Below are 72,089 nucleotides of genomic sequence, written 5' to 3' on the forward strand. Positions count from 1 at the left end.
GTTTTCGCTGAGTAAGTTAGATTGGATTTAATTTTCATGCCATCTATAGCCAGTACCACTACTCGTTCCAGGTCACTGAATTTCCGAGTTAATCACCCCTATTCTGTATTTCGTTTCGAACGAAATTCTCATACAAAAAAATATTTTTTTGTATGAGAATTTCGTTCGAAACGAAATACAGAATAGGGGTGAATGTTTTAATCCTTTTGAGGATAGCGCTGTTCAAACCTGGTTCAAATCGGACGTCATTGGTCCACCGTTTAATAGTGCGTTTCGCCGGCATACACAGAACATTTGACCTTTGAGCCATCCAATACACACGTGGGCCACAAAGGTAAAGTGATACGGAAATCTTCTTCATTTCCTGGTTATATCGTCTGGCTTTTGCTACTCTCGTGGAGTTTTGCAGGCTGTTATATAGCACTGGATTCTTGGCCAGATCATCAAGTAGTTTTTTATCTTTTGCATGTAATTTTCGGATTAGCTCAAGCTGATCGTTTTGATGCTTGAGTTTATAAGCATCCTGTTTCCTGGACCAACATCTTCTTCTGCTCGTCCTTTCACTGTTCCTTAGTCTGTTTTTAAGTTTATTTACTGTACCTCGTAATATCGATTGTTTATTCAAACTAATCCGATGATGTGCATCCAAAAGCTTCTTTGAGCTCTGATCGATTGGAAGGATCAATCCCGTGTCTGGGATTGTGTTGCAACCACTTCCTTCGGGTGATTAGAAACCTGTAACCATCGGTGCTTCAACATCCTTAGTAGTAGTGCTGTTATTTTGATCATCGAAGACGTTATCATTGTTCTCAATAGTTTCTCCCTCATCTAGGTACTCAACATCATAAAAAACCAGATCTTCGAGAAAAATATCGTCTGTCTTGTTAAGGTCTTCATCGCTTGTATTTACCCGAGATAGATCATAACAAATCGTGTCCTCGAGTTGTGACAAGTTGTTATACTAGGTGATTTTGTTGCTAATTGCTTAGTCTCATGCTCAACCCACACGAATTCAACGGATGGAACAGCTCCTATCTTGAGGCTGGAAAATCACTTTTTTTTTTAAGATTTCACACTAAGGAATTAATCTATTGATAATTTACCCTTTATCACTCCTGTTTGAGTCTTTCAACGCTTCAAAAGTGAAATGATCCGAACATACTTTTTTCTTCCTTAGCGCTTGTGGTCCGCCAGAATAAAACTCGCCCTCTAGTTCCTCGGATTGGCAATATTCTATCCATTTCCGACAACTGAAAAGTTTACAAACAACAGTTTATTTCAATGATAACTTTCAGGACGACAATAAAACTACCTTCCGACGCTCTGGGGAAATCTATAAAACGATTTTCCGATGTTTTTCCCGTCATTATTATTACAAAAATTTGCCTCACATTTTCTTTCCATGTTTCGGTTTGGTTGTTGACGTTGTTGTTATATTTTTTTTTGGAAGACAATACGCAATAAACATAGCGGGCATATTCAATTTTGACAGATGTGGTCGCCTGATTTGAAGGTGTCGTTAAAATAATTCGGGCAAAGCTGAAACGCGGCTGGCATGTCGGTTCGTCGGTGGTAATACGACATGCACTAAACTAAGGACACGGGATATACTACAATAGATCAATTTACTGGTCGCAGTAGTGTTAGGTCCCGAACAGAGGAAAAAAAAGCAAATTGGGTGTACAAGGTGATATGACCGGGTGTTTGCTATATGAAAAAACCTGGAAAACTGGAAATTCGCAGGGAATTTAATTTTTCCAAAAACTACCTAGAATTTTTAAGGGAATGCACACACACTACGAAAAAGTCATGTAAATTTCGGTTCCCTGAGACCGACGCATGTAAGCGGCCTGTTTAACATATGAATCAGTTGAAATAAACAAGAAAATCAATTCAATCAATCGTTCTCTTCCTCGACTTGCTTATGTTTTGGTTTGAGAACACTTAATTTTACATAAAATTTTGTTTGTTTACGTTCCACGATTTACGTCCAATATGGATTACGTATCGTGTAACATTAGTTATTTCTAAGTGTACAGAGATTTTTAAAATCCTCGTACTAAGGATATTTTTAAGAATACAATGCATTTTATAAAGTTAACATTTAGTTTTCCTCATAATTTTCGTTCCGCAATCAATCTCAATAGATTCGCAGAGAAAAATTCTTCAGTAAGAAAAACATTTGAGCAGTTCCACGCCAAATTACGAATCGCGTCCGTGGAGCAGGGATGCCAGATGATTTTTTCCAAAGTCTGTATGAGTGTCAAAAAATAGGTCTGTATTTGTCTGTATTCTAGAAAAATCACCACATCGCAGATTTCGTATTTCCCACATGTATTTTGGCTAAACAATTTCTCACCACATACTAAACTAAACAAATAAGCATTTTTGAATTTAACAAAAGTGCGTTTTTGTGTTTTTGAAATTCTTAGTGCAATAAATACGAAGTTAAACTTCAAAAGCCTTTTGCTGTTTAAAATCACGAGATTAAAAAATAAATAAAAATCCCGTTCAAGGTCCATGTACCAAACCATCGGAATTAAGTGACAACGTAAAAAAGGAACAAAGGCATGTGGGTTAGGCTGGAAAAAGGAAAAATCTATTATTTCAAATAAAAATAAATTAGAAATGATCAGAACTTACCGAACAGATGTTATTATTAACTCTTATCATACATGTTGGTTGCAAATAGTCGAAAAGCTGTTTTATGATTTCAGTGATTCCTTTTTCATTTCGATGACTTTTTCATATTCCTTGGACGCTAGGATTCCCTGCATCATAGTTGCATCCATCCTGTTACGCTGGTTAATTTTGCTTAGGGTGAACGACGAAAAATCCTTTCAACTACCACTGAGGAGTGTGGCAATGCAAGTAGGGTTGGCACAATTCATCTGAGAAAGGAAAAGCGATTTCGCCATTCACCCGTTTGGTGGCCACCAAAGTAGGTACCACTCCCCAAAATTCAACACCATCATCAAAATTAGTATCAATTGGAAAATCCATGTTTCTCACCTCACGTAATTCGTCGTATACCCTTTTGCATTTCAAATTTGTTGAACATCCGCAAAACTGGGTATGAGAGTATGAGGGGTCCGTTTAATTTTTGAGATTTTTTGGGTCAATTATTGCCAGGTTTACGAGAATCATATCATCCATATTGATACGTTTCCCGATTTGATTTACAAACGTTATGTAGAAGTTCTTCGCCATTGTTCTGAAGTGATGAACATCCTCAAGCTTGATGATATTGGATGACAAAACATTATCTACATTTTAATATAAACCTTTTCCAACTGACAGTAGTTTCTGGGTTGCAAAATTATCGAACCCAGATCTTCAAGCTTCGCAATGTAGTCTGGTCTCATGAAATTATCGAGGATTTCCTTGAGCAAACGAACTAGCTCAGAATTAAGTCGGAATATTTGAGACGCTTCCGATTGCAACAAGCGCTTTAGCTTGTTAACTTATGGTAGAATAAATTCCAAAAACCTCAAGCAAAGCTCCGTCATGGGGTTCTCCAAGATACCGCTGATTTTTTTTCATCTTCTTGGCATGCTTGATGTCCACATTCGAATTAGTATAATTGAAGTATACTCGGAGAGCTGGAAGTCTTTCTAGCATTCGTTTCACCACCTCCTTTAATGACAACCAGCGTGTGCCAGCCGGGTGGAGCATAATTGCTTGAAGCTGTTCAAATTTCAAAAATATTTTTGTTTATTTTATGTTAAATTTCAGGAAACAATTGGTAAACATCTGTACAAAATCTGTATTAAGTTTCAAATATCTGTATAAGGTCTGTAGTCTAGATTGGGTCTGTACGAAACTTCAAATATCTGTATAAATACAGACATATCTGTAGATCTGGCACCACTGCCGTGGAGCGGCTCGAGATTTTTTTAGTAAGAGGTGTCAGAAAAGTTACCACAGGGATAACTGGTTTGTGGCCGTCAAGCGTTCATAGCGACGCACAGTGGGACGAAATAAAAAAAAGAAACTATTCAGTGTAGCATTTTGATGTCTTCAAAAATGTTTCTTCAATTTTAAAATACTTTATTGCACTGGTGAATTTTTTGCTTAAGGGGGCTATACACTAATTTACAAAAATAACTTTTGTTATGTCTTGTTAAAATTGATGATCATCTATGGAAACATTGTAGATGAAGTCATTTTAAGAAACTTTGCACATGACGTAAATTTTCCATCTCTCAAGAGAAAGAAGTTATAAGGTGAAAATAAAGTACAAACGGTAGTACCCCCTTAAAAATTGTTTTTACCTCAACTTTTTTGTTTGAATTTTCCAATTTTTTTCAATGTTCTACTAAGTTGTAAGTGCTCTTAAATGCACTCTTCTGGAAAAAAAAAACAAATTGCTATCTTTTTGGTTTAAGGATTTAAATCTCTTTTATTTATTTTTTATTTTTCTTTAAATTACCTCAATCTTTCATAACGTATTGCTATTTTATGACCATGTAGTGTTTACATTAGAGTGGGTCTCCCACTGCTCTTTTTAAAGCTTTTTCTGGTCCCCAACAACTGGGCAAAATCTGAAAGAATTTGGTTATAACCTTGATTTGCGGGAGAATTTTAAATTTGGTATGGGAAACGGAACAATCCTATTCATTTGCTTACCAAAAATCCAAATATTGCTCAAATTTCACCAAAACTCGGACTGAAATTGAAAATACTATACCAAACAACTTTGTCAAAGCTGCAACCCACCCTAATGTACATACTTGGAAAAATGGAAATGAAAACAGCAAAACGTAACAAAACATTGTGGCACTTTATAAGAAAACTCATTAGGCATCCCCTTTGATTCCCCTGTGAATTGTATATTTAGCAGTTGGGTATAAGTTGCTGAAAGAAATTACGTTGAGTTTAGCTGCTAATACTTGCAAGCCTGTAATATACACCCCTTTAAAGTTAATGTTGAAGTTACATGAAGAGATAGCGATTTGCTTTATTGAACAAAAATGTGGATTTCTAGAGCACTTACAACTTTGTAGAGCATTGAAAAAAATTTCAAACTTAAAATTTATGGTTAAAAAATGGTTTTAAAAGGGTACTACCGTTTGTATTCCATTTTCACCCTATACCTTCGTCCACTTGAGAGATAGCAAATTGGCGTCATGGATAAAGATTCTTAAAATGACTTCATCTACAATGTTTCCAAGGATGTTCATCAATTTCAATAAGACATAAAAAAGTTATTTTTTTCATCTTAGTGTATACCCCCCTTAATCAAGAATGTTCACTACTCAATAGGGTGTCCCAAAATTGCACTATGTCTGGAAATCAGGGGGCTCACCCTCCAAATGATAGCTAAGGGTGTTACAAACAAACGTTTGTATGGCGGCAACTCTGGGAAATGTTGTTTAGAGGTCGCCCCGACGAGATTTTTAAAAAAAGTCAATTTTTCTAGCTATATAAATAAATATTTTTGGTTCTTTAAATTTCAGTGAAATCTCACCCTTTTATATTTTTCGCAGATTACCAAGGGTCAAAACTATAAGAGAAAAAATTGCTACGGCATGTTCTGTGTCCAATTTGTTAGTTACAATTTTTCAAATTCTCTAAAATGATGTTTTTTGTTGAACATCACTGCATTCAATCATCAAAAGTGGGTATCAAACACGCAAACCCCAAACCAATTGGTTTGCGTGGGTGTACTTTGGTTCGCGTGTAAAGGGCCTTAGAAAGTTTATTTACAAATGCTTTTGTGCCGTTATCAAATGTTATGCCTGATATGCAAGCAGCTTCGGTAGGCACAACTTGAATGCTTTTTCCAATTGAAAGTTGTTGGGTTTCACGCTTGAATCGAAAGTACCTGATGATGTCCAACTCCGACGACAAACGGTTTCTGGGCAAATGCTTCCTCGCAATACCGGTGATGAGATCCGACTTGAGCTTGGTTTTTGGTGACATGATTTACTTTTTTGGTTCAGCTTGCTACGGTAATCAAATGGAAACTAATAAATTGTGTGATCCCTCTCCGCTCATATATCCTCCTATTTAATTCTAAAAACTTCGAAACAAATTTTATCAAGTGATTTGCAACAAAGTAGGTGATTTGTATTTATCGATTTCAATGATAGTTTGATTTGCTGGTGGACATACTGCAAGTATTGAAATTCTGAACTTTTCTTTCCACAGTAAATCACGAATAACTTATTAACAGGTAAAAATGAGGTTAAAAGGTTTCGGGCAAATGTTTTGCTTTTAAAATTTCCAATATTTCTGTTGCATTTGATTGATAATATTTAGCGCTATGTTTGATACCCACTTTTGATGATTGAATGCAGTGATGTTCAACAAAAAACATCATTTTAGAGAATTTGAAAAATTGTAACTAACAAATTGGACACAGAACATGCCGTAGCATTTTTTTCTCTTATAGTTTTGACCCTTGGTAATAGCATAGCATAGCATAGCATAGCATATGCGATTGTACAAATCGTGGGTGGCTATATAATGGTCAACTAATACGTTTTGCAGAAAATATCGAGTGTTGACGCAGAAAATATCACTTGGGATTAGTGATTTTCCCCACACGAAAATAAAATCTACAATACAAGCATCGCATTATACACCTGGCCACATCCTTACAATCGCAGGGGAAGGGAGGGAAAGTTAATCCAACATCTACTTAAGAAGGTGCAGGGAACCCATACTAATTTCATAGGTGTCACAGGAAGGAAAGAGTTGTGTTAGTGGGAGGGTGAATGATTTGGCAACTCTATTCGTCAATATAGAGCATTTGATAAATCAGTAACAAAAAATGAAATATAAATAGATAAAATGGAAAGATCTCACCCGATTGGCCTAGAGACTTTGCAGCGTCATGTTTTCAGAAATGCTTTATTTAATTTTTTCTTTGAACCACCGCAATCACTGATAACGCTCTTCTAGCTCGTACGTACAAAAGAACGCACTCCACGCATAATCAAGGTCATGTATTTTCGGACTGTCTTCTTTAACACCACACAAAGAAGATGCTCATCGCAGCAACAGAAAAATATATCAGCGTGATAGAGGTTGTACGGGGCAACAAAAAAAAAACGCAAGATCACACCAAGCACCATTGCATAAGCAACAAGAGATCAAAAAAAATCACGCACGGTATTCAAAACTTTTAAATGCGATCACCAGTTCACCTCCAGTCACTCGAGAACAAAACGCATGCGAAAAGGTTTTCAGCAGCAAAAAAAAAGCACAAAAGAAACAAAACACATCCGTTTCGGTCGCTGGTTCAATCAGCACTCCTTATAGTTTTGACCCTTCAGTGTTCACTCGGCTGTCGACAAAAGCAGGCCACTCTCGATGTGTGCTACGCGATCGTCTGTTTACTCGGCAGCAACCATTGTGTGGTCCTCCTCATTGTTCTTCATCAGCAGTTCTTTCGGTCGATGCGTCGTCGACTTTGGAAAGCAACCGTTTCGTGATGAGTGTGTGAGTGCTGACCACGTTTTGCGTCCATTGCTGCAATGGACGCGCTCTGACCCTCGTTGGCGTACAACAATTTGCCATACAATGAAACTACTGGATTCGGCTCCAGTTCTGATGGAAGAAGCTTTTTGGATAGCGGAAGATAAAGTGTTTATTGTGTTGTACCTTTTGACTATATTTTTAAGATGTATTGTATAGTGACCAAGAATCCTCGGCTCTGTAAAGTTAATTCGGTTGAGCCTTATCAAATAAATTAATGAACAAGCAAGTTTTGACCCTTGGTAATCTGCAAAAAATATAAAAGGGTGAGATTTCACTGAAATTTAAAGAACTAAAAATATTTATTGGATAATAACTATGAAAAATGGACTTTTTTCAAAAATCTCGTCGGAGCGACCTGTTAAGAGTTGCCGCCATAAAAAAGTTTGTTTGTAACACCCTTAGCTATCATTTGGAGGGTGAGCCCCCAGATTTTCAGACATAGTGCAATTTTGGGACACCCTACTACTCAATTAAAGTACTCATGACGAAACATTCTAAAGGACATCAAAATGCTACACTCAATTGCTTCGTCGCAAATAGCCATGTCCCATTATTTTTGATTTCGTCCCACTGTGCGACGTGACTTTTTGATCCTTCGATGTCGTCTCTTCCTATCATTGTGAAGCAAAATTCACAAAACGTAAGGGAACGTGGGCTTGGCTTAGACCGTCGTGAGACAGGTTAGTTTTACCTTCCTGGTGTGCGATATTGTTACGCTATCCAAACAAAATTGCTGTGCAGTACGACAGAAACTCTTGTCTACGGTAGTTGGGCTCTGTCAGGCGATCAGTTGACTTGTGACCTCTTTCCATCTGAGCTTCGATTCTTACCTCCTCGTGGTGCTAACTTCATCATCGCTGGTGACCTGAACGCCAAACATCAAGCTTGGGGCAACAGTCGACGCAATCAAAACGGTACCATCGTGAGCAACGACCTGCAGGAAGCGCAGTACAACATCTTGAGTCCGGACACTTCCACTCGGTCGAGTCTGTCCGGTGTTCACGCTACCTTCGATATCTTCTTTAGCAACATGGGCAACAACATCGCTCAACCTATCACCTACCAGGAACTCAGCTCGGACCACTCTGGTGGTGGCCGAAGTTGGTATCTCGGTGAACCGATTTGAAGCTTCCCGGCGCAACTACCATCGTGTCAACTGGGATCAATATCAAAACTGTGTCGCCACAACCATCGACTACGATGTCCAACCGGAGACGCTCGAAGACGTTGACCGGTGTCTGCAATCTATCGAGGATGCAATATCCCGGATCAGGGAACAACACGTGCCAGTATCCAGGCAGATGTGTAACACTCTGTACCTTGACAGCCCTACCAAAGGCTCCGCAACACCATTTGTAGGCAGTACTAACTTGAAGACCGGTTAAACTGACGCGATTGGTCAAGGCGACGATGGATCGAGTGATGTGCGTTGTTCAAGTATCGGGGACACTCTCGAGTCCCTTTGAATCTCGAAGGGGGTGACAAGGTGATGCACTTTCGTGTCTGCTATTCAACATCGCGATAGGAGGAAGTCCATCCAGCTTCTTGGCTTCGCCGATGACATCGACATCATGGCACGGAACTTTGAGACGATGGCGGAAACGTACATCAGACTGAAGGCTGAAGCTAGGCGGATTGGACTTGTCATCAACGCATCAAAGACAAAATACATGAAAGGAAGAGGTTCTAGGGAAGACAATGTTAGTCTCCCACCCCCAGTTCAGATTGACGGTGACGAAATCGAGGTGGTCGATGAGTTCGTGTATTTGGGCTTACTGGTGACCGCCGAAAATGATACCAGCAGAGAAATTCAAAGACGCATTATGGCAGGGAGGACGCTCCGGTCGAATAAAATACGCCACCGCACGAAGTTGACTGTATGCAAGACGCTGATTAGACCGGTGGTCTTCTACGGCCACGAGACCTGGACTATTCTCGTGGAGGACCAACGCACCCTTGGTGTTTTCCACCGGAAGGTGTTTCGTACCATCTACGGTGGAGTGCAGATGGATGACGGAACGTGGAGGAGGCGAATGAACCACGAATTGCACCATTTTTTTTGGGAGACTACGGTGGACTGGGCACGTCGTCAGAATGCAGCACGACGACCCAGTGAAAATGGTTCTATAAAGCGACCCAACAGGAACAAGAAGAAAAGCCGCGCAGCTGGCAAGGTAGATCGACCAAGTAGAAGACGACCTTTTTTTTCTTAGTTTGTGTTCCGTCGATCTTGTTTTCCGTGAGCACCAATGCTACCGACACCAGGGAGGCAGCTCCCACACCTGGACCCTACCTATTGACCCATCATCTCATGAACCGGGGACCAACGGCTTTACTTCCCTTCCGAAGGAAGGCGTGATCAGAGATGTTATGCCTCAGAACATCCCGCGGCGCCGACTGGGATTGAACCCAGGCCTGCTGGGGTAAGAGGTAATCACGCTTACCACTACACCACCGGCGCCGCTTAGAAGGCGACCTGCTGACCCTTCGTAGACTACGAGGCTGGCGAAGTGTGGCCATGGATCGAGTAGAGTGGAGACTACTTCTTCGGACAGCAGAGGACAACAAGGCTTTAATCTGATTGGTATTAGTATTGAAGACCAATTGTAATCGATTATCACAGATCATTCAGGCCAGAAATATCGATTTTGCCAATAAGATCCCTTCTCTCCCGGATTGTGCAAAGCCCTTCTGGAAACTAATAAAAATCCTTAAATATAAGCCAAGGCGCATTCCACCACTTGCACCGTTGAATCAACCCATTGATTTAGTCGCCTCAAGTCCATAGATACTGCGGTTGCTGAAAATGTAGCCTACCTCCATCAAATTCCCAATAAATTTCCTGTGGAATCCGAGATTACGGCCTATATCAAATCATCTAAAAACATTATGGCCCCAGGTTTCGACCGAATTCTGAATCTGGAACTCAAACACTTGAGTTCCAGACTCTTCAATCAGTGCCATACATTTGGCTTCTTCCCCTCCTGCTAGAATTTAGCTAAGTCATCCCCATCCAAAAGCTTGGGAATGATCCGTCCTCTCCTTCAAGTTACCGACCCATCAGCCGTCTCTCGGGGTTATCTAAGCTATCCGAAAAAGCAGTCTACCACCGGCTCCTAGCATCTGCCGATGAAAACAACTTGTTGCTTGAAGAACAGTTTGGCTTCCGTAAAGGTCGCTCGACTGTTCACCAGCTGGCAAACATTCTCATACGGAACAAGCCTGTATCCAAAACATCTGCCGTGGCATTGTTTTGAAAAAGCGTTCCATAATGTTTGGAACGATTGCCTGGTCTACAAACTACAACGATACGGTCTCCTATCTTTCTTGTGAAGATCATAAAAAAAACTATCTCTCGGGCACGATATTTCGAGTCTTTCTGAATGGCATCACATCGAATGCCTTCATCATCATGTTCCACGAAGAAGCATCCTTGGACCTATCTTGTTCAGCCTGTTCACCTCCTATATGCCGGCTCTCCCTGATGGTGGATCGTTGTCCATGTTCGCAGATGACACATCCATCGTCTATAAGGGTAGTCATCGGAACTCTGACCGCCAAACTTCAGAGAGAACTGGATGTCCTGTCTGATTATTTCAACAGCTGGAAGATCCATATAAACGTGGTGAAGACCCAAACTTGTTCCGTCTGAGAATAATAAGATCAACTTAAACGGGACAGTGGTGGAATGGGCCAAAGAGGCAGCCTACCTTGGTCTTACACTCGACAGCAAGCTGCTTTTCATGGAACACGATGACAAAACGAAAACAAAATGCAACATCCTGATGAGAGCCCTGTATTCGCTCATCAACAGAAGATCTACTCTGTCCCTGAAAAACAAGCTTCCTGTCGACAAGCAAATCATCCTTCCCATAATCGAGTGCAGTAGAGACTAGGTATATCTAGGTCAATCTGGAAGAGTTGAGCCAAATGCCATCACCTTAAAATCCAAAGGATCCTGAACAAGATCCTTAGGATGATCCTAAACAGTCATAAACAGACGCGAAATTCTGAGGTTCACCACCTGGCTGGTCTTTAGACTGTGTGACAGGAGTAATGCACTGTACTATTTCTAGATAAACATTTCAAAAGTTCCTATCTGCATTGATCGATTCTCTTCATTGGCTTTCTCTTTCGTCAATAACTCAGCTGCAAAACCTTTCCCTGTTGTATTTGACGTTTTGGACGCTAGATAAGAACCTCCTTTATCAAACTATGTGGTAGAATTAGAGCGAAATCTGTAAGCATAGCAGTGGTTATGAAAAGAGAAAGTCGATGAAGAGAATCGATCAAAGCAGATAGGATCATTTGAAATGTTCATTGAGATTTATTTTCCCCAAGACCTAGGGATTTGACTTTGGCAACTTCTGCCCAAGAGGGTCTTTCCCGTACAAACTAGTTGATCATGAATACCAAAATCAACTGACGCGCCTGGACAATTTTTCTCCTTATGGAGGCAATCGATGTCGAGGCAATCATCTACCGACTAACCGTAGGTGCTCTACCTACGTGAAGGAAGTTGAAATTTTGCGGATTAAGACCAACCTCGCTATCTCATTTGGGGATGCCAAAAACGTCTACAGCAAGCAGAAAAGTGGGAAGTTCTACGCAGAGGTTGCTAGTACTACGCCTGTTGAATCTGGCATAGGTCATCAGGTGTTAGATCCCCCTAAAAAAGGGAAGAAAAAGAAGAAGGCTAAGCAGGGGGCTAAGAAAGCTGTCCCTCAGGACAAAGGGACGGATGGAGCCTCGTCTGCTAAGGGCGCCAGATCGGCAACAAAAGGGCTACCTAGTGCAAAAGAACTAAGATTGGTGCTAGTCCACCTGCCGTTGTTAGGGAAATGGCCACGAGTAATGAGACTACTGGTTGGGAGGTTGTTGCGTTAACAGTTGTTGTCGTCGTCGGTGGGGTTGTCGCCGGGATCTAAACCTAGTAAGAAGCTCGGTGGCCTAGTGGCAACCGGTTTTGCATACTGAGCAGAAGACCGTGGGTTCAATCCCAAGCTCCTTCACGCTATGGAATTGTTAGGACATCAATTCAGCATATCGTTCCCCAAAATGAATCCCTTTCATCCAACATCCCAGTTATTTCTCGTGGAAGTACAGAGGTGTTCTTGGCTTTCATTAAAGCGAGTATAACGTCAAATATTCCTACCCATTCCTTTCTTGGCCAGCATTCGGACGTGGCTGGCGCTTGTATTGCGTAATTTTAGATCACCAGGATTTATACATTGAGGATGAATGCTAGTCCCACGCAACGTCTACTGGTTATCTGTTTAATTACATTTGACAATAATAGAGTTGCATCATCAGCTGGTCAATCATGCTCATACTCATGCTCAATTTTGAGCTCCAGTGTACTTTATCAATCTTAATTCAACCGGCCTCAGAAATGATCTTATGGACTGTGATTGAACACCTTATTGTACAAGAAAGTAAGTTATATTTATGGACACATTTCGTCATCCCAAAGACGTACGTTTCACTTCCATAAAATTGCTCTCCCGTAGAATCCTTCACCTATCTTCAATTAATTCACGAATACTGATCAACGGTCATAAAACCGTCGCATCCATCTCATCTTCGTTGGCAGACAGCCAGGCAATAAAACCCAACAACACCGCCCGATCATCCATCTTTCTTCTTGTCACGTGGTTGGCAACTCAACCCTGTCCAATCTGTCAAAACCGGAGAGCTGACGAACGTATGTTTTATGGCGATTAATATTATTAGATAATAAACTGCGTGTTTTCAGGCGATGCAAAGTTTGCCATCCAAAATCTAGCTAATTTCATCTCGAAAAACCTTATCCGAGTGTGTTTGATTAACTTCTGATGAATGCCGTCGACTATACAATCCGAAGCCACTAATCACCGACCTTGAAATGGGCGGAAAAAAAACACACTCACAACCAGTTTGGTGTTACCCGGAGACGCAGCCTCACAAAGACCCATCAAACGAGCGAAGGTCACCACGGAAGATGCTTCAACGCACTCACCGCCGTAGAAAATTCCAAAAATAGCTGCGCGGAGATGGGCTGACGGGAGAAAAACAAATATGACAAACAGATGTTCCCATTAATCGTTAGCGGTGCGGCACCTCTCAGAAAATGGTGAATAGGGTATACGTCCCTAACCTCGGTCTAATATGCAGCCATAGATTACGTTTTTAATCATAACTCATCAATTAATTTACCTGCAAACGATATTCTACTGCTAAATGGTATGCTTAGATATGCTTATCATGTCGTTTGCTATCAGGAACCGCAAAAAGTTGAAAAACTTACTTTTTTTAAGACAAAAACTCACCAGGGAAATGTATGTAATATCGGTCTATTGTCCCCAAATTGGGTCTATTTATGGATGCAACTTCGTCCTATCTTGTTTGATCCTCAAAAAAACGCTCTTGGTAACGTTTTCTGATGTATTTTTTTTTATCACTATCACTGTTAACTTAATGCTCTTCATTCCTCAAAACATTTCTTAGAGAAAATTTTACGAAAACTACATTAAATCACTCAATTTAAAAATTAAAAATTAAAAATTTCGCTTATCGTCTTTTGACCGCAGAATATCTAAATCAGAACATTGTGATGTTCATTATACAGGTTTGGCAGAAAAAATCTCCCTTCCTGTTCGTTCCTTATCATCCAAATGCAAAACAACATTGTTGACGTTACTCTTATTGCTATATGCTGTCAAATGAATTTCATGGGCCATAGTTAGGAACATAGAAAAGAAATGTGTCCCTAAAGTTGGGTCCATGTTTTACTTGTGAAAACGTTGTTAAACAATTAAAATAAACATAAAATATTCAAACAGCAACTGTAAGTTTTACGTCTAGTGTGTATTATCAGGTAATTCCAATCAATAAATGCCATAATCAGGCCATTTGATGATCGTCAGTCAACCTTCCCATCTTAACCTTATAAGTCATGGCGGCTAAAAACTCCGAACATTGTGATATTCTCAACCAGTTTTATTACTTACGAGAGCTGAAAATGTATTGAAATGTTGTGATATAAATTGATTTGTGTGTGGTACACATTTATCAATCATCAGTGATCAATATTTTCCTTATTTTTTGTGTAATATTCCTTAAATAATTATTTATTTGCGTGATAGGCCGAATGAAAGGACTAGACCCACATTACATACCGTAACCCTAACTATTCTTTTGTGTGTTCAGCGCGATTAGTTTCCCATAACATCGAACCGGATCGTGAAACTGCTGCCGCCATCAGCTGCTAGTGTAACAACATCCTAGGTTGACCACCACTCGGTCTCGGTTAGCCTCCGCATTAGTCACACATACACACCTAGAGTCAAAGCCCATAGGCGAAGGTCATCCAGCGTGAGCATCAGCATGATTATCGCTGGCATCGATTGGTGTTGTTGATGTTAATGGGATGCGAGTGATGCGCGATGCTGGGGCGTTGAGCTGATGGTTTATGGCCGGTTAAAATCGGCAGAAGAGGAACTCTGCAGTAACTCAGGGCATCGCTTCGGCTACGGTGCTTCCACTGTCAGAGGATAAGTCGTGCGTGCGTGACTGGCATGGGCGCAGATCTGGGAAGGGGCATAATTTACATCAAATTCATCCTGTTCCTTTCGTCAGCAAGTGAGAGTGAGGAAGGGGAGATCACTTACTTTTCACATCATAATCATATTTCAAGAGCAAATTTTCATTACGTCGAATGTAACAAAGGTAAACAAAGTCGAGCTATCAGTGTCAATTGATGCTCCTGCTATTACAATATATACTGTCTGAATATAGGATCACATCCCATTTTTAAAATTATTTACCAGTCAAATTGCTTTTTGACGTAATCACCTTCCGATCAAAATAGTTTTCGATGTTACTTAAGTCAACCGATTTCTATGGAGATGCCGTTTGCCTTAAGTAACAGCGCAGAGAAACCAGTGAAAAGTGTACGTTCGTCGTTTCGATTTCTCATTATTAAAGTGAATAAATCAAGAGTAAATTTTCATTATGTCGTAAGTAACATTCGCACCGATCCGAGAAAAATAAAGTTTTGTTTTGATGACCGAAAAGTTATTCCTATTTCCAATTAAACACATATAATCTCATAGTGATAGCAATGTTTAATATATTTAGCCGGGTTTTAATCATACAAAGGCAAATCGCTAGCTTTCATGCTAAGAAATACTGGTTTTTGAGTCAAAAGTTATTATACGTCGTTTGGTGGCCCCTATTGTTACTTAAGTCAAAGTGTATTTACCAGGATATTCGGGAGAATTATCAATTACGTCTCCTTACGTGCAGCCCATTCATCATTTTAGGACCACTGAAATCATCTTAGCAACAAACAGTTCGATTTATTCACTTTAATAATGAGAAAGCGAAACGACGAAAGTACACTTTTCACGGGTTTCTCAGTGCTGTTACTTAAGGCAAACGGCTTCTCCATAGAAATCGGGTGACTTAAGTAACATTGAAAACTATTTTTATCGGAAGGTGATTACGTCAAAAAGCAATTCGACTGGTAAATAAATTTAAAAATGGGATGTGATCCTATATTCGGACAGTATATAGTTTAATAGCAGGAGCATCGATTGACACTGATAGCTCGACTTTGTTTACCTTTGTTACATTCGACGTAATGAAAATTTGCTCTTGAAATAGAACTGTTTGTTGCTTAGATGATTTCGGTGGTCCTAAAATGATAAATATCTCCCGAATATCCTGGTAAATACACTTTGACTTAAGTAACAATAGGGGCCACCAAACGACGTATAATAACTTTTGACTCAAAAACCAGTATTTTTTAGCATGAAAGCTAGCGATTGCATTTGTTTGATTAAAACCCGGTTTAATATGTTAAACATTGCTATCACTATGAGATTATATGTGTTTAATTGGAAATAGGAATAACTTTTCGGTCATCAAAACAAAACTTTATTTTTCTCGGATCGGTGCGAATGTTACTTACGACATAATGAAAATTTGCTCTTGATTTCACCTACTCGCTTGCCACATCCTCACTTCTCTCTCACTATTTCATTCTCAGCCATTCTCGAATCTTTCATTTCTTACTTTTTGTTCATTCAGAATAGGGATGAGTACATTTGCAGCCCCAGATAGACAGATTCGATTTCCAGCCCGGCCGAAGAAATCTTTCGGGTTGGAAATTTGCTCGACTTCCCTGGGCATGGAGTATCATTGTGCTTGCCACACAATATACAAATTCAGGCATTGGTTGGCATAGAAAGCACTCAGTTAGTATAATACAAATGCAAATACAAAAAGTTTGGTTTTATTTGGTCCGCCAACAGTTTCAGAACAGATTTCGGAAAAATTCACTTCACTTTAAAAATCTTTAAAAAGTTTTAAATAAACCAGTAACAGGAAAAATTCGGTAACTTCAGAAAAATTACGCGAACTCTAGGTAAATTTCAAGAACTCTACGACAGTTCCATTATTATCTGGAAAATCGCGGAAACCTTCCATAACCTTCTAAAAATGTAAGGATAGCCCATAGAACTTTCAGGAAGTTTAGGGATCTTTAGGATAATTCCATTACTTTCAGGGCAATTCCAAGACCATGATCAGGAAAATATTGAGAATTTTAGGAAAATTCCATGAACATCAGAAAAGATAAGAGATCTTTAGGGTAGTCCCATTGACATCACACAAATTATAGGAACTTTAAAAACGTTCTGAGGAATAAAAGGAAATGCCGAGAAATTTAAGGATGTTTCAAAAACAAACTGCGGGATCATGAGAAAAGTTACGAACACTTTTGGATCATTCTGGGCAGTTCAGAGAAGTTTTTTTTGAACATCAAGGTGGTCCCATTAGCTTCAGGACAACTGCAGGAACATTGCAGAATTTTTAAGGGAAGAGGTACCCAGAGAATTTTTGGGAAGTTAAGAGAACTTCTTCTTGAATCTTTAAAGAAGTTACAAGAACTTCAAGGAACTAAGGTCTAGAGATCTCACGTGATTTTAAAAGATCTTAAAGTTCCAAATATTTCAGAGAAGTTTCAAAGACTTTACGAAAGATTTCATTGGTAAGGGTAGGTTCGTATGAATGCAAGACAGATACATTAACTTGTGGAAAATTTCGGGCAGCCATGTAGAAAACATCGCTAACAGAGGAAGGTGGTCCAAAGTCGGTGCTTCATCAAACGTAAACAAAAGATTAACGAATGAAGCACCAACTTTGGCTCCCTCCCCTTTGTAGCGTATTTTTCTTACATGGTACGTCAGCCCAAAATGCTACGTGATTTATGCATCTTCGCAAAAATGTTCCGAGATTTCAGGAATGTCCAGAGAACTACAGAGATCTTAAGAAAACATCAGTTATTATTTCACATACGTCCAGAACTTCAGGAAAGTTTATGTTTTAATGTTTTCAGGACAGTTCCATCAATTTCAGGACCATACCAAGAGCTTCAGGAAAGTTCTCAGAACATCATTACAGATCAGAGAATCTAAGGGCATTCCTATTAACTTTAGAAAAAATGTAGGAACATTCAAGAGGTTCCGAGAAAATACGAGATATTGCAAATTTTTTAGGAATGTTCCGAAAAGTTCAGGAAAATTGTAGGGTCTTCAGGGAAGTTTTATGAATATGAGGAAAATTTGTGAAACTTTATGGAATAGAGGATAATTTAAATAACTACCAAAAACTTCAGGGACGGTCAGAAAACTTCAGGTAAAATAAGTAATTTAAGGAGGAGTTTCAAGAGTTCCTAAGAAGTTTTCAAAACTTTAGGAAAATTACGGGTAATAGCAGGAACTTTAAAAAATACCGATAAATTCAGCGAAGTCTTGAGAACTTAGCGAATAATCTTTTATGCAGTTCCAATAGCATCAAGAAAGCACGTTATCGATCAGGAAAGTTTTTAGATGTTGAACAATCAGTTTCCTTTAACTTCTTAAAAATGTCACGAACTTCATTGAAAATCAAAGAACTACATTAATTATTTCGATCTTATTTCAGGAAAATAGTGGGAACATTCGGAAAGTTCCGGAAAATTCAGGAAAGCTCAAATTATTCCAGGAAAGATATGAAATTCCACTAAAACTTGCGAATTTTACAGAAGTCCAGAGAATTGCAAGAATTTTCCGGAAACTTCACAGAACTTCATTAAACGTTAGGGAATATCCAAAAACCTCGGGGAAACTCCGAGAACTTTTGGAAAGCTTCATGAACAGTAGAAAATGCAGAAGCACTTTAGGAGAAGTGCCTTAAGCTTCAGGGCAATTTCAAGGTTTAGAACAACCTCAGGGAAGATCATTGCAGTTCAATTAACTTCCGAAAAATTGCGGCTTATTTTGAAAGGATTCCCAATTTTCAAGAGAACATCAGAGGTGTTTAGAAAAATTCAGAAATATTTTGAGAACCTCACAGAGGTTCAGGGATCCTCAAGAAAGTTAAGGGATTCTTAAGATAGCTCAATTAAGTCCAGAGCAGTACCAAGAGCTTCAGAAGAATTGAAAGGATTTAAGAAAGCTCCGAGTACTTCAAGGAAGATTGGTATACTCCAGGGCAGTTCCATTAACGTCCGGGATTAAACAAAATATTTAAGAATTGTCGCGAAACTTCTGAGAAATTATTAACGCTTCAGGCATTTCCAAGAATTCCAGAAAAATTTCGGGGACCGTAGAGAAGATCCAAGATTATAGGCAAAATTGAACGAATTTTAGGGAAGACCAGAGAAGATCAGGGAAGTACAAAGATGTTAAGGAAAGTTAACAATAATAATTATACTAATACATAAATGGTGCAGACATCGCAAGCTCTCAATTAAAAATTGTGGAAGTGCATCTAAAACACTGAGTTGAGAGCACGCAATAAGCAAATATGCGATAAGCAATAAGCTTGAAATACGAAGAAGAAAAAGACGAGAAGTTCAGAGAAGTTCCAAGATCTTCAGGAAAATACCAGGGTCCTCAGGGATGTTTTATGAACAACTGAAAAATTCTAGGACCTCTGCGGCCTTTGCCTTACTATTAATATCTGACTGAAGCAAATAACAGTCACGTTTTAAATTTACCCTGTCTACTGGTATCTGTTGGAGACTCATATTCTCACTTGAATTAAAAACGATTATTGCCTAATCATCTGTAATACTGCGAAGAGTTTCGTCATTATTGCTCCCCAATTCTTATTTGTGAACGAAGACAGCAAAACAAGCATGATGGGGTGGATCAGTAATTAGGGGTTTGGCTTATCAAGGTGAGGGCCTGGGTCAACTCTAATTGGTGAAAGCATTTTACGTCTCAATTGCTAGCAAAAAGAAGCTACGAATGACATCCCTAGTAGCACGCTTGTCACAAATCCCCTGGTAGCACGCTTGTCATATATCGGTTGTTGCAACTTCTTTACGACTTATTTCAGTCATAAACAAGTTGCTGCAACTTTTATTAACGGAAGTGTGCTACTCGGGTCAATTGTAGCAACTTATATACGACTTATTTCAGTCATAAACAAGTTGCTGTAACTTATTGTGATGAAAGTGTGCTACTCGGGATTCTTCCCTATTAGTGTTTTTGAAATTTATTGCGAACTAATTGACCTCGCAGATCATTATTTTATAGCATCCCGGAAATTTTGAGAACTTTTAAAAAACTCCAAGAAGTTCCCGGCAGGTCTGAGAACTTCCGATAAATTCCACGAACTTCCAAGGAATTTCAAAAATTTCCCGGAAATTTCTAGAAATTCTCTTAATTTCCGAAAGCTTTCCAGTATTATCGAGTGCTCCCACAATTTCCAAGAACTTTTTTAAAGATTCTAAAACAACCCAGGAAATCCGATATCTTCCCAAAAATTCCGAAAATATTAAAGAACTTTCCAGAAGTTCCGGTAACTCCTCAGAAGGTCTGGATACTGCACAGAAATTCCGAAGATTTTCCATAAATGTCGCGAACTTCACAAAAGATCCAACATTTCCCAGAAGTTTTGTGTACTTCTCACAAATTTCGAGTACTAATAGATCAAGATCTTCTAGATCTTGGAACGTCCCAGAAATGCAGGAAGTTTCCGAGAAAACCCTTGAACTTCAGATAATTTCCCTGAACATTCCAAAAAATCTAAGAATTTTCCAGAAGATCTCAGAACTTTTCAGATATGCTAAAAACTTCCTACGCGAAATGAATATTAATTATTTGATTCATGTGTTTCACTTATACATTTTTGCCAAAACATCAGCCTTATTTATTCCCTTAGACAAACCACATAGGTCCTAAAAAGAATGCATAAACGGTATGTGTGATCGAAAACATTCCTTTCCAGAAGTTCCGGAGCTTTTCCAGAAGATTCAAGAACTTCGCATACATTCTGAGAGCTTCCCAGAGTTGCTAAGAAATTTCGTAAACCTCCCATAGATTCCGAGAGCTTTCCAGAAATTCCACAAGCATGCCAGAAATTCTGAGAACCACTTAAAAAATTTGAGAATTTTCCAGAAGATCAGAGAACTTATTAAAAATTCTGAGGGCTTCCTAAAAGCTCCGAGAACATTTCAGAGCTTCAGACAGATTCTTACAAGATGCGTGCACTTCGAAGAACATCCGAGAACTAATCACTATGTTTGTGAGCTTCTAGCAGTTCTTTCCAAGAGCTGTTCATGAAATCCATGAATTTCCAGAATTCAGAGAACTTTCCAAAAATTCCGAGAACTTCTCAGAAGATCGGCGAATTTCACAGAAATTCTAAGAACTTCTCGGATCTTCAGAGAACTTTCCAGAAATGCTGAGAGCTTCGCAGAGATCTGTAATTTTTCTAGAAATCCCATGGACTTTTCTGAAATTCAGAATGTAAGATAGTTGGAAATTCCGAGACCTTCTTAAATATTTCGAGAGCCATCCACATTTTCCTAGATTTTCCCAGAGTTTTCAAGAACTTCTCAGAAGTTCCGAGAACTTTCATCAAGATCCGAGTACTGCTTAGAAATTGCAAGAGCTTCTTAGAAGTTCAATTTTTCATTTTCTAAAAATCCTGAAATCTTCAGCGAAGATCCTAGAATTTCCCGAAAATCTTTAAGCATATTGCTTATCGCATATTAGCTTATTGTGTGCTCTCAATTAAGTGTTCAATTGATGCATTTCCACAGTTATCAATTGAGAGTTTTGGATGCCTGTACCATTTTTTTTCATAACCGTGTATTGTGTGGCAAGTACAATCATACATCCAAGATGCAGGGAAGTCGAGAAATTTTCTAACCCGAAAAATTCGTAGACCGGACTGAGAATTGAACGTAGCTGCCTCCAGCATGGTCTTGCATCGTAGCTGCGGCTTAATCGTTTGAGTCCCAAGTTTCGAGAATCCCGAAAACATTTGAAAGTTTTAGACATTTATGGTAAGTTCTCAAAATATAATGGGAAGTTCTCAAGAATATCTCAGAATGTTTGGAAGGTTCATGGATTTCTGTGATTTTCTCTAAATTTATGGAGATGTTTAGAATGGAATTTCTGTAAGGTTCTCGAATCTTGTGGAAAGATCCTAAATTTAAAAAAAAAAATCTAAATTTGTGGCAAGACCTACTGTCTTACCTGACTAAATACGAACATGAACGGGTCTAATTGGACTGAGCTAAGGAAGGCCCCATAAATCCCAAGGACTTTGGGCCAAGTTTCAAGAACCCGAAAACTTTTGAAATTTTTAGACATATGTGGTAAGGTCTCGGAATATCTCGGAATTTTTGGGAAGATCTTGGATTTTCTGTAAAATTCTCTAGATTTCTGAAAAGGTTAAAACCGAAATTTCTGGAAGGTTCTTGGATGTTCTGGAAAGATTTTATTAAATGTTGTATTTTATGCTGTATCCGGGGAAACATGAACTGGTTTAAATTTGCATTGCAAATGCTATGTTAAATTAGATAAAATATACGTTGTATTTAAGGTCCGCAGGCACAACGTATATTCGTTATTAGCTAGATAATACGGTAAGATTTTTTGAAAAATTCTGGTAAGTTTTCGGATCTCCTCGAAAGTTCTCTGATTGTGTGAGGAGTCCTCGGAACTTCTGCAAAATTCACAGAATTTCTGAAAAGATCTCGGAATTGCTGAATAGTTCTGTGAACTTCGGAGAACTTGTCGGAAATTCTCTTTTGTACTTCTAAGAAAGTTCTTGAAACTCTGATGTTCCGAGAACTCACTAGAAATTATTTTAATTTTCTATGGACAGTTTTATACTTCATTGAAGCTCTCGATCCTTTCTTAAATTCTTGACACAATGATGAAATATGCAATCACATTAATTTTTATTCTTTCAGTAGCTGATAATTGGCCACTTTCCAGAGCATCGGAACATGCCCGGGTGTATTAGTGTGACCCTATACTGTCAAAAAGGCCATTACCGGCCAAGTTTAGTAAAACCATGAAGTTTGATATGTCTCACGACGGGTTTTAATACTAGTTGAGAATTGGCCACTTCCTCGGGGGTACCTGAACATGCTTGGGAGGGCGAGTGTGACCGTATACTGTAAATAAGGCCATTACCGGCCAAGTTTTGTAAAACCATAAAGTTTAATATGTCGCACGACGGGTTTTGCTTCTTGTCGATGATTGGCCACATCTCCGGGGGCACCGGAACATCGGGTCTAGAGCATGCCCGGGAGAGCTAATGTGACCATGGACTAACAATAAGGCCATCACCGGCCATTGTTAAATCATGAAGTCATGAATCATGAATCATGATAAGTCGCACGACGGGTTTTGGTTCTTATCGAAAATTGGCCTTTTCCCCCGGGGGCACTGGAACATGCCTGGCAGGCTAGTGTGTCCGTGGACTATCAATAAACCCATTACTGACCAAGTTTTGTAAAATCATTGATATGTCACCCGACCGGTTTTGGTTCTTGGTGAGAATTGTCCACGGGGGCACCGGAATTTTTCTGGGATGCCCAATGTGATCATGCATCATCGGTATAGTCGTAAATGGTCCAATTACATCATATGAGTGAGAAAATACTATGTTCACTGTGTGCATAATTATAACAGAACAGTAAAGCCGAATGCCGTCCCAGAGTGACCCCAATGGAACCCGGAATAACTTACTAACAATAGATAAATAATTGATTAACTTACGAATTAGTACAATATTCTAATGTCTATCTAGACGCGTCGTTCATGTTAGCAATCATGTAATTTCGATACAACTTATGATCTGTGTCGTTCCGCTCGAAGATTGGTTGATTCCCGTCCACTTTCAGCTTTGGACCTCTGTAGCCACGACGAGAAGAGCCATGAATTATGATGCGACGAGGGGACTCGGATCGGACTTGCATTCTCTCAGAGCAAGATGGGATGGAATCGGGTAGCTGCACCAGTTGGTCAGGTAAGCAGCTTAAACGTATATGTCTAGCCGAGCTCGGAAATCATCCATGGCGTCACCGTTTGGCAAACTATCTCCGAATCCTTCGAGTCAGCGCAATACATGGAACAGTTTTGCATCCAACCGAGCTTTCAAGAACTACGAAGGTAGGCCTACGTTTCATCGATCAGCTGGTCGTTTGAACAGAAACTCGATCTGCGTTGATTCTGCCTGATCAGTAAAAGGGTAGCAGAACGGATTGGAACCACGACAGGTTCAGCATGGACCAATAACACCTTCTACCACTAACCAAAATCAGTTTGATTGAATGATTTCACGAATGAGCATGATGCTGATGGATCCCACAATGCAATTCTACCGCTAGGGGTGTTCGATTGGTGTTAGACATAACGGTGTTTGATCACCACAACAAGGTTTGAGTACACAGAGTGCTCAGCTCCAAAAACCAAGCAGGCGCATGGGTGTCTGCTACCAACTCTACGGTTTGGGCAAATCGGTGCTCATTACCAATTCCAAGGCTACGACACGACGGTGTCTATTCGCCAATTCAAGGATTGAATACAAAAGGTGCTTAACCCATGTAACCACCAAGCCCGCTAACTTCCCGATAATCGCACTTTTTGCGATATAAGGTAAATATAGGGTTTCCGAACTTTATATCAGTCGTATAGTAGCCTTATATACCAAAAAGGGCGATTAACGGGCTTGTTGGTTACTTGCTAAGACACAAGGGTGTCTTCTAGCAACTTCAAGGCTTCTGCACAAAGGGTGCTCGAAGCTGCCTAGCGAACTCCAAGGGTCGAGCACAAAGGGTGTTCGAAACCATTTTCAAACCAAAGTCATCGAAGGACAGGGCACACAGGGTGCCCAAGGATTCTACATTCCAGCTTGGACATAACGGATGTTCAAGCATCATTCCAACTTGACACTGGGTGTCCACGGATGACTCACCAACCAAGGTTGTAGGCATTAGGGGTGTCTGCAGTCTGCCTTTTAGATCCAGTAGCTTCCCATTCAAACATCCTGCAATCATCACTAGTAGGCACCAGGGGTACCATCAATCAAAATCGAATTCACCGTCACTTTCGGATGTCAAATGTTAGATCAAGGCACGGATATGGATCGTTGGACGTAATCCATTTGACAACAAATTTCGAACTGGAGTGAATCCATCTGAGACTTTGTCATCTTCTGGATGGAAACGACATCATTAATTTTACCAGGTTAGTAATAACATAGCGACATTTTTGGATGTTACATAATTTATTTTCCCAGTCATGGACACGAACATGGATTATTCACCGAATATGAGACGACTACTGAGGCCAGAACGGTCTCACGATGATACGTACCGCAAGCGGAAGACGTCTTCTGCGGACCAATTCATCATCCTATGCGACATTCAGCAACACCAAGGAAGGCGAGCATTGTCTGTCAGGTAAAGCTAAAGTACATGTCCAGCGAAGCTAGGTATCATTCAGAAACTACATGACTCCTCATAACCGGTTCCAATGATGACGACCTGCAAGCACTACATGCAAGCAGAGCGTGTTCCATCCCACGGAATCACGGTTAGCGGCCATCCTATGGACGCATAACGGGTGAACCACGGACGGATCATCAGCCAAGGAACGAACCAACAAGAAAGGAATAGAACTCAATGTTGTCAATCAGGATCAAGCATTCATCATCTGTATTTAATCGATATGCAGGGAAGCTGCAAGATAGCTAAATATCATCGACGTGATACCTAAACCATGAATGGAACTTGGAGAACGGAGAGAGGTGAGCGGAATGCCTTCATCATCAGCGGGAGATACAGGTCTTCGATGGTGGGTGAGCACTCGATGCCCTGTTGAAACTCAATACAAAGATTCACGACATGGAAATTGAACCAAGGATGAGAACGGCGAATACTACGATGATCGAAAATTGGGACCAAGAAAGGATCATTCAGAAATGTTGGACATTTCAGAGTGGGTGCGTATGTTCGGGTGTAACCTCACCCTGCCCTAACTACGACACTGCCGCCAGTGTGTATTTTCTCCCCAATGCTTACTCCACACCCATTTAAAATTTCCACCCCATAAAGGGCGAACACGAAATTATTGCGACACATTCAACAGGGCATAACTTTTTTACCATTGGGTAAAAATCAACCAAATTTTGCACACTTTCTCATTGATGTGTATTGTGTACATGCTGTCAAACTCAAAGTCGTGTTTTTCGATTCAACGAAAATGGAGGTGAACCAACGCGAGTTGAGAGAACAAATTCTTTCCAAACACCTGGAATTTCCTGACCTGTTGCACCGGCAGTTGGGAAAAATGTTGAACATTCACCATTCAACCGTCTCCAGAGTGTTGAAGCGGTTCCAGGAGCGGTTGACGTTGGACCACGGCAAAGGAGCTGGTGAAGCGGATGATTAAAGCAAATCCCAACGTCTCAAGCCGTGATTTGGCTAAAAAGATCGGCATGTCGCAGAGCTACGTCCAGAATGCAAAGAAGAGAGTTGGATTGAACTTCCCAAACCGCGATGAGCGGCAACAATCGGCGGCTAAAACTCGGGCACGGAAGCTCTACGAGAAGATGCTGACAAAATATGGCTGCTGTGTGATGGACGACGAAACGTATATAAAAGCCGATTTTAAGCAAATTCCGGGGTTGAAGTTTTTCACCGGCAAGAGCAAGTTCGATGTGGACGACAAATTTAAGAAGAAGAAAATGTCGAAGTTCGCCTCCAAATATCTCATTTGGCAGGCCATCTGCTCTTGCAGACTGAGGAGTGAGCCTTTCGTGACAAAGGGCACAGTAAATGGCGAGATCTACAAATCTGAGTGCCTCGAGAAGCGCCTTTTGCCGTTCTTGCAGCAGCACGACGAAGCTCCGCTATTTTGGCCAGATTTGGCATCATGCCACTATTCTAAAAGTGTCCTGGAGTGGTATGAGGCCAATTCTGTCCATTTTGTTCCAAAGGACTTGAATCCGCCAAACTGTCCGGAGCTGCGCCCGGTGGAGCAGTACTGAGCAAAAATGAAGCGGGAACTTCGGAAGAGCAAGAAGACAGTCAAAGACGAGAAGGACATGTTAAGAAAATGGAAAAAAAAAAACTGAGAAACTGGTACCGGATGACACTGTAAAGACTTTGATGGAGGGCATCAAGCAAAAATGCGTTCAATTTTACACTCAAGGCTCCATCGATTAACTTTTCTTTTGATTTTTGAAGTAAATATATGTATAAAACTACCCTAAAATTTTGGTTTGATTCTAAACATTATAAGAAAATTGGCATGACATTTTCGGTGTCGCAATAATTTCGTGTTCGCCCTTTATTACCCCCCTAAACAGTGTTGGGAAGGGTCCGATAGCCCAACAACATGGTATCTCAAAATAACCTGATTAAGGTCTTCATTGCCCCTTCAGCACTCTGAATTTCTCGGCACCTCTGGAAAGCGAGCCCCGCTCTTGAAAATTACAGAGAAGCGTGTGATTTGGTGGTGCAAGGTAATTTTCATAATTTTCAAATGAATTTAAGGGTTTATGTTAAGATTTACTACTTAATAAGAGATTCCCAAAAAACGGGTGTGATGTTTGCATAAATTCAATAATCTACATGATAACCTTCATTGATCTTGCTCAATGGGCTGTATCGGTGTATCATGTCGCATCCCAACTATGTGAGTGCTGCATATCTTGCCGAAATGAGTAGAGTTGCGAATATAAGCATTGAAGAGTATCAAAGAATGCAAAACCTTTCAAATTGTTGTTGAATTAATAAACCAAAAATAGTATTGCCATTAGACGATAAATTTGCCAACGCTAAAGACGAAGAGATGAGCTTTGCATCATAAAAATTGGACTTATCTAAAGAACATGATTATTCAAATGACCGATTCAAACAATGTTTTAGACTGTTTGATGCAGATACTAGTTCCTAAATAAACATCAAATCCCCAATGCTGCGTCAGCTTTCACCCAAATGAGCTCAAATTGAAGAATAATGGATTAGTTTTGAACCGGTCTAATGGTTTAATGGTTTGGTTAGATTGCAGCTCCGGCAAGCTGCATTCACGTGAGCAAACCAAATGATGCAAGAATGCGGAACCAGATCGATCGGCAAGCAAATTCAAATGTTCACGATCCACCAGCACCATATCCAACCGGATCAGTCTCGAAGCATCTCTTCGCCGAGTGGTCATCCTTCACCAGCGATGCGCTAGACAGAGTTTCATTTCAGCAGCCTCCAAGAGACCGAAACATACGTACAACACACGATATGTACTCCGCGTCCGCGTCTAAAGCCCTTTAAATGTCAACCCCCCCTTAGATTGAGACTCATCAGCTATAAATGGGCACAGAAGCAACAAAAAAATAAAGACTTCTAACACAAACAACCACGTTCATGATCAAGATCTACAACGGCCGCGCGCAGTCTGATGCTTTGGTTGATCTTGAATTCCAAATGACTCCTCACGACGCTGCTGAAGATCGCACATTTCAGAACACCTCCGAGCACCTGAAGATTCAAATGTGAAAGTATCCTCTTATGCAGTTTTTTTTTTTTTTTATTATTATTCAGCTTGATGCAACATGAGCAGCATCGTTTATGAGTGTTTGCATGCCATTTGGCGCGTAGAGATTAAATAAATTCCTCATTAAAACTCAACCGACCTGCCTCCGATGCCGTCGCCGCTCAGTGATCCCCAACGATGAAGGGTACCAATCACTCAGTTCAGTTCAGTGGGTCGTCTAGTGGCTCACCTCATTCTCCATTTAGCGCGCATGTGTGCACGGTGCGTGTATGAAAAATTATTCAGATTAATTCGTCACTGAATCGCTTCAAGTTTGGATGAAGTTTTAATTTTTTGCCACCAATTGACACGCGACGATTGTTGCATGCAGTCGGCAACAAGTGGACGAAACACTTGTCGTTGCGATGATCGTCGTCGAATTCCAATTTTGGAATTTGGTTGTAGCCGCAGGGAGGTTAGCCTTATGGGAAACGGCCAACTGGTGATGTTGTTGTTGTTGTTTTCTTCTTCTTCAGATAAGCATCTTCTTGAGCACGATAATGGCCAATCTAAGCGGTTTATGAAGCGCAACGATGAGCTCACAGACGATCGCTGGCTTTGTTATTGAGGTGGCTGGAAGTTTTTTTTTTTATTTTTCATTTTGGTAAATGTCAAACGCGAATGATAGGTGCGAAAATTATTCTCTAGGATGTCATAAAACAGAATGTTAAACCACACTGTTACAAACAACCGAAATCCAAGGATTTCGAAGATTATGGACCATTTTTTCTTGATTGCATTGCTAAGACGTTGTCGTTTATTATTGCATAAACAAATATTGTTCGTATCATTTAGGTTCAAAATTCACCATTTTGGTTCAAAATAATCCACCTATCCCTTCTAACAAACATGAAATTTGGTATATCCCATCATTGCCTCATCAAATCAGATTCTGGTCTTTCCTTTGCGGGCACCTGGATCATAAGACGCACAGCTTTAATGCGATAATTTATTAGCTAGCGAAAGTTCTGAAGAGGATAGATCCATTAGAGTGAGGCAGTGTGAAAATTGAACCGAAATTGAAATAGAGCGAAGGGCCATTAATGCGACAATACAAATCAAATGCGCACTCCTTTATCAAGCTCATTCATTGATGGATAAGGGGATTTAGGGTATGTCCTAAAATGCACAGGCAAAATAGTGCGCGTTTGACTTGCTCATTTACTGTCTGCGACTGTGGAATAGTTCTAGCGACTACCACTAAGCATTGGGCGATCTTGAGTGAGCCGATTCATTTTTTGAAAATAATCGATTCACCGATTAAAACAATAATTTTGAATTGATCATTTTGAATCGATCTTTTGAATCGATTCTTTTTTTCAAAATAGCACGAAAATGTTTCAAATATAACGGATCATAGGAAAGTTGGCGCAAATTAACGGCAAGTTTAGTCTGAAGTTTATATAACGTTATGACATTTCCCGATCAGAAGGGCATAACAAAATTACAACACAATTATATCAATGCACAGTGGTCCAGAATGCAGATTTAGGTGGAATGATATGTTTTGAGCCTGAAATTGAAACTTTAGACTTAAAGTCTCTTCTACAAAGTTGTTTCTTGTAGTTAGGCCCTCATTTTAATGGCAATGAATTCTAGGGTGGTTCCTATTATCATTTAAATCAAAAATCTAACTTTTTTTTTTGAACGAATTAAGGTATACATTCTTCGACAAAATTAAAGCTGAGCTAATTTCAAGCAACTTTGTTGAAAACAACTTTTTTGTATCTCTTAAATTGGCCGATTTAGAGCTATTTTCTTGAATTAAGTTAGGGTGGCTCTTAAAAAAAACAGTTTTTTTCGCTCTAGATTTCTTATTTCGAATTTCTCAGCAAAGGTGTCTGCAGATAACTTTTAGATCTTTATAAGGCGCAAATTTTTGCTGCACAAAGTTTGTCAATATTTTTCGCCGATCAAGAGTTATTGACGTTTTTATACTAAAAATATGCACTTTTCAAATGTTAATATATCTGGTTGGGGCAAACAAAAAAAAGGTTTTTTTACGGCATTTGAAAAGGCGTATGTTATTCTCAATAATATGAAAAAAACTGGAGGTATGTTATTTTTTAAACTCGTATAAAATCAAATTGAATTTATTCATCTTTTTTATTATATTTGGGTATATCTTTTTCATTAAAAGAGATACAGGCAACAAATTCAGCTATGAAACATTCGTCTGAAAGAGTTTTAAAATTATCTAGAATATAACTTTCATGAGGAATTTCAAATAAAAAAGTTATTGCTAAAAATCTATTTTTTTTTTCAGGAACACCCTAAGTCAACTCCGAAAAATTACTCTAAAATGAGAACGTTAAGAGATAGAAAAAAAATTTCTTGGACAAAGTTGCTTGCAATTAACTTAGCTACAACTTTTTTGAACAACACATGTTTATATTTTGTAAAACAAAAAAGTTTGTTTTAAAAATTCCCTAATTTGAGGACCACCCTGACGTTTGCAAACACCAAAGGAAGGAAATTTTTAAGAACAAAAACTTTTTCGAAGACACTAAATGTCCAAATATTGAAACAAATGTACTAGCACATTTTATATAAATTTGTCATTAGAGTGGTCCTATGAAATCCATCTTTTGCCAATAACTTTTTTATTTGAAATTTATCATGAAAGTCATCTGCAAGAGACTTTTAAAACTCTTTAAGACGAATGTTTTATAAAAAAAAGATATACCCAAATATAGTAAACAAGATGAATAATTTCTAATTGATTTTATACGAGTTTAAAAAATAACGTACCTCCAATTTTTTCATATTATTGAGAATAACATACGCCCTTTCAAATGCCGTAAAAAAACTTTTTTTTTTTTGTTTGCCCCAACCAGAGATATTAACATCTAAAAATTGCATATTTTTAGTATTGAAACGTCAATAACTCTTTATAGGCGAAAGATATTGACAAACTTTCTGGAGCAAAAATTTGCGCCTTCTAAAGATCTAAAAGTCATTTAAAGACACCTTTGCTGAGAAATTTGAAATAAGAAAACTAGAGCAAAATAACTGTTTTTTTAGCACCACCGTAACTCAATTCAAAAAAATAGCTCTGAATCGGCCAATTTAAGAGATACAAAAAAGTTGTTTTCAACAAAGTTGCTTGAAATTAGCTCAGCTATAACTTTGTCGAAGAATGTATACCTTAATTCATTCAAACAAAAAAGTTAGATTTTTGATTTTAATGATAATAAGAACCACCCTAGAATTCATTGTCATAAAAAATAAGGGCCTAACTACAAGGAACAATTTTTTAGAAGAGACTTTATGTCTAAAGTTTCAATTTCAGGCTCAAAACATATCATTCCACCTAAATCTGCATTCTGGACCACTGTGCAATGGTTGATATTTATATCAACGTGTGTTATATTAGTGAAAAGGGGTTTGTGCAAAGTTTCTCATCATATCAGAATTATAACAAAGTCAGTTTTAATTTCTATCAATACATAAAATATATATTAATGATTCCAAAATATTTAACTTATATTCTCCAGTAATAACCGGTGTCTCGTATTCAGCTATTTCTTTGGAGTATTTCAAAAACAAATATCTAATTTGCTGCTCTATGGAAAAAGTAACCAAAAAGTCCATTTAAATTGATCCACAGTTTTCCACAGGGTATAGAGGTTCAGGTTGTGGAAAATAAAATAGGTTGTTAGTGTGCTGTCATTATTGAACAAGAAGACGACATACCCATCTACGGTGCTCCTCTGACCGTTATTATAAAAAGAAAATAGTTCCATCAAAAGTGAGTATACCAATTGATTCGTTAGATCATTCTGCATCTCTGAAACAAATTTTAAAAAATCGTAAGGCGCATTTTCAAGTTACGCCCTTTTAAAGGGGTAACTGCATAAATCTCACTAAAAACAGTGAAATGCCATCACATATGCTTATTTTGCATGCAACATTACATGAAATGTCGATTGCAGAGTGTTTATATATTAATTACATGGTTATAATTTGTAACGGTTGCTAATTTTTGGAATTAAAAAGGGTTTTGTACGTTAATTTAAGGCTTAAGTTTTATATAAATTAACTGTCAACTAATAAACCTAAATATAATTAATGAATCTCAAAGTGGTTTAACACAAATGACCACTATTGTAATCAATGACAGCACGCAGAAGTTGAGATTTGAATATCTTTGATGTTTTCGTGGTCTTGTATCTTTCCCAAGTCAATAAAAAGTCGCTGTGAACCGATTCGGACGCCTGCTCGTTGTGCCAACCCAAACCTTGTCCAGTTGCGTTACAAAACTCTTTCACGTGAAACTTGGTTATATGGTATTTGGACGATTTTGGTAGATGACAAACTTATTAATATCTTCTTCAAATCCGGGTACAAGTTCGAATGAGAAGCATTTCTTGTACGCATTTTGAAAGTGTTTCAGGACCTATAAAAAGTAACAGTCATTAATTTTATACCTGCTGATCGAAAAACAACTGTACTTTATATCAACATAGTTTAGCAAATCTTCGTTTTCTCGGAGAACATCGACAGCATCAAGGAGACTGTGACATGCTCGTCCTGTAAAACCGTATGTTCGCTGTTGATGTCGTACTTGAGCCTTTCCGATCCATAAATCTGCCCAGTCTGGACTTTGTTTATCCACTACTTGAAAAACCATGTTCACGATCCCAAGTGTCACGTGAAGTGGAGGCGGAGGGCATACCAGCAAAACAGGGGTGCTGTCTTGGCCAAAAACCAGCGGTGGTTAAATGTAGCTAGTATATTTTTTAAGATTTTTGGAACATGGGTCTTTATTGGAATTTTCCCGAATGTTTCCAATCGTTCGGGGCACTCCACTTTGCACTGCAAGGTTTGATTTTTCTGTTACACAATATGGACAGGGGTGGGTAGATGAATGCGCCATTATTACAATAATCACGTTAATGATCTTTAAATCACCGGCAATACTCGATTCCAAGTTATTCAGCTTCAAAAAACCATTCCAGATTAGAAAAATTTATTCATATTTTTCGCCGCTGTCTTTAAAATAATCTGCGGACTTATTTTGGGTTTTGGATACAACAGAGAGGTAGATGAATGCGCCATTATTACAATAATCACGTTAATGATCTTTAAATCACCGGCAATACTCGATTCCAAGTTATTCAGCTTCAAAAAACCATTCCAGATTAGAAAAATTTATTCATATTTTTCGCCGCTGTCTTTAAAATAATCTGCGGACTTATTTTGGGTTTTGGATACAACAGAGAGACATTGTGAAGTGATCTTAAAAAATCCTCCTCCACCGTCGATACCAAGCTTTATGAAAAGTTCTTCCTCACTGGCGTGTCTACTTTTCTTGATTCGTTGAAGCAACTCAGGTAGGGTTAACTACCCCATTTTCGGCCTATTAAGTCTTTCCTAATCTAGCGGAGTTTAGCACCAAACGGAATGCTATTATTACTGATGGCTTCCAAATTTATTTACCTTTCTGTAAGTACCGTAAGATTTGATAAAGAGAAACCAATCGTTGAGATATTGTCAAAAGTCTAACACTGCTTCTTGACGCCAAACTCGGCCTACGGATTATAAACTCGGCCTAACGCATTGAAACGCCATTGAAATGCAATTTAATTCACTTCGGCCTATCGGATGAAGATAAAAATTGATTCGGTCGGAGCGCTTCTTTTGTTTTTGTGAATTATGGGTGCAAACCTTCATATCACGCGTTCTCATTGACTTCGTTCGGTAGTTTATTAACTAAAGTATCGTACCAAACTCATAATTGACTTGTTAACTCTGAAATCATGGAATTATGTTGTGTTTTCTGCACGATAGGCCCAAAATGGGTGATTAGGCCGAAGTAGTTCTCTACCCTATATTATTACAAAATATAAGTGGAACATCAGCGCATTGACCAAGATGGACGTTTTCAGCTAGAAAAGAGCATTTTAATTTAGATTTCTTTAAAATATGTACCTTTTTTAGTTTTACCTTTGGCTAATTCTCCTAGCTCTACAATACTAAAAAAATCTCCAAGCTGTGAGTTCAGTTTGGAAAGCTTTCCTTTTAAGCCAGTTTCAAAGCTCACTCCACCTCGTTTTAAACCTTTCATGATGCCTGTAAATCAATTAACCAATAAGCAAATCAAAAGCTTTGGCAAATCTTAAATAAAATTTTACCAAGAGTCTTCCGCATGCTCAAGTTATTCTCCGCCTTCACTTTGAACATATCTTCCGTCCGCATGCGTTTCCGTTCTTTCAAAGATACAGTAGAATTAGCTTTTAGAAATACGGATGGTTCTCCTCGACGATTTGATAAGCGAATGTTTTCAGAACCTGTATGAAACAAATAAAACGTTAAAGCTACATTCTGAAATACATCTGTTGCTGTTTTACCAGAAGTTGAGACTTTTTCGGCTAGAAACTTTGACACAGCTGCTTCTGATGCCTTTGGTGGAGAATTATTTTCTTTCAGAATTCTTGCTAAATTTTCTGAACGCTCAGTGACAGTACAAACGTGATTCTTCCCTCGTCCGATTTCCGTTAGACAAGTATTACACATGCGTATGACCTCGCGTATGACTTTAGTAGTGTTTAAATTGCTCGGTTTTGAATTACGCTGGTTTTCCTTTCTAGGAACTGTTTCCGGTAGAGTTTTACCATACTTTAGCTGGACAGCCTCACAAACTTCACAAGTGTACTTTGAATTTGTTCTCGTACTCTTAGAATAGTTAAACTTGTATTTATGTAGGACCACTTTTCTGCTATTTCCATTTACAGGGCTGCAATAAATCCGACACTTGACACATATTGAGGACGGATAATACCACTCGCGAACATCAATATCGCTTAAGTAATGATCCCTAGTCACTTGACGTATTGCACTGGAGATCGGTCTAACCTTTTTTTTTGATTTGAAAGGCATAAAATGCACACTTTTTTTTTGTTGATTGATAAAATTTCAAGCAAAACAAAGCGCGCTGCAACTCACAAAAGGCTCGTTTGCCAAAAACGATTGTCAATGCCTACTTGTGTTCTCTAAAAAAACAGCGAGTGTTTCGATTTGTGCATGTAAAATAAGAACACGTGATGGAATTTCCCTGTTTTTAGTGAGATTTATGCAGTTACGCCTTTAAAATGGCGTAACTCGAAAATGCGCCCTACGATTTTTTTAAATTTGTTTCAGAGATGCAGAATGATCTAACGAATCGATAGGTATACTCACTTTTGATGGAACTATTTTTTTATAATAACGGTCAGAGGAGAACCGTGCCATCATGACAATTCATGTTTTGCTATCGTGACAAGTTTTGCCTATCGTGAAAACATTCAACATTTTTATAAAGTCTTCCAAACCTCCTTGGGTAAGCTTGTGCCATATGTAAAAATTCAGTGCCATAAACATTATGTCTTTGACACGAATGTTGACATGAAATTTTGCCAATTGATCGTAGCTCCTGAAAAAAGATAAGTACACGCAAACCAAAAATCTATTACAATGAATGTTAGTTCCGTTTCCTATCATCCTCTGTTCATGAACATCGCAACGAATGTTAGAAATTGACCATGCAGGCGATGTAGTGGTTTCTTGTCCACTAACATCCTATGATGATGAATCCCACATAATTGTAAGCGAATCTTACATCCACCGGTTGGGTGTAGTTCTTAGTCTTGTCTATCTTGAATTAATAATTAATAATAAATACCGCTCTGGAACATCGTTCGTCGTATCCTTCGAAGAATTTTGCTTGCATAAAATCTTCCGATTTTTCTGATTCGTCATCAGAAAACTCTACCGACCGCGATCCGAAATATATTGGCAGCCTTCTGCTTTTGAACCAGATGATGAATGAAATTCCATCGCCAGAGGAATCTCATGATTTGATGGAAAATGCTCTAACAATCTATGTGGAAGACCACGAACGACGGCAACCAAGCCATTCATTCATTCAGAATTACTAAAACAACCTTTTTTTCTCAGATCGGCTTCGGAACTCCGCATTTATCGGGGAGACAAACCAGCTGCTGCAAAATCTTTGGCTGATGAAGCACCACACATTGTGAAACGAATTCTGGCATAATCTTAATTAATTAAAATGACCTACAGTTGATGAATTCCAATTAATTATTTGACTTAGATTAAAAAAAAAGTTAAATATAAAGGGTGATACGGTCAAAATTTGGTCAATATCAACTTGACGTATTTCTTTCAATTTTGCATTTAAAAAACCTGAACACCCCTCATTTTGAAGGTGTGTGTGTGTAGAATGTTGCTCCTATTTTGATTTTGGAATTCACTCTTCAGTTGTCAAAATGCCGTCCAAGCAAGAAGAGCAGCGTATCAAAATTTTGCTCGCGCATCGCGAAAATCCGAGCTACTCGCACGCAAAGTTGGCAAAATCGCTAAAAGTTGCCAAATCAACCGTTACAAATGTAATTAAAGTGTTTGGGGAACGTTTGTCGACAGCCAGGAAGTCTGGATCGGGGGGAAATCGAAAACCGGAAGCCGCTGAGACGACAAAGAGAGTTGCCGGTAGTTTCAAGCGAAACCCTAACCTCTCTTTTCGAGATGCCGCAAATAAGCTGGGTGTATCGTCTACAACCGTGCATCGAGCCAAAAAACGAGCCGGACTATCGACTTACAAGAAGGTAGTGACTCCAAATCGCGATGATAAACAAAATACGACGGCCAAAGCGCGATCCCGGAGGCTGTACACGACGATGCTGACGAAGTTTGACTGCGTGGTAATGAACGACGAAACCTACGTCAAAGCCGACTACAAGCAGCTTCCAGGACAGGAGTTTTATACGGCAAAAGGAAGGGGAAAGGTAGCAGATGTTTTCAAGCACATGAAACTGTCAAAGTTCGCAAAGAAATATCTGGTTTGGCAAGCCATCTGTACCTGTGGCTTGAAAAGCAGCATTTTCATAGCTTCCGGGACTGTCAACCAAGAAATTTACGTGAAAGAGTGTTTGAATAAACGTCTGCTGCTTTTCCTGAAGAAACACGGTTGTTCCGTACTGTTTTGGCCGGATTTGGCATCTTGCCATTACGGTAAAAAGGCCATGGAGTGGTACGCCGCCAACAACGTGCAGGTGGTTCCCAAGGACAAGAACCCTCCCAACACGCCAGAGCTCCGCCCAATTGAGAAATACTGGGCTATTGTCAAACGGAACCTAAAGAAGACCAAAAAAACTGCTAAGGGCGAGCAGCAGTTCAAGGCAAACTGGCTTTCTGCGGCGAAGAAGGTGGACAAGGTGGCTGTACAAAATCTGATGGCAGGGGTCAAGCGTAAGGCCCGGCAATTCGGATTTGGAAAAGCGGAAGCCTAACTGAATATTTTTCCTGAATTTTATACTAATTGAACTTGAAAAAGAAATTTAATTTAATTTTTTAAATAAACGATTTCACCGATTTACACGCGTTTTCCCTTGACCAAATTTTGACCGTTTCACCCTTTAAATGACAAAACCATTGCTAGAAATATGGCAAATTTTATATCTAATCTCTAACGGTTGTTATATACATTTATATTTTTGAATGCCATAGATTCTATCTAATTTTGTAATAATTATGATATAATCATATAAAGATCTGTTTTAATTTTGTTACCACTCGACGAATTTTTGTAATGATTTTTGTTATTTTAACAACTAACCAGTCAATGTTTATAACACGTTCTGTTACATTTTTTTTTGTTAAATAAATAACTCCAGTTGTTATAATTTTGTTATGCCTTTCTGATTGGTTCACTTATAATAGTCATTTGGTATGATGATTGAAATCCTTTCGAAATAAATTGTGTAGTTCGTACGCAGTAAAAGTAGTGAGTGCAAAATACATACATACATGATGAGAATATAGTTAATGACTATTTTGATTTCATTTGACATGTGGAAGTTTTTGCTCAGGATACTTGATTAGGGGAGTGATTTAACATATTCGTTTTAATGGTATTAAATGAACGATTTAAAAAAAAAAACGAAAGATTAAGGTATGAAACAAAACGATAAGAAGGTCGGAGTGTAAAAGCAGGTAAGTACGGAGAGTACTTAATACAGATATCCCTAAATTCATCCGAGACGGATCCCTAGAAAGCTAATTGAGCCATGCGTTTAGCATTGAGCCGATACCAATTATGTGTTTCACCAGTTTTAGAGAAAAGCCTCTCTGACGGAACACTTGTTACCATTCTTGATAAATAGTCTCGAGCAATGGGGTATACATGGGGATATTCACTACGGATTTTGGATGGGTGTGCCAAGGGGGCCAGGCCTTCTCCAGAATTATCTAGCCCCCAGCATGTTTGATCTTTGTTGGCATTTTTGTCTCAGCTACTCAATGTGGGATCTCTAGGTGCATTTAGAATCGAACTAGATGCCAAGATTTTTGAAAGTCATATAATGAGTGATCGGTTTACCCAAAAGTTGAAGCTTGTGCTGGGCTATGCTTCCTAGAAAAAACTACCAACTCAGTTTTCTCCGAGGAGAATTCGATAACTAGCTGGATAGCCCAAGTAGACAAACTGTCTGAGGTATCCTGTAAGGGTCCTTGCAGGTCAACCCCTTTGGGCCCTGTCTTAGACACTACACCGTCATCTGCAAGTTGTCTCAACGTGCAGTTGTCACTTAGACAATTAATCATTTTGTCAGGTTTCTGCATTCATTTTCCATCATATGTCACTGCTGTTGTTGGCGGGGACATCTATCGGAAACTACACATAATTTGTTTTCCGTTAAATGTTCACAGAGGACAGTATAGTGCAAAACATGGCTTATACCTCTATATATGCATTTAGATTAACATCCGAAGTCCCTTCCTTTTACACATTCTGCACACAAAATAGCTCACCCCTCACAGGATTTCCCGTCAATTTCCATGAATGGGGCGGAGCAGAAAGTATCTTTTGTTCAGAATATGTAAAAAGGAGGAACTTCGGATGTTAATCAAAATACATATATAGAGGTACCAGACATGTTTTGCAGTGTCAGGTACTCTATTTTGTAGTCTATGAGAGGGAAATCACAAATAGAGTGTCATCAAAATACATGGAATGTTGAGAAATTGAACTAGTGAGAGGAAATTTTCTCTCTCAAATTTGAAGTTTTAGGCTCTCTGGGGACTGGTATTAAAGCAGGTAAAACTGTATGGGGAAAAATCATTTTTATTTAATTGTAGCTTGTTTAACAATAATTTCCGGGAAAAAACTGAACGAAAAAGTCCTTGACTAGTTCCTTTAAATTGTCGTTCACTTTGTTTGACCTGAATATGCAGCGCCATCTCTGTGGAAAATGGCAGGACGATATAATTTATTGTCAATTTCTCTGACGTAAAAATTATACAAAAGGGGGCTTAAACATGAGCCCTGGGGGAGACCCACGTAACTAAATCGTGAAGAGTTTCCATGAGAAAAATTCATATGTTTCTCTGACAGCAAATTGTACAAAAAGTTATTAATTAATGGAGAAAGGCCACAAGCGTGGAGTTTGTTTGAAAGGACTTCAACCGATACTGAATCAAAAGCCCCCTTGATATCCAAGAATGCAGAAGCCATTTGCTCTTTTTTAGCAAAAGCCAACTGAATTTCTGTGGAAAGCAACGAGAGACAGTCGTTCGTTCCCTTGCCCCTACGGAACCAAATTGGGTATCTGAGAGTAGGTGGTTCATCTCAAAACATTTGTCCTGACGAAAAAGGATCATTTTCTCCAACAATTTTCGAATGCACGATAACATCGCGATGGGTCATCTGACGCGGGTTTGCCAGGCTTTTTAATGGCTATAACTCTCACCCGCCTTCAATCATCCAGAACAATATTGAGCTCCAGGAACTGACCAAACAAATTCAACATGCGCCTCTTAGCGACGTCTGGGAAGCTCTTGAACAAGTTGAACTTGATCCTATCAGACCCCGGAGCCGAATTGCCACACGAAAGGAGCGCGAGTGAGAGCTCTAGCATTAAAAAAGGTTGGCTGATCTCGTCTACCGAATTCGTCGTTTCACGAGGAATCATCTATGCCGGCACGGAATCAGGACATACTTTTCGCGTGAACTTGAGAATCCAACGATCCGAGTACTCCTCGCTCTCGTTGTTTGAAGACCGGTTACGCATCCTTCGCGCCGGGTTCCACAGGGTATTCATCGACGTTTCGTGTGATAATCCGTCCATGAATTGCCGCCAGAATCGGCGTTTCTTGGCTTTGAGTTCGCGTTCAAGAGCCGAGTACGCTTCGAAATGCACGGGTGTTCCACGTTACCGGGAATGTTTATAAGCGCGTCGGACTTTTCACGATAAACCTTAGTGCATCGCTGGTTCCACCAAGGGGAAGGAGGTTTCCTACGGAAAGACGTTCCAGGATCCGGCCGAATTTGAGTTTGAAGCGCGCTGTCCAAGATCAGATTGGAGAGAAAGTTATATTTCTCCAACGGTGGAAGCCCTTCTGCCGACTTTAGTGCTTCATCTATCGTAATCTGATAATTTTATTTAAAGAGTTACGTCTGTTTGTCTGTGGTATAACGGAAATGATAATTTGGCTCTGTAAAGTTTATTCGATTGAGCCTTTACAAATAAAGTTATTTATTTCTCGATGTCAGAACTCAGCACTCACAAACTACCTACTCGGAGATCAAACATACAGCACCCGGTCGACTCAAGCGACAAGAGCAAGCTCCGGAACACCCAGGGTCGGCTAGCTACTGGGTAATCAGAGCCCATCGTTAAAAATCGGCTATTTATCAATTTTATCTAGATGAACGCGTCATTGGGACGGTACTTATCGATATTTTTCGTCACTATTGATTATTTAATCGATTGCTGAATTTATGTATGGGTTCATATTAAGGGCATTTAGGCTGACATTACGTCCATTTCCCCTATGTGTCGTATTACCTAGCCTAGTTCACTTGTAGCGGTACATACGGCTGCTGTCGTTGATGATGAATCGGGATGGCCGACACAGCGACTTCTGTCCTACTGTGCGGCCGGAACTAGCGCCGAATTGGCGAAGCGAGTGGATGACGGGTCAGCGGGCGATGTTGGACGGTAGGATGGCGTGGCAAGGCCACCTTGGTCAAGCCGAGAAGGGAAAATTCCTTGACGATTATGGCCTTCGTTTGGCCAGATAATGGTATGGTATTTGGTCCTAGACAATTAGCGTTAGCGTTGTTACGGTATGCTTCGTAGATTGGATACTAGTGGCACTCACGTTTCTTTTGAAACTCTCCGTCAGGCTGCTTTCATGAATAATGCTGGAGAGCAAACATTGTTTCCAATCTAAACAAGGATACCAAAAGCACAGACAAACATACATAGCACTCACCATCACATTCTTTGCAAATAAGGTTTTAGTTGGGAATGTGCTTGCATTTGTCATGGTGGCGCCACTGAAGCGTTAAACAAGCCTCTACATTTCGCACTTATCAGTGATGCCAGTTCTTTTTCAAGTCAATTTAGTTTATCTAGATAGAGCTGGAATTAGGGCGTAACAGCTTTTGTAAACAATGACTTATATCGATGATTTCTAGAAATGCAAGGCACGTCCAAACAGGCCAACCTAACCATCAAATAAGGAAAGTTTTCCTTACCCGATGGGGATGTTGGTTTGCGTGGGCGAGCCTTGAATTTCTAGAACACGCACGAATGTATCTAAACGATTTCTTAGTCTTTCAGCTTCAATATAATTACATTTTCATGACTGAGAAAACTTGTTTTGCCTGGTTTTTCTTCAAATGAAACATAGGCACTAGAAAATATGGCTGATTTCGAGTTGCCGATAATAGAACAGCTGGTTCAAATGGAAAGGTTGCCAAAGAAAAAGAAGCTGCCGACAATAGTCACACTCACCTGCGAAGTTTGCAGCGTTGTAAAAACGTTTTCAACCCGTTTTGGACAAATCTGGACATTGGTATCGATACAATAGCAAGCAGTAGATAAATTTAATCAAACAAATCAAATTGCTAATTGATGTGTGGTCACTGCTGAGATTGACGTGAATAAGTGAATTTCTCTAAATATATATATTTAAACAAACATTGAAAAGCATGTATGCGGTTTCAAAACCGTTGAAAACTGTTGATCAACTATCTGCAACCGAAATGCAATGGTCCAGTTAAACCCCCCGATTGATCGCAGCGCAATCGGTTTAGCATTCAAATCGCGATCAAAATGTGCAAATTATTGATTATTTTCAATTAGGCACACACCGAAAGAAATGAAAATCATCGCAAAACCACCATCAACAGCCTACAACCTGAAATCGTGATTTGGTCGATGTGCATCTTGGCTTTGTATTTGCTTCAGATTCGCTCTCCATTTCCACCGTTGGCGTTTGCATGCAGCACGAATGGTGCAAATGGTAGCCCGCCCCCGCACAACCGCTTTATGACCATAACCAATATTTGCCGGGTTTTCCAGCGCTGGGTCATGAAAACAAAGAAACCAAAGCAGAGGGAAAAAATTTACCTACGAATGGTTTGTTGTTGACTGAGCGCCCGAATTTGTTCCGTATAGGTGCGTAGGTAACAAGTGAGAGGGATCATCTTCGTCGTCGTCGTCGTCGTCGTCACCGACCGAAGAAAGAATGCGATCCTCTCGGATGAGCGAGCGATCGTCGATCGGGTTGTCGGAAGGGGGTGATTGGGTGGCTCTGGATCATCTGCACATACCTGACTGCGGACTGCACGCTCGCGGAATGTGGCGGTGGAGGTAGCGAAGGCGACGGGTGGCGGGTGAGTGCTCGCAAACTAGAGCCGAGATGAACGACAGGTCGTCTTTCATTCGGACGCTACCCGGGCCGTGTCAACCAACTACCTATAAAAGCGTGAAGATGCGAGATAATTGATATCAGTCTTGAATTTGCGTTTATCATAGCTTAACCTAGTCTCCACTGCCGTCAGCCAAAAAGCTTCAGTCAAAATGTTCAAACTGGTGAGTGACACAGACAAATGAGTGATTCTTGGTAAAGAGTTTTCCGGGAAAAAAATCATAGTGAAGAATAGAACTTGGTGACCTCCGTTCCAAACAATGGACTTCAAACGAAAACAAAAAAAAAATATCATTGTGATCAGTGTTCTATGTGGAGTACAAATTCATGGAAACAAAACAAACCAACCAGCAGAGTGCAACTAACGTTTTCATGAATGGACCCAGTTCTGAGTGGTGCCGCAAACCAATTCAAGCAAGAAGAGAAGAAAATCTCCCATCATCATGACAAGTGGAGTGTGTCCTAAAACCCCTCCCCGCGCTCCCCCTCGCTCTTATTTCTACGAGCCACCCAAAAGGCAAAGTCAAGCGCGCGCTCGCGCAAAAATTCAAACAATAGACCTGAAAGCTAATCAAGTTTACACAAATCACACGCCGGCTGCTGCTGCTGTTGGCTCAAGTGACGATTGTTAGCTTTCAGGAGAGGGCGTTTTGGCGGTGCTTTTCAAGTTGCCGTCGACGTCGGCGCCGACACCACCACCGCCGCCGCCGCCGCCGAGGTTCAAGTGCGATAGGAAAATAAATTCAAAATCACTGTCGCGTCGCGGTCGAACGCCGCAGGGGGAGAGAACAAAGGGAGGACCGGGCAAAGATAAACAAAAGGGTGCTTGATTGGAAATTTGGCGCAAGACATGTTGAAATTGGAAGCGCTCGCAGGGTTTTATTGGCTCACGCAATACATTTTGAGGGGGGATTTGGCAGCCCAGGAGCTAACCTTTTAAGATGCGAAGTGATATGTTTTTTTTATCTCTTAGATGATTTCATGGTTTTTGGTTTGGTTTTTGAGCTATTTTATTGTGACAGCGATATTTGGGGTTCAAGCTTACTAATATCATCTGCTTGGAGTAAACCAAGTGATGTTAGAGTATATGAGATTAAATTAATTGAAGAACATGAGCAAAATAACGATCGAAGTAGGAGGGGATTGATGATAGAGCTCAGCATTCAAGATCAAATTGTGAGGCCACCAAACAGGAATTAAATACCTCACGTTGAATTCCTGCAACTTTCAAAATCAATGTCTGAGAATTAGAAAATGATTCTACCGCGGACTCCCGCTAATCGGAACGACACTTTATTCATGGAAACGGGGTTCATTTTTAATTTGAACTTCTTGTAACCCTATGAGCATCAGAAAAGCGTGTTTCCAGTAGCCTTATTTGCTGGCTAGTTTTGATTATGCGTTCTGTTTCACTTTACTCCATTGCAAGAGATAGATGATGTTAGAGTAATTTTTAGCAAACACGATGCGCAAATTAGCGGGGCTCAAATTAAAAAGTATTCCGATTAGAAACGGTCCGATTAACCTGCGTCAACGATATAGCTTTAATGACACTCAATTTTTTAAACCCTTAAGATGTTCTTCTTGCAGGGTCCATTTGCCAATCCAACCTCTCACTTTCAAGAGCACAAATCATCAAGATTCACGAGGTTTTTAGATCTGTTAATTTTAGACATCGCTTGGTTCATCGTAGCAAACAAAAAGCTTCAGTTTCAGCTTCGTACAATTACCAAAACCTTCGTATTTTCAAGTATCAAAAACATGAAAATGAGGTTAAGATAAAAAACAAAAATCTACGTACCTGAACTTTTGAAAAATGTTCAAATCCAGAACACTCTTTAAAATCCCATATTCCATGCCCCAAGATTTTATAGTCTGGGAAATCGTTCTTTTTTAAATCTAGGATCGTGAATATATTTTCTAAGCCTTCTCGAAATGATCTAGTTCAGAATCAGGAAAACTGTTCAAGGAACTTTAAATGATTTCCAAGCTCTGAAAACAAGCTCCGTCCTAAAGACTTAGGACAAATTAAAAGTTACAGAATTTAATCCCTAAGTCCCAGAAAAAAAGCAATTCCACGCCATATGACAAACCAATCTTATGTCACCTTCTCCTATTTTCATGAAACTTTGCATAATTTTTCATTCACATTTGACATAAAATTCGGCTATTTTGAATCTTAAAAAGTTGATTTCAAAACCTTGGCAAATTTTAAAAGTCCAGAATATTTATAACTTTGATGTTTTACCAAGTGTAAGATTTCTTAAGATTTACCTTTATCTTGATGGTTATGCAATACCAAGTCTGAAATTTATAAAATGGTCCGAAAAAGTTCAAAAATCTTACTAAAAATTTAAGTTTCATTTTTACTTAAAGTTTCCATTGTGTCCAATGTCGGAAAAGTTAGCATTTTTGATAAGCTTTCAAATAAACATAAGCTAAAAAATCTCAAAAATGTACTTTTATGATATTGAAGTTTTTAAGGGGGAGTTCACCGCTCCGAAAAAAAAATACGTTTGGATTTTTCTCAAAATATTGAAAAAAGGTATCAGAAATCTAAAATATTCAAATTTTTTTCTAATTTTTCAAAATGAAAATTCACGTGCAAAAACTTTTTTTACCACACAAACCATCGACTTTTCGGTTTTGCTGAGGGCCAATTTTTTTTTTTCATGATGAGATAGAACAAATATGTGTGCATGTATTTTTTAACAAAAATCTAAGGAAGAAACTGATTTTCTTGGATTTTTGATAAAATTACCCAATATTTTAAGAAAAATAAAAACGCACCTATTTTTTTTTCGGGCTGGTAAACTTCCTCTTGACAGTGTTATTTTCCAAATTTTTGACCAAAATTTGTGATTTTTTTAAAATGTGTATTTTTATCTAAAAAATCAATCCAGTTTCCTACAACTTTGTATAGACGTCATTTCGATAACATGAGCCGTTTTCATGCTATGATTGATTGGCGCTGGTCAAAAAAGCCAAATTCCAGCACAAAATTGGTTTATTGCCCCTCCAAGTATGCAAACTTTCACGGAATTCGGAGAGGAGCGTTCCACGCCAAATGGCAAATCGAAGAAACTTGACCTTCTTCGATTTGCATGAAGCTTTGCATAATTGTTTCTTATGGACAATGATTCACTTTTTTACAAAAATTCAGCCATTTTGGAGCTTGTAAAATTTCCAAAATGGCGTCTTTGAAATGTTTCAAAAAATTATAGCTTGGAAACGGCATTTCTGATCAAAATGAAGTCTGTGACAAGCCGGCGCCGGTGGTGTAGTGGTAAGCATGACTGCTTTCTAACACCCCAATGAGTCTGGGTTCAATCCCAGCCGAGGTCGGTGGGATTTTTCTGAGGCATAAAAATCTCTGGTCACGTCTTCCTTCGGAAGGGAAGTAAAGCCGTTGGTCCCGGCCCATGTGTGTTGTGAATGGGTGCGATATCCTACGCAGGTGTGGAAGCTGCCTTCCTGCACATTCGATTGCCGTCAATGGATGGCAATCGATGTCCGTCGGTGATTGGCACTAGATTGCGGAACAGAGACCGACGTTAAATAAAGGAGACAAAAAAAAAAGTCTGTGACAAAATTGTTAAGTAAAAGCATGCTTTTTTTCTAGGATAAATAAACAAAAAAAAAGGTTTTGGTAATTTCATGTAAGAATTCTAAAAAAAACGTTAAAAACTTAAATATTTTGAAATGCTCTTGACCGATTTTTTAATTTAAATAAAAAAAAAGCTCTCGAAAATGAAAACTTTTGGAACGATTGTTTTCATGTGTCCATGGTTTTGAACATTCCTAAATTTTGCATTTTTGTTAAGAATATTTTTGATTTTTTTTTTAAATCGGATGAAGACGTTTTGAAATATTTAGGTTCAAATTTTTTTTTTAATTTAATTTTAACTTAAAATAATTAAAAAGCATTTTATGTTTATTTTTTACACAGAGAAATGTCTCTTTTTCAACAAATTTGTCCAAGACGTCATTTCGATCAAAGACATCATTTTAAAAAAATTACAAGATGTGCCAAATTTCGGAAAAATTTGAATTATTGCCCTTAACAAAAAACTCCACAAAGTTTCATTTAAATCGGTGCAAGTCGATTCAAAAATTCAATTCTTCTTTCACTATTTTACGTGGAACTGCTCAGAGGATAAAGTTTGATCGATTCATCAGTAGCCGTGGATTTGCATTGCATCTAAATCTGCCAAGAAATTACAAAATGGGAGCGATCTCTAACTTTTTGGGCCGAAGAGACGTATGGCTTAAAGAAGGTGCCAACTCCAAGAGAGTCAAATGGCTTTAGATCATTTGTGTAGGAATGCTCAAATCGCTTTTTCGACATATATTTCTTCTGATCTACAACCGAATAATCTTTCCAAAAGAAGAAGCCTAGTAGCACACTTATCACAAACCGGTTGAGGTAACTGCTATGGGACTCATGTTAGTCACAATCAAGTTGCTGCAGCTTTGTGTGACAGGCTGTTTTACATTATAGAGCAATTGTTGTCGTATTGCTTTCCTTATTAACATGAACACATCGCTGTATTTCAGCGTATCCACATCGGATCTGAATGGGAATATCCACCATTTAATCATGGAAGGTGTCTTATAATATGAGAGGTTCGGTGGCCTAGTGATAACCGTTTTTGCTTAACCTTAGTCAGCCCAAGCTTTTTCGCTTGTAAAATAAATAACCAATTTTTATGAAACAGGTTCTAACCTATCTAGAATTGCTTCTAGTTATAGATGATGTGCATAATTTCTGACAAATCATGAAAAATCATTGATTCCAAAACGAATTTTTAGATAATAGGTTTTGACCCCACCCATTTTTTAAATATTTTTAAAGCTCAGCAACCAACAAACTAGAAGCTATTCCGGATCAATTGAAAGTTAATTAAATAAAAATCGGTCAAGGAATCAAGATATCAGAGCCATATTAATTTCCATTGCGTACCCACCGGTTAACGAGCAGAAGACCATAGGCTCAAACCCCCGCCAAACTCAAAAAACAAAATTAAGAAAAACAACACAGTTTTCGAAAATCCAGTACCCTTAACCGTCCACCTCTTCCCCTTACTTTCAGGTTGTCATCTCTGCCGTGCTCGCACTGGCCGCCGCCCAAAACCCTGATGCCGAGGCCCAGGTCCTGACCCAGGACTCCGTCGTCAACCCGGACGGTTCCTACCAATACCGGTACGAAACGAGCAACGGTATCGCGGCTCAGGAGAGCGGCGTCGGTGGTCAAACGGCTACCGGTAGCTACTCGTACACCGGTCCCGATGGTGTCCTGTATACCGTGAACTACGTTGCCGACGAGAACGGTTTCCAGCCACAGGGAGCTCATCTGCCCGTGGACCTTCCGGCTCCGGAACACGTTCTGCGCACTCTGGAGCAGATCCGTGCCAACCCACCTCAGGATGACCCTAACTTCAGTCTGGACGCTTTGAACGCTGCCATCGCCCGGCTGAGCGGAAAGAAATAAGAGAACCAGCCAACTTACAGCTTGTTGGCTACTACAACCGGATCCTGACAAATACTCCTCTGACTTGAACAAAGAAATTCAATCGAAACACACACACGAACGATCTATAGGATTATTGAGTAGCGCCATATCTTTTGTAAATAGTTTTTTTTTACATTGGACTCCTGTATGCTATTGTCTTATCTCGCACCAACTACAACTTTTTCTATGGTACTTGAGATCAGTCAGATCTCTGAACACATTCCCCATGCACATCCTATGATGCCTATCCGAGAGGAACGAGAGCTACCAATATCGAGAGTGCTGTAATTTTATTTAGCGGTAAACTATTGTACATAATACAACGTGTCATCGTTATAGTCGTGAAATAAAGTGAAACTGAAAAGTTTTAAAGTAAATTGAGGGAGTTTATGTTAAACACATAGAGAAAGATCATCCCTGAACTGAATAAGGCTGCCCATGGGGAGCCATTCTTTGATCAAAATTAAATTATCATTAAATTATTGGAAGTGCTGCTCAGGCATGGATTCATTAGCCTCTAACTTTTCTCATCAACAGAGTTTTATAAAATGATCCATGAAGCTTTTGTTGGTTTTTATATTAGCTACAACTTTGGGAAACAATTTAAATCTGTATCTCTTATGCATGATGAACCAGAGCTAACAGAATCCACCATTATTTTTCAGTTAATGTAAATTATATTCACTTAAAAACAATAACAAGTTCTGCCCGCTCTAGTTCGTCATACATGAGAGATACAGATTTGAGTTATTCACAAAAGTTTTAGCTAATATCAAATCCTATAAAGGTTTTATTCATCATTTTATAAACCTCTGCTGTTGAAAAAAGTTGGAGGCAAATTAATGTAAATGATTTTCCATGGATGGTGCTGCTAATTGCCATAGCTTTCAATTGTACGTGATCCAACAGAACTGTTCAATCGAATCTTATCAACAAAATTATTGATCTCCATCAACTGGAGCGATACTGTGTCAAGCGAATCTCATCTACTGTCAATTGCGGCACATTCACTTGCAATTGGGCTCTTTAATTATGAAAAGAAAACTCCATTTTCTGAGGGCAATGATATTTTAATAATCGAAAAGCCTTTCATGGGGCAGTTCATAAGCCACGTAGACACTTTTGGTTTGGCGAGTGTCTATGGTTCATACAAATTTCCATAAAATTGTATGGACGATTGGCTACGCCAAATGGATGGGGGGAAGGTCTAAAACCTATCAAAATCTGTCTAGGTAGTTTGTGAACAGCCCCCATCTAGATTTTAAATCGCGAATTAAAACAAAATACTCGATTACTTTTACGGAGCGACGTATCAGCTTTTGTAAACAATATTTTCGATTTGGCATACCTGGTAGTTTGCCCACGCATACTAACACCATTACCAGGTAGGGGAAAATGTTCCATATCTGATGATAGTGTCAGCATGCGTGGGCGAGCTATCAGCTACGCCAAATCGACCATCAAATGCATTGCTTACAAAAGCTGCTTGGTCCCTTCGAAAAAGTAATCGAGAATTGTTGGATCGTTTTTAGACACACATAAATTGTCGGCTGTCCCATATTAAAATAACGCCAAGGGGCACTTAGCAAGGGGTTTTCGCCAATGTAATCGCACTTTTTAAAATATTTCCAGAGCTCCAAAATTGTTTAATATTTTGAAATTTGATTCCATTTTCACTGCAGATTACAACTTTGAAATTATTTAACGCCATCTCATGTTTATTAAACTTAAATATCTGTTCAATGGCAGCAAGAAATTGTCTCTCTTTCTTAGTTTTTTTTTTGTCTTGTCCCACCGTCTCGATAAGTCTCATTGTCGCCCACTGGCAACCAAACATTACCTGCTCGAACTCCAGACGAATCTAGGACCGAACTACCGTTCATACTTGCGACAACGCTCTGATGAGACAACGCCCACCCCTAAGCTCCTCCCCTGATCCTATCTTTCGATAATGTACCCTTCTAACCTCGAGTAAGCTGCGCGTATTCGGCCCAACTTCTACTAGACATAGAATTAAGTGAATTTTGCTATAAACAGTGAACAATTAATTATCGGCTCCGTAAAGCTAACGCGATTGAGCCTTCCAAATAAACGAACTGAAAAAAAAAAACATTTCAGAAATTTAGAAGCATATACTAAAGTTCCGAACCTTTTTCGGAGAGATAAAAAAATAACGATGAGCACCTTTATATGACCGTTATTGTATGGTTGAAAACCGCAATCTAGCGTTAGAGCGGGGAAAATACCGCAGGTTCAGGGTTTTATCCGAGCTATAATTTGAAAGGTAATTCCACCCACGCCTCATTTGCTAAATCAGAAGGAGACCACATATTACAATGGGATCAAAAGCAAGTGTTTCATATGTAGCATGAAGGGATACTCAGAAATGAGAACGACAGCTAAAGGGTGAAAATGCGTGTAAATCGGTGAAATCGTTTATATAAAAAATCAAATTAAATTTCTTTTTCAAGTTCAATTAGTATAAAATTCAGGAAAAATATTCAGTTAGGCTTCCGCTTTTCCAAATCCGAATTGCCGGGCCTTACGTTTGACCCCTGCCATCAGATTTTGTACAGCCACCTTGTCCACCTTCTTCGCCGCAGAAAGCCAGTTTGCCTTGAACTGCTGCTCGCCCTTAGCAGTTTTTTGGTCTTCTTTAGGTTCCGCTTGACAATAGCCCAGTATTTCTCAATTGGGCGGAGCTCTGGCGTGTTGGGAGGGTTCTTGTCCTTGGGAACCACCTGCACGTTGTTGGCGGCGTACCACTCCATGGCCTTTTTACCGTAATGGCAAGATGCCAAATCCGGCCAAAACAGTACGGAACAACCGTGTTTCTTCAGGAAAGGCAGCAGACGTTTATTCAAACACTCTTTCACGTAAATTTCTTGGTTGACAGTCCCGGAAACTATGAAAATGCTGCTTTTCAAGCCACAGGTACAGATGGCTTGCCAAACCAGATATTTCTTTGCGAACTTTGACAGTTTCATGTGCTTGAAAACATCTGCTACCTTTCCCCTTCCTTTTGTCGTATAAAACTCCTGTCCCGGAAGCTGCTTGTAGTCGGCTTTGACGTAGGTTTCGTCGTCCATTACCACGCAGTCAAACTTCGTCAGCATCGTCGTGTACAGCCTCCGGGATCGCGCTTTGGCCGTCGTATTTTGTTTATCATCGCGATTTGGAGTCACTACCTTCTTGTAAGTCGATAGTCCGGCTCGTTTTTTGGCTCGATGCACGGTTGTAGACGATACACCCAGCTTATTTGCGGCATCTCGGAGAGAGAGGTTAGGGTTTCGCTTGAAACTACCGGCAACTCTCTTTGTCGTCTCAGCGGCTTCCGGTTTTCGATTTCCCCCCGATCCAGACTTCCTGGCTGTCGACAAACGTTCCCCAAACACTTTAGTTACATTTGTAACGGTTGATTTGGCAACTTTTAGCGATTTTGCCAACTTTGCGTGCGAGTAGCTCGGATTTTCGCGATGCGCGAGCAAAATTTTGATACGCTGCTCTTCTTGCTTGGACGGCATTTTGACAACTGAAGAGTGAATTCCAAAATCAAAATAGGAGCAACATTCTACACACACACACCTTCAAAATGAGGGGTGTTCAGGTTTTTTAAATGCAAAATTGAAAGAAATACGTCAAGTTGATATTGAGCAAATTTTGACCGTATCACCCTTTACAACAGCCCAACAGACAGTACCGTAGAGCGGAATATCCTTGAGAATGCGGGTAGCTTTGATTTTAGAATATAATGATTAAATTTACTATCTGCACAATTTCCGAATTGGGAACACTGGTTCCATTCTGTAGCTTAGGGTATTACCATACATAGAGGTAACTCTAAGACCAGAAGGCCCTGAAGAAACGAGCTCAACTTTTTGGCTCAGCTCTGGTACTATCTTCGGTCCCAAGCTAATCGATTCACCCCTCGAAACATAGGAAAATCAACTAACCCCATTGTAACGGCGCCGGTGGTATAGTGGTAAGCGTGATTACCTCTCACCCCAGCAGGCCTGGGTTCAATCCCAGTTGGCGCCGCCGGGATGTTCTGAGGCATAACATCTCTGATCACGCCTTCCTTCGGATGGGAAGTAAAGCCGTTGGTCCCCGGTTCATGAGTTGATGGGTCGATAGGTTGGGTCCAGGTGTGGGAGCTGCCTTCCTGGCACGTCGGTAGCATTGGTGCTCAGCACGGAAAACAAGATCGATGGAAAAAAAAAAAACAAACCAAAGGAAAAAAAATAACCCCTCATTGTATCTGTCAAACTTTCATAGCGAATCAAAGCAAACATAGTGTAGTACTGGAATTTATGCTAGAATGGGATACGTTAATCGATTTGCTTGGGACCCATAGGCTAGTCAAGAAGTGAGCCAATTTAAAATCGTTAGTTTCGTAATGATTGTTGGTATTACCTTTGATATCGTCACAGGCTGCCCTCAGGTGGGTCACAGAAATTCAGACAACTTGATCATAGGTTTTTTTTAAATTGCATGCAGAAGTTATCTGAATTTAAAATTATGTAATTTCAGAGTTCAGGAAGTTTTTTAAAGGCCTTTTTCGCGATATAAAGTCTTTTTTATGGTAATGTCGGCGTTGACAGTAGGTCTCGAGTCGTTTTTTTTTTTACAACGTTATGAGGTGATTTTCTAATTAGTTGCAGTTTTTGGGCTGTTTTGGCGTTTAAATCCGTTGAAATGCAATGACTTTTTAGAATTCCTAAAAGTGGGTCGCCATCGAAAATAAAAATCTGGTCCACTTAGAATCCGTAAACTTTATTTATTCTATAGCAGCGCCTCTAGTGGTCGGATTTGGAATGTTTTGACAGCGATTGGTTTTGAAAGTACACGTTTTTCAGTGGCGAATGTTTCGTCTCGATACGGGCGGTATTAAAAAAGTTGGGTCCTGAGTTTCTCTTGATCGACCTCAACACCTTCCAGATCAGCTGCCGATGCAAAGTTCGAGCACGACGTTTGCTTCAAACCTTCGGGGCCACACTCTTGTGATCACGGAAAGGCTTGAGAACATATCCCACGGTTGAAACGGCAAGCTTCAAATTTTTCGTGATAAGGCGAATGTTTTCGACGTGGATCTGTAGGATCAATTTTATTTTCATGCCTTCCATCTAGTACAACACGTAGCGAGATGAAACTTTCACCACTAAAACACGTGAACTTTCAAAACAAATCACTGTCAAAACATGACAAATCCGACCACTACAGGCGGTGCTATAGAATAAATAAAGTGTCCGGATTCCAAGTGGACCACACTTCAGTCAAAAGTTCAAGTATTTGACCAAAAGTTCTTGTTCAACGATTTTGGAAAGTTTTCAAGTGTCCATCATTTAATTATTCTGAAAGTTTTAACTTTGAATGAGCTTTTTTTTCTAAAAAAAAAAAAAAAAAAAAAAAAAATACCATATTTATTTATCCCAGAAATATTTTTTTTTTCTCTTTCATTCGCCATTTTTTGTTTGTCGCAGATGCCATTTCGATCAGAACTGACGTTTTCGTGCTACAATTTATTGAAAAATTTCAGACGCAATTTTGAAAAAAAAAACTACAAGGGACGCCCTATGGAGCTGTACGCAATGGTGACGTAGGACTACGTGGTCTTTTATAATAAATCTTTTTTGTTAACTGCAGCAGGAGCTTGTGTTTTGTGTAGGAATAGGAATTTGAGCGAGGTTCTCTCTGTTTATACTCTTTAGTATAACGCGCTTGACATAGATGGCCTCCAGCGACTCACGAAGAGCTACTGATCCCGATCAATAGCGGTGCGGCTTCTCCTTCCTTCTATGAATGGTCTTGTTGGCTGCAGCTCGCTGCTTGCAGGCAGCCTTTCGTTGTGTACTGGAGAATGCCACCACTCACCACGGGGTGATTGAATAAACCGGATGGAATTCAACATTGAAATCTGTGTCCTATCGATTGGCGTATTAAGAATTAAAATCCATCATCAGCACTTTCATGCCACGACCGACTTTGGTTTTTGAAATTGCACCCGCAATGTTCCCTTCAAGAACATGGTATGTTAGACTTAAACATATCTAGATAGAGCTGGAAATAGGCGTAACAGCTTTTGTAAACAATGACTCCTCTCGACGATTTTTAGGAATTTAAAGCACGCTCTCGCAAACCATCATTACCTTCGGGTAGAGGAAGTCTCATTCTACCTGATTTTGATGCTGATTTGACTTTCAAGACATCATCGAAAGAAGTCATTGTTTACAAAAGCTGTTACGCCCTAATTACAGCTCTATCTTGATATGGGAACTGACATCCAATTGATGACCTTGAAAAATGTCTAAAAATACTCTTTTACAAATTTATGTAGGACCTGAAAAGGACCGTTTTGTCGTGATGGTTGAGTAATGCTGAGCTATTAGGTTGTTAAACACAAATGAGGCTGGTGAGCTGTATGTTGTTTGGAATGAGGGTGACGCGCTTGACATAGATGGCCCACAGCGACTCACGAAGAGCTACTGATTCCGATCAATAGCGGTGCAGCTTATTCCTTTGCAAGCAGCCTTTCGTTGTGAATTGGAGAACAATGTTCAACGCCACGCGCCGAAAGCACTGCTGCTGCTGATGATGATGATGCCGATGACCGGACACCACCACACACGGTGATTGGAACTGAATCTGATCAGCGGTTGAGGCCAGCCTTGATAGCTGCTTGCGGGGAGCCTTTCGCTGTGTAATGGAGAACACCACCACTCACCATGCGGTGATTGAATAAACACCGTTTGGTAAGACATGATGAAATTCAACTTAGAAATCTGTGTAAGGGAAATCGCTTTCCGCAGACAATCGGTGATGATTTTAAATATCATAGCAACAATTGCACATTCGTGCAATTTTCAATATAAAGTCTGAAATTTATCAGATGCGTAGAAATATTTCTGATCGAATGGTGACAAAAAAATTGAAAGTGGTTTAGGGGCAGCTGAGTAATTAACGTTCAAAATCTTTCATAGTTTTGTTAAATGTTCCATTTTCGGTTTTCACAAAGTGTACCCCCATTTAGAAATCACAGACGTAGTCCTACGTCAAAATACAACATCCCAAATGACCGAGTTTTTGTAAGAATGTGAATGATTGCCTACAACACACAATTTTGTAAACTTTTGTGCAAATCGGAGAAGGTTGAATTTTACGACTCTACATTTGGCGTGGAAGTGTTCGTTTCAGGCATCATTGTGATTAGATGAGCCGTTTTTGTGATGTGATTTATTGAAAAATATCGAAAAAGCTATTTTGAAAACTAAGTCGAGAGTCGAAATGGCTGATTGGCAAACAATTGAGTTGCTTAGGGGTATTGAGGTAAATACATATTCGTAATCTGCATTCAAAATGGAACCGAAATCGAAAATTTCATGAATTTTGATGCACTGGAACTATTTTATATAAGTGAGATTACATTAGCAAAAATCACCATCTTAGCGACTCTCGTATAGGAAAGGAGCTGTCAACTAATAGATTTAGTATCATAAACTACAAATTTAAATCATGATTTAAAAATTGAGACGAATTTACATAGGATTGATAAAAATATGGATGTACTCAGAAAACGAAGGTCTTTCAGATGATGCATAAAAACCGATGCGATTTTCGTAATTAAACAACCCAATTATGCGAAGTTTCATGGAATTCTAAGGGAGAAACATAAAATCGATGCGTCAGTCGGCGTGGAACCTCTTTATCAACCGAGTATCATTTTGAAGCACGGTAGTGTGTGACCGTTCGGTGAAGCATCCATTGATAGCACAAGCGCCAAAACATGTGGACCAGAATACGATCTAACTGCATTTCTGCTTTAATACATTCAAACGCCTCTCAAATAAACGGTGTCTTTTCCTTGAGCGAGTTGCTCCAAAATATACCGCAGTAATTCACAAAACCGAGAAATTCCCGAACCTGCTCGTGATTTTATGGGCGAGGTATTTCAGTGAGGCAAAGACTTTCTGTTTCATCTTGTAGATTCCGTTATGGTCTTCTACATATTCAGTAAATGCTTTCTGTGAAAAACCAACATTTAGATACATCCAGTCACATGCCCCACCCCTCTAAGGATGCTGAGTCATTAGGCCGTGAATGGAAAATTGATATGATGGCATATTTTATTTGTGATGACTAAAATCCCAAAACCAATAAAACCCAAAAGTACTGTGGATGTTTGAAAGAAGGAAATATTCTTTAGAACATTGCATTTTAGTTGCTTTGTCAAGCTTGTTTTTTTTTTCAGGAAACGTATAAATTTTCTTAAATTTTGGAAAAATAAAATCACATTCTGAAATTTCTAAAAAATCCATGACAGACGATGAATTATCGCTCTAGCTATGAGTTATCGCTCATATAATTTATTCCTAACGAAGCAATGGTATTCTAGTTAAAATAATACACTTCAAATTTTTATTTCTTTAATTTGATTGGTTTAAATAGTTTGAAATTATTATCAAGCAGGTTTTTTTTATTATGATCTGGGTATAAATTTCTTGCTATATTTATTTATTGTTCTCCGACTCAAATTTATCAAAACCTCCAAAGACTGATCAATAACCAATGTTCCTTATTCTTCTCTTTAACACATACATACATACTTTGACAAACAAAAATCAAAGGCTTCTCTCACATTGTTAAAAAGTTAACTCAAGTATCAATAGGGTTATTAAACCTCTCTCATGTTAATCACGTCAGCATAGTGAGAACACTTTCGGGTGATTACAATATAATCTCGCTATATAACGTGATGTAGAGCGTAGTGAGAACAGGGTATAAGAGTTGAAAACAGCTACAAAATGGTGCGTTGAGTACCTGGAAGGAGCGGAATACCTAGGTCTGGTCTTCACAAGTTCATACCTCACGCCTCCCCGAGTCTGAAACATGGACACAGCTGGATGACGTAACCTGTGCAATGTTGCCAGTCCTGAAATAGCAAAGTGAGGAGCTGCGACGCATACACTGGCGCGGTAACCATAGTACGGTGATAGAGGAAATGCTTCACCAAACCTGAGCGTCTGTTCACCATGGAAGTGCGGCTTAAAATGGCGTCTGTTCTCCATGCTAGAAGCGGCTGATCACCGTCCTAGTGCCAACGAGGGACTCGAAACAGAGCTGTTCACCATGTCCTTCGGCGAGACAGCGGGTTTGTGCAGACATAAATACGGATTCGAGTCCAGAAAATTGCTATTAATTTATTTTTTATGTTTTGTTGGAATATTGATGCACTGCATAAATAAAAGAGTTGTGATTTATTTGAGCCTCTGACCATTTCAGATATACGTACATTAATTATTGTTCCGAAAAAAAAAACTTGTGTGGATTGCTTCCTGTGGGCTATGACGGACCTTTTTAGAAACTTTCAAGTTGCTAAGAAATTCCACAGGGAACTTTTAAGTTACTTTAAAGTTGCTTTGAAGTTCCGCTGGGAACTTGTTCCTTTTTTTATTGTGGTCTTGTTTTCAGACTTGCCTGAAGCTCCTAAGAAGTGCTTAGGGGTGCTTTTTGGCCCTTTTTTTCAAACTTCAAGAGCCTGAAGTTCCTTCGTGTGCTTTCTATAGCTTCTAAAGTAGCCAGCAAGTTGTGTTGGAACTTTATATGCACTTTATGAAGCTTGAAAGTGGATTTTATCGTTGAATACGGAACATTTGGTTACTTTGGTATGAGGCTTACGAAGTTTTACCATGGATCTAGTAGAGTGGAAACGATTTTTTGGGACAACCTGATTGATAAGTAAGTACTAATGGCCGAATGGCCAGACACTTCTAAGGTTGATATAAAAAAGGGAAATAAAGAAAAAACAACACTTTTCTAGCAAATCCTGTACTCTTAACCGTCCATCTCTTCCCCTTACTTTCAGATTGTCATCTGTGCCGTGTTCTCACTGGCCGCCACCCCGAACCCCGATACCGAGGCCCAGGTACTGGCCCAGAACTCCGTCGTCGTACCTGGAAGGAGCGGAATACCTAGGTCTGGTGTTCACAAGTTCATACCTCACGCCTCCCCGAGTCTAATGACCACCATCCAGCGTTGCCATAATGTTTTAAAGCTTATCGGTATCAAAGGTTTTAAAAAATCGGTATTTATCGGTATTTACTATTTTAATTAATTTTAAATTTTTGCCGTTTTTGAAAGCGAATTTTTTTATCTTTTGGACTATGATCGGAAAATTCCGGGGAATGTTTGAATTAGCTTCTGGAGGAAGCTCAAAACAACATCCAGAGAAAGAAGAAAGAAGCTCTCCTGGAGGAAGTTTGAGGAAAGTTCTGAGAGAAGTCGGAAAATGATCTGCGAAACTTTCAAGACATAAATTCAGAAAATTCTGGCGAAAATTTAAAGAAACATTAAGAAAAAATTCGGAATTCAATTTCAAAGGAAGGCAGAAAAGTTTCAGAAATCGGAAATAAATTACAGAAGTAGCCATTTACAGGGGAATCCAGAAGGAGCTCGGAAAAACGCCCAATAGAAGTCAAAAAAACAACTGGACCAAATTCCAGAACTAGACGAAAGAAATTTCTAGGAGAAGTTCAATTGAACTTCCTGGAGAAGACTGAAGAAACTTCCTAAGGTAGATTGGAAAAAAAAATTCTGGAGGAAGTCGGAAGCCAGAGCGCTAACGGAACAGTCGAAAGAAACAAGGACATAATTCCAGAAGAAAGAGCTCTTGGGGATGTTCTAATTATCCTGAAATTTTCCAAATGGTCATAAAACATCCCTGAAGACCCCGCAATGCCCATGAAGTTTTTGGAACATTCCTGAATTGTACTTAGGAATATTCCATATTTCCTCGGGTTGTTTTGGAATACTGTGATCATCTTTAATCAGTGGCGTCGCCTTAACCTCAATCTACCTGTGCACCAACTCTCAAAACATAAACAATTATCAAAATATTGCTTGCAATGGATAGATATCGAGTTAACTAGAAGATTAAGTGTATTTTCCAACCGATTCGAGTATGAATATGGCATTAAATCTATTTTTGAAAGTTGGTGCACAGGTAAAAAGTGAGGTTACGCGACGCCACTGTTTGAAATACTTGGAACTTCCCTGATTATAATGAGACTACCGGAATATCTCTAATCAACTTTGAAGCTCTCTAGACTTTCTTGAAGACTACGAAATTTCTTTAGCGCTCTCACAATTTTCTTGAATTTATTGTAACATCAGCATTGAAGTTCTCTGATCTTCTCGAATTTTCTAATTTTTAAAAGTTATCAACACTGCCATTAATAAGCACGGAACTTCCCATAAAATGTTCTCACAATGTGCTAATGTTCATGTAACTTCCCTTACGTTTCTTAAATTTGCATGAGCCCCTCGGAACATTGCTGAAGTGTTCGGAAATTGCCTGAGTTTCTCGGAACTCCTTAAAAATTTCAGCGATTTCCTTGAAATTTATTGATCTATCCTGATGTTCTCGGAGCTTCCTAAAGTTCTCTCAATTCTCCTGAAATTAATGGAACCGTCCTGAAAGTCATACAATTTCCCAGAAGTTCTTTGGAATTGTGAAGTATTCAACATATTAATGATGTTTCCTTAAGTTCACTGGAGTTCGCTAAACAATTTCCGGGTTTTAGAATTTTAACAGAAGTTATTGAAACATTCTTCAATTTATCGAAACTTACTCAAAAGTCTGGACTTTTCTGAAGATTCAAAACTTCTTAAAAGTTCCTGCAGCTAGTGTGGATTCGCAATCAAAATCTGGAAGCATCCCTGAAGTTCCGGAAAAGTTAAAAAACTGGCGGAAAAAGATGGAAAAATCATTCGAGCGAAGGTTGAAGAAACTTCCAAGGGAAGTCGAAATAAGCTTCCGAGAGAAATCGTAAAATAATTTACGATGTAAGGTGGAAGAAAATTCAGGATGTTAAATAATGTTTAAAAAGTATTTCCCGATTCCCCCGGAATTACCAGAAAGAGCCATAGATTGTTTATCGATTCATGGGTAGCCAAAAACGGTGAGGAAATTGAAACATTAATCGAAAGAGTATCTATAAGATATTTTAAAGATGTTTTTTTTTTTTTTAATTTTAAATGCTCAAAAATTTATTTATTTATTTATTTATATATATTTTTTTTTATTTAATAAAATCGGTAAAAATCGGTATAAATCGGTATAAAACCCCAAAAATTCGGTATTCTGATGAACCTTATCTGTATATCGGTATCTAGTTCGGAAATCGGTATAAATACCGATAAATCGGTATAAATACCGATAAATCGGTATATCTGGCAACGCTGCCACCATCTGAAACATGGACACAACTGGATGACGTAACCTGCGCAATGTTGCCAGTCCTGAAATAGCAAAGTGGGGAGCTGCGACGCGAACACTGGCGCGGTAATCATAGTACGGTGATAGAGGAAATGCTTCACCAAATCCGAGCGTCTGTTCACCATGGAGGTGCGGCTCAAAATGGCGTCTGTTTTCCATGCTAGAAGCGGCTGAACACCGTTCTGGTGCCAACGTGGGACTCTAAACAGAGCCGTTCACGAAGGTTCTGCGGCGAGACGCGGATTCAAAACCCAGAAAATTGCTATTTATTTATTTTTTATGTTTGGATGGAATATTGATGCACTGCATAAATAAAAGAATTGTGATTAATTTGAGCAACTGATCATTTCATATTTACGTAAATTAATTATTGTTCCTATAAAAAACTTGTGTGGATTGCTTCCGGTGGGCTATGACGGACCTTTTTAGAAACTTTCAAGTTGCTAAGAAGTTCCACAGGGAACTTTTAAGTTACTTTAAAGTTGCTTTGAAGTTCCGCTGGGAACTTGTTCAGAATTTTGTTGTGGTCTTGTTTTCAGACTTGCCTGAAGCTCCTAAGAAGTGCTTAGGGGTGCTTTTTAGAACTTTTTTTTTAAACTTCAAGAGCCTGAAGTTCCTTCGTGTGCTTTCTATAGCTTCTAAAGTAGCCAGCAAGTTGTGTTGGAACTTTATATGCACTTTATGAAGCTTGAAAGTGGATTTTATCGTTGAATGCGGAACATTTGATTACTTTGGTATGAGGCTTACGAAGTTTGACCATGGATCTAGTAGAGTGGAAACGATTTTTTGGGACAACCTGATTGATAAGTAAGTACTATTCAGCCGAATGGCCAGACACTTCTAAGGTTGATATAAAAAAAGGGAAATAAAGACAAAACAACACTTTTCTAGCAAATCATGTACCCTTAACCGTCCATCTCTTCCCCTTACTTTCAGATTGTCATCTGTGCCGTGCTCTCACTGGCCGCCGCCCCGAACCCCGATACCGAGGCCCAGGTACTGGCCCAGAACTCCGTCGTCAACCCGGACGATTCCTACCAATACTTGTACGAAACGAGCAACGGTATCGCCACGGGCGTAGCCAGATTTCGAATTAGGGGGACAAACATATTTTTTAATGGAGAATGAGGTTAGACGTCGATTAGCTGAACACCATTATATCTAACGCTATTATACCGTATGGATTGCTAGGTCGATCGTCGTTTAACTGAAACTGAATTTTCAGTCATGCTTCGGCATATGTCATCGGTATTTTATGAATTTGTATAAAAATACATCATGTTTATAAATAATGCATCCAGGGTGTCAAATCCTTTCAAAACTCTAGGGATTGTCCTCAAGCTTTTCTAGACGTTTTAAAATTAAGTTAGTTTTAAGTCTTACAATCCTCTGATTTTCCACTCCCGGATCTTTTTAATTTCCCTAGAAACATATTTTTTTTAATTTTCTCAAGAATATTCTTAGTAACAAGTTTAAAGATATCTCATTCAAATTATTGATAAAGATGACATGAATCGTGCTCAATAACATTAGAAAGAAAACCAGGATTAATAATTAACCACACAGAAAAAAATAAGGATTTGACTGGTGATGTAAGTATCCATGCATGCAAACATTCATGCATGTAACCTACCTTTTCACGTAAACAAGCAGCTTGCAAGAAATGCTGCTTACGAAGATGGACAGTTGTAAACAATATATGGAATATTTCATAACTTGTCTCATAAATTTACTACCATGTAAACTTTAATGACTTATGACGCTATATTTATGTGCATCAGAGTAACGAAAATTTACACTCCTTTTTATAACTGTCCAGGGTGCAAAAGCGATAAATTGGTTTTACGAATTGTTCAAGGAATCTAGTGCTTGTACGAAACTAAGATACAAAGAATAGATTTTTTAAGGTTACGAACTCATTCTTTGCTCGCTATCTGAATTTTATTTTCACCAGACAGTGAAAGATTTTTTGAATTCTGAGTCTAATATAATTTATACTTTTTCCTGCTTCGGTAATTGTTGAGCATTTAAAACATATTATTTAAACCCAGATTTATAAAAGGATCATATCCTTGCAATAATAGTCCTTTTAATATTGTCCACATAATCAACTCTAAACGAATAGCATTTAGAAAATTTTGCAATATTTTGTGACTCTGACAATTAAACAAAGCAAAATGATAAAACAACTTTAGTATCTCTAATTTATTGAAGTTTTTAATAAACGTTTTTTGCATGAAAAGGATTTTAATATTCTACAATTTGGTGAACGTTCAGTACTTACAGATTTCTTATTTTTATCGAAGACATTCCCAATTCCTCATCTCATCTCATCTATTTATCTTTAACTACTTACAAAATCATTTGTGAAAGCTTAGTCTTGGTAGTGATCTACCATTTTATTCGATTCTTGAGAAAGTATTTGAGTCATTGGAGCTCATGGATGCGAAAAAATGCAAAGTTACAAATTGGATTTACAGAACAAAATATTTTTAAATTTTTAAGTCTGAATATTGATTCTCAGTCTTTTGACAAAAACTAAGAATCATGAGGATTGTCGTAGTCTGTAATTATCAAGAAAAAAAAATTATTGGTGCTATTTTTAAGTTTTCTGAAATAATGAATCTAACTTCAATCTGATTAGGAAACTCAAACAAATGTGCAAGATAAGAATTCAAAAAAAAAAGTTGACAAAAGCTAGTTAAACTAAAAATTTAAACTTTTTTCAAGATACATGAAATCTTAAAAAATATATGTTGTAGCTGAGTTAATGGGGGGGGGACACACGATCAAAAATAGGAGCGGAAAAATATCGTAAAAAGAGATAGGAGTGCACCACTTTAGGCCACCAAACTCTCCCTACCTGGTCAAATTAATTCAAATTTCGAGAAGATTAGCAAGAGCATGTTAGGAATCGATTATACTGGGTGGTGCGAAAAAGATAATATGAGGATTGTTATGAATGAGTCATGAACCAGCTGACAGTTTATTAGTTAAGATTTCAGCTAGTTAATCGATCTCAATTTATGGTCGAAAAAAACAGTTACAATCGGAATCCATCGATCATGGTCATTTTAGTTGTAAGAATCTTCTCGAGTTCTGTTCACCTGTAGACACTATTATAATTCATTTTCAACAACCAACTACATTGGCTTGCATCTGGAATGCATCAAATCAACTAAAAACAAGCTGACAACTGTCGAGGGTCATCAATTAAGGCATCCTCATGTAGACACCGTCACTTTTGGTAGCAGTGCCCAAGAAGTAATAAGTTACCATCGTCGATCGATTCGGTTCTTTGTCCAACACTTACCGCAGCTCGGCTTCCGAACTTGCTGCACTTGTTTGCTTACACAAGCAAGCGGTGCGTTAATTAATCGCTTCTTGTGCTGCTGCCAACAAACTTACCTCAATGCTCAATATTAATGGTTATGGAAGACATTTGAACTTTCGGACAACAGACCGCTTATTGGGTTCGATGAGAGCGTGTTCGTCCCTTGGGGTCACCACGGACGTCAGACCAAACTGACGTTGACGCCTCAGGCTGTGCATACCTACTAGGGTGGTTCAAAATATCGATTTTGCTCCACCTTTCGCTCAATCGATTCTAAATCGAAGCTTGGTTGGGCTCATTTGGTTGCGACCTCATGTTGCAGCTATCTAATTATATGTGAATTTTAATTAGCTACAACTTTGTAGAGAACCTATTTTTGATTTAATTTCAAGATAATTAGTTATCTATTGATTTCGAAATCGATAACTTTCTGATATGATTAATCGACTGTTTTCAGGGCAATACCATAGAGGTAACTCTAAGACCAGAAGGTCCCGAAGAAACGTGCTCATCTTTTTGGCTCAGCTCTGCTACTCTCTTCGATCCCAAGCTAATCGATGCACCCCTCGAAACATAGTAAAATCCACGAACCCCTCATTTTATCTGTCAAACTTTCATAGCGAATCAAAATAGTGTAGTACTAGAATCTCGACTAGAATGGGGCACGTTAATCGATTTGCTTGGGACCTATAGGCTAGTCAAGTAGTGAGCCAATTTTAAATTGTTAGTTGCCATCGGTTGTCAATACTGCTTCTTACAGTATGACAGTAGTCTGGAATTTGTTTGCCCTATTCATCACGTCAAGTACACCAATGCAATATTGCCTGCTGAGCAGATGATGGACCATGATTCTTCTTCTTCTCCGCATTTCAAGCTTATTGCTTATCGCATATTAGCTTATTGTGTACTCTCAACTTGGTGGTGTACTTCCACAGTTATTAATTGAGAGCTTTCGATGCCGGTACCATTTTTGCATTAGTATAATTATGTGGCAAGTTCAACCAGGGAAGTCGATAAATTTTTCATCCCGAAAAATTCCAAGAACGGACCGGGAATCGAACCCAACCACCTCCAGCATGGCCTTACTTTACTGACCTTTACCAACAATCAATACGAAACTAACGATTTTAAATTGGCTCACTACTTGACTAGCCTATTGGTCCCAAGTAAACGATTAACGTACCCCATTCTAGTCAAAATTCTAGTACTACACAATGTTTGTTTTGATTCGCTATGAAAGTTTGACAGATAAAATGAGGGGTTATTGGATATTCCTATGTTTCGAGGGGTGAATCGATTAGCTTGGGACCGAAGAGAGTACCAGAGCTGTGCCAACAAGTTGAGCACGTTTCTTCGGAACCTTCTGGTCTTAGAGTTACCTCTATGCCTTTACTGCGCTGAGCTAAGGGAGGGCCATATTAATTTTTCATATAAACTTCAAATCACCTGTGCAGTATGAGATCACATCCAAATGAGCTCAAAGAATCTATTGAGCTTGGTGGAATAAAATCGAAATTTTGAACCACCCTAATGCCCACTCTCGCTCTTGGGTGAAGATCACTGTGCAGAAAGGAGAGGCAGTGGAGTAGCATAGGTAATTGATAAGGTCACTCATCAACGCCGTTGTTCGAGACTAGCTCACTTCAAAACCGACAACACTTTAACCTAAAATCTGTAACTGAGGCTTTCGGTTCGATCTGCTGCGTTTTGTAATAATTCTGTGACGTACATCCCCCCATCATCGCCCAGTGGGTCAACTGAAACACGGTTTATTCTCCCAATGACCTACGACTGAAGAATTTTATTTCTCTCTCAATTTACCAAGCTGCACCAGTTCTGGCGAGGGTGAACGAAGAACTGCAACCAAATATCCACTTCCCGGGTATTCGTTTTGTGGTCGGATCACATTACTCGCAGCTGTTCTACCCATCTTCGCACCAAGCACCCAGCATTATTATTCATTTCGGCTTATAGGATTAACACACTTTACCAGCCACGGAGGAGTTGGTCGACGACGATAAGATATTTGTAATTGCAACCGGTTGTCGGGTGTAATATTAGCGCGTACGAACATTTGGGAAGACTCTCCGTGCTGAGCTACCGGGGAGACATCGCTTAACCCCCGATGATGCCGAGAGACGGTTGCAGGTTCTTGAGTTACTGCGGTAAATAGAGTGCTAGAGCTTTTGTTTGGCCAAGCTGGTAGGTATTAGTAGCATTAGGATGGTACTACCTCGGTTGGGTGGTTGGGTTTCACCGTAAAAGCCAACATGTAGCCTATTCGTGTGGCATTTTGCGTATTGCGTTCCGAAATGTTGTTATTTACGATACGAGGATAGGATCAATCATTATAAAAGGCAGTTGTGGCAATTGCAATGAATAACATTTTATTCTTTGTTTTCGAGCAAGGTTTAAATCGGTTTTAATTAAACATGCCTACCGCAATTCCTGAAAAGCTGAATATTATTCTGTGTTTGGATATAGAACAGTTAATTAGTTGCAAGTTTTTCTGAATTATGAAATCATTAGATGTTATGATGATATGTTGTACTTGTAAGATTCAAGAAGAAGTTGTAATGAACGCGTTTGACAAATAAAACCAGTCGATTACGCTTTCAGAGATTCAAAATCAGTGATTTTACTGTTGCAAACCACTCACTCTCAGAGACGTAGTGAGGGTTGGCAACGCCCTTAGCAAATCATGAAAATTAATTAATTTGTTAATGGATTAAGAATTTGTATTAAATGTATTGGATATAATTCTATCAAAATATTTTATCTAAATCAATGATTTTTGATTTGGGAATAATGATCATTTTAACAAAATTGATAGAAAATCTTTAAAAAAAATCATGTAATTTTGAATTTTGAAGATTACCAACTCGTTTTTTTTTTTTTTTATTAATTTATTTGTACAGGCTCAATCGAATAAACTTTACAGAGCCGAGTTATCATTTGCATTATACATGATTCATGTCTTAAATCTAGAGTTAAAGGAATTGAACCGATTACTCGCGGTCGTCTCGAGGTTAGTGGAGATTTACAATTTTTTGGATGGGGAAAGGGAGAAGGAGGTTTGAAATATGATTTATTATACAAATATTTAATTAATCCTAAAACATGAACTTATTTCTATTCATCTTGAAGACAATCATAAAAAAAAACTACACGCACAATACACAAACTAAACACAAGGTTATTCAAACTTACAATCTAAGGTTAGTATTCTTAAAGTAAACATATATGAGTTTCATAAACTCCAGATCACGTCTAGCCAAAATATCCCGAACTGGAACATTAGGTTGTCTACCTCGAGCCCGAAGGGAATCGCATAGCTCAGATCTGACTCCACGATGCTCAGCACAAGACCAAAGGATGTGATCGGCGTCTTGGTAACCTTGTCCACATTCACAGAGATTGCTGTCTCCCAGCCCAACACGAAACAAGTGAGCGTTTAACGAATAGTGATTGGACATGAGGCGAGACATCAGACGAATGAAGTCTCGACCCACATCCAACCCCTTGAACCAAGGACTCTTCGACACCTTAGGGATGATCGAGAATAGCCATCGTCCCAAACTTCCTTCACTCCATTTATTTTGCCAGCTGGCGAGCGACTGTTGACGATAAATGAAGAAAAATTCATTGTAGGCGATTTGTCGATCGTAAATATCGCCTTGCATAGCGCCCACCTTAGCAAGTGAGTCCGCCTTCTCATTGCCCGGAATCGAGCAATGAGATGGGACCCATGCAAAGGTGATGACAAAAGATCTTAAAGATAAAGCACTCAGAAGCTCTCGTATTTTCATGAGAAAATACGAGGAGTGCTTTACCGGCCTCATGGATCGAATAGCCTCGACAGAACTGAGACTATCCGTAAAAATAAAATAATGATCTGGTGCAAGTGAGGCGATCGTTTCTAGCGTACAATGTATTGCCGCCAGCTCAGCAACATATACGGAACAAGGAGCTTGAAGCATTCGAGAGGCGCTATGAAATTCGTTATAAATACCAAAACCAGCGGACGCCTCTATTAATGATCCATCTGTGAAGAACGATCTTGCGGAATCAACTTGGCCAAACTTTGCAGCGTAAATTGACGGAACAATCATGGAACGATGATGTTCTGGGATTCCACGAATCTCCCGCGTCATAGATAAATTAAAACTAACTGAATTGCCGAAGTCGGAGAAGCATACACGATGGCGGTTATGCTGTGAAGGGCTGACATTCTGAGTTATGTACACGTAGTACAATGACATAAAACGAGTTTGAGGGTTTAGCTCAAGAAGCTTCTCAAAGTTTTCGATTACCAGTGGGTTCATAACTTCACAACGGGTGAGGAGCCTGAGGGACAATTCCGAAAACCGATCCGATAGTGGCAACATGCCCGCCAACACTTCGAGACTCATCGTATGAGTCGAGTGCATGCATCCTAACGCGATACGAAGACAACGATACTGGATACGTTCCAGTTTGATGATGTGAGTTTTAGCCGCCGACTGGAAGCAAAAACTACCGTACTCTAAAACCGATAAAATCGTTGTCCGGTACAACGTTAGAAGATCTTGCGGATGGGCTCCCCACCACGTTCCGGTAATTGTTCGGAGAAAATTGATCCTTTGTTGGCATTTCCGCTTCAGATACTCAATGTGGGATCTCCAGGTGCATTTTGAATCGAACCAGACCCCAAGATATTTGAAGGACATAGAATGAGTGATCGGTTTACCCAAAAGTTGAAGCTTTGGTTGTGCTGGGCTATGCTTCCTAGAAAAAACGACCAACTCAGTTTTCTCCGTGGAGAATTCGATACCTAGCTGGATAGCCCAAGTAGACAAATTGTCTAAGGTATCCTGTAAGGGTCCTTGCAGGTTGACCCCTTTGGGCCCTGTCGTAGACACTACTCCATCATCTGCAAGTTGTCTCAACGTGCAGTTGTCACTTAGACAATTGTCAATTTCTCTGACATAGAAATTGTACAAAAGGGGGCTTAAACATGAGCCCTGGGGGAGACCCATGTAACTAAATCGAGAAGCTGTAGAGTTTCCATGAGAAAAGCTCATGTGTTTCTCTGACAGCAAATTGTACAAAAAGTTATTAATTAATGGGGAAAGGCCACAAGCGTGGAGTTTGTCTGAAAGGACTTCAACGGATACTGAATCAAAAGCCCCCTTAATATCCAAGAACACAGAAGCCATTTGCTCTTTTTTAGCAAAAGTCAACTGAATTTCAGTGGAAAGCAACGCGAGACAGTCGTTCGTTCCCTTACCCCTACGGAAACCAAATTGAGTATCTGAGAGTAGGTGGTTCGTCTCAACCCATTTGTCGAGGCGAAAAAGGATCATTTTCTCCAACAATTTTCGAATGCACGATAACATCGCGATGGGACGATACGAGTTATGATCTGACGCGGGTTTTCCAGGCTTTTTAATGGCTATAACTCTCACTCGCCTCCAATCATCTGGAACAATATTAAACTCCAGGAACTGACAAAACAAGTTCAACATGCGCCTCTTAGCGACGTCTGGGAGGTTCTTCAACAAGTCGAACTTGATCCTATCAGCCCCCGGAGCCGAATTGCGACACGAAAGGAGCGCGAGTGAGAGCTCTAGCATTGAAAAAGGCTGGCTGATCTCGTCTACCGAATTCGTCGTTTCGCGAGGAATCATCTGTGCCGGCACGGAATCAGGACATACTTTTCGCGCGAACTTGAGAATCCACCGATCCGAGTACTCCTCGCTCTCGTTGTTTGAAGACCGGTTACGCATCCTTCGCGCCGTGTTCCAAAGCGTATTCATCGACGTTTCGCGCGATAAACCGTCCACGAATTGCCGCCAGTATCCGCGTTTCTTGGCTTTGATGAGGCTCTTGAGTTCGTGTTCAAGAGTCGAGTACGCTTCGAAATACTCGGGTGTTCCGCGTTTCCGGAAAAGCTTAAACGCGTCGGACTTTTTACGATAAACCTCAGTGCATTGCTGGTCCCACCAAGGGGTAGGAGGTTTCCTACGAAAAGACGTTCCTGGAACCGGCCGAGTTTGAGCTCGAAGCGCGCTGTCCAAGATCAGATTGGAGAGGAAGTTATATTCCTCCAACGGTGGAAGCTCTTCTACCGACGACACGGCTTCATCTATCGCGGTCTTGAACGTTGTCCAATCGATATAACGGGTGAGGTCGTACGCGACGTTAACGGATTCCGACGAATTGAACCCACTGGCAATCGAAATTTTGATCGGCAAGTGATCACTACCGTGGGGATCCTGGATCACATTCCACGTGCAATCCAACGATAATGAATTAGAGCAAAGTGTGAGGTCTAATCTACTTCCATTTGAGGATGGACCAGCCAGACGTGTTACTTCTCCATTGTTAAGAATTGTCATATTGAAGTTATCACAGAGGTCATATATCAAAGTAGAACGGTTGTCATCATACAGTTCCCCCCAGCCTGTACCGTGGGAATTAAAATCTCCCATAATCAACCGTGGAGTAGGAAGAACTGAACAGATATCTGAAAGTTGTTTTTGACTAATCGAAACTCGGGGAGGAATATACACAGAAGCAATACAAAGGCTCTTGCCTTTAACAAAAGCCTGACATGCGACAACTTCAATACCTGGAAATTGTGGAAGATTCACTCTATAGAAGGAATGGCACTTTTTGATCCCCAAAAGTACTCCTCCTCCACGCGAATCCTCACGATCCAGTCGAATAATGTTAAAATCATGAAAAGGAAGATCGATATCTGAAGAGAGCCAAGTTTCACATAGAGCAAATGCATCACAATCATTATTGTGAACCAAAAACTTAAACGATTCTATCTTAGGAATAAGACTTCGACAATTCCACTGTAGAACAGTGATCAAATCCCCGACCTCGTTTGGAAAATTATCCATCGAAGGAGATGATTGCTGCAAGGAGGGACCACTTCAATGTCAACTGCTTCAAGAGGGTTTTCACAGTAGGAAGCATTGCCAGAACAATGCTTTTCAGAGGATCAGAAATATCGAGGTAATTGAGGATACTGTCCACAATGTTATCAAATGAGAACAACCCAGATGAAGAAGGGGCTTGTGTTCTGAAAATTGGGGCATCGGGGGTTTTGGATGTCCCCGGGAGAGGTGGAAAATCCTGGGTATAATCAGTTCTGCGGAATCCAGGAGGAGTAGAAGTCTCCTTTTTTCCACCACTCCTTGATTTGGGCAAGCTGATTTGGGGTTCTTGATCTGCAACTTTCCGCGAACGGATGCGTTTTCGTTTCCGGGCAGAACCTTCCGGAAAACTGAAAGAAACTCCCTCCTCAGCCAAGTCAGAGCCAGACTCGTCATCTGACAAAAGAGCGAAGGGATTTGTTTCGTTGGTCGATGGCTTGGCTGTCTTAAGCATTTCTGCAAAAGACCGCCTGGAACGTTCTTTAAGAGAGCGCTCTAGTTTTTCCCCGCGTTGTTTGTACACCGGGCATGACGAGAGACCATGAGGAGTTCCCTTACAGTACACGCATTTTGGTGCAGTGACTGTGCAGGCGCCATCCTCGTGCTTCTCCCCGCATTTGGAACAGCGTGCCTTGCTGCCACAGTGGGACGCCGTATGTCCCAACTGCTTACAGTTTTGGCAGTTCATGACCCGGGGAACGAACAAGCGCACAGGTAGTCGAAGTTTTCCCAGCTCGATGTAGTGAGGAAGGGCTGAACCAGAAAAGGTCACACGGAACGAGTCTGTGGGGGTAAAACTCTTTTTACCCTCGCTGACAGATACTGAGCCCAGTTTTTGGACATCCAGTATCTTCACCGGGGGGAGCAAGGGGTTCTTGAAACGGCCAACCGCCTGCTTCTCCAAGATCTCGGGGGTCAGACTCGCTTCGGTGACCACACCTTCGATTTCCACATCACGAGCTGG

At 39.5% G+C, this 72,089-nt stretch overlaps 1 protein-coding gene and 1 pseudogene across 1 annotated transcript; one reads left to right on the forward strand and one right to left on the reverse strand.

The window, feature by feature from the left end:
• Positions 1-32,449: 32,449 nt before the first annotated feature.
• On the reverse strand, positions 32,450-43,093 carry LOC135704602 (uncharacterized; annotated as a pseudogene).
• A 60-nt stretch (positions 43,094-43,153) lies between these two features.
• LOC135704586 (cuticle protein CP14.6-like) lies at positions 43,154-48,585 on the forward strand. Its single transcript, XM_065226046.1, has 2 exons — positions 43,154-43,243; positions 48,172-48,585. Exons 1-2 carry the CDS (start codon positions 43,232-43,234, stop codon positions 48,568-48,570), a joined length of 411 nt encoding a protein of 136 aa, XP_065082118.1. The 5' UTR covers positions 43,154-43,231; the 3' UTR covers positions 48,571-48,585.
• The last annotated feature ends 23,504 nt before the right edge of the window (positions 48,586-72,089 follow it).

This window comes from Ochlerotatus camptorhynchus, unplaced genomic scaffold (assembly GCF_037179485.1).
Source record: "Ochlerotatus camptorhynchus isolate MF236.1 unplaced genomic scaffold, CSIRO-AGI_Acam_v1.1 ptg000244l, whole genome shotgun sequence".
NCBI lineage: Eukaryota > Metazoa > Arthropoda > Insecta > Diptera > Culicidae > Ochlerotatus > Ochlerotatus camptorhynchus.